Source organism: Argopecten irradians, unplaced genomic scaffold (genome assembly GCF_041381155.1).
Source record: "Argopecten irradians isolate NY unplaced genomic scaffold, Ai_NY scaffold_0132, whole genome shotgun sequence".
NCBI lineage: Eukaryota > Metazoa > Mollusca > Bivalvia > Pectinida > Pectinidae > Argopecten > Argopecten irradians.
In genome coordinates this window covers 1-72,089 of record NW_027187599.1, presented here as the reverse complement: position 1 = coordinate 72,089, position 72,089 = coordinate 1, and the positions used below count along the sequence as shown (strand labels likewise).

Here is a 72,089-nt window from a genome sequence, read left to right as displayed (position 1 = left end):
GCCTAGAGACCTAATATTAAGCATGAAGCATGCTGACATAAATGCCTACCAAGTTTGTTAATGTGATTGACCTTGACCTATATCAAAGGGCACTCGGGCTAACAATCCTAAAATCTTCAAATGACTTATTGTAAAGTTCTGAAAGGCCTAAGACCTGGTATTGGACTTTTGGTACGTTGAAACTAAGCGCTACCAAGTGTTTTATAAATGACCTTGAACGAAGTAGCTTTTAGGTGAAAAGCCCGTCAAATTGTCCCGGTGACAATTTCTAGTTCTTATTATTATTATTATTCTTCTTCCTGTTTTTGTGAACGCTCTATCGGTCAAACGGTAAGACATAGGATAAAAATGATTTCAGTATGTTTAAACCAAACATCTGAAGGTGATCCATGAACAAAATTAAGTAGGTCAAAAATTCCAAAATGGCCGCCATGACGTAAAACCTAAAAACACAAAAACTGCTATAACTCAAAAAATATGAAAGCTATTGCAAATCTGAAGGTATTTTATTGTAGGGAATGAACATATCTAACTTTTACCCATGACATGTTTCCACAAAATATGTCTCGTTAAAAAGCTCGCTAGAGGTCAAAGTTTACAAAAAAGTGACTATTTTTAGAATTTTTTTATTATTCAATTTTTTCCAAACTTTTTACATTACATCGATGCAGTATCTCATTCTGAAGGCATTTGATGTCTTCAAATTAAAAAATTGGTCCACTAATAAATTTTTTTATGACGTAATTAATATTTAACTAAGATTTTTTTTTCAAATTTCGACAATTATATTTTAAACATCTCCTCTGATTCCACCAGTGCGATCAAGCCCAAACTCACAACAAGATCTTCCACTTATCACTGTGACCAATTCTTGTTAATATGGTGTTGATTCAAATTCAAATATGGCCGCAATGACGTCACTTCCGGTTTAACCTAGACAGCCATAACTCGTTAACCACTGAGCCAATTCCTTTCATTTTTTTTATATGTGATGTAGAATAGCATACTGAGAAACTTTGTAATTGTACATTTTTCTCTAAAATGTCAACTTCCGGTTGTTTATTGACTCATAGTGCAAAATCGCCGTTTTCGGTGAAAATCACGAAAAAATCTTCTTGTCAAGTTCTACATAGTATAGAGGCTTCATGTTTTGCATGAAGTAAGCTTAGGTAGTTGACTATCGGGTTTGAAAAAATAAACGAGCTTGACCTTCATCCAAGGTCACAGAGTGCGTGTGATTGTAGAGTTATGAAAATAATCCTGTGAAAATTCAGCTCATTGAGACAGCCGTAGCTCGTTAACCACAAAGCCAATTACTTTCATTTTTGGATATGTTATGTAGAATCAAAAATGAAACAATTCATTTTGTCACAACTTTTCTGTAAAACGTCAACTTCCGGTTGGAAATAAGGGACAAAGTTCAAAAATGCAATTTTTTGACAAAATCATTAAAAAATCTTCTTCTCAATTTCTAGAAGGCCTAGAGACCTAATATTAAGCATGAAGCATGCTGACATAAATGCCTACCAAGTTTGTTAATGTGATTGACCTTGACCTATATCAAAGGGCACTCGGGCTAACAATCCTAAAATCTTCAAATGACTTATTGTAAAGTTCTGAAAGGCCTAAGACCTGGTATTGGACTTTTGGTACGTTGAAACTAAGCGCTACCAAGTGTTTTATAAATGACCTTGAACGAAGTAGCTTTTAGGTGAAAAGCCCGTCAAATTGTCCCGGTGACAATTTCTAGTTAGGGCTTTTCACTTTTTGGTGAAAAAGACATATTGTTTTCGTTAAGTTTCTTATTCTTCTTATTATTAAGTTTATTCTTATTATTCTTCTTCCTGTTTTTGTGAACGCTCTCTCGGTTCAAACGGTAACAACAGGATTAAAAATGATTTCAGTATGTTTTAACCAAACATCTGAAGGTGTTCCATGAACAAAATTAAGTAGGTCAAAAAATTCCAAAATGGCCGCCATGACGTAAAACCTGAAAAACCAGAAAAACTGCTATAACTAACTCAAAAAGTATGAAAGCTATTTGCATATCTGAAGGTATTTTATTGTAGGGAATGAACATATCTAACTTTTACCCATGACATGTTTCCACAAAATATGTCTTGTTAAAAAAGCTCGCTAGAGGTCAAAGTTTACAAAAAAGTGACTATTTTTAGATTTTTTTATTATTCAATTTTTTCCAAATTTTTTCCATTGCATCGATGCAGTTATCGTCATTCTAAAGGCTTTGATGTCTTCAAATTAAAATTAGTCCACTAAAATAATTTTTTATGACGTAATTAATATTTAAACTAAGATTTTTTTTCAAATTTCGACAATTATATTTTAAACATCTCCTCTGATTCCACCAGTGCGATTCAAGCCCAAACGCACTACAAATCTTCCACTTGTACACCGTGACTAATTCTTGTTAATATGGTGTTGATTCAAATTCAAATATGGCCGCAATGACGTCACTTCCGGTTTAACCTAGACAGCCATAACTCGTTAACCACTAAGCCAATTCCTTTCATGTTTTTGTATGTTATGTAGAATAGCATACTGAGAAACTTTGTAATTGTACATTTTTGTCTCTAAAATGTCAACTTCCGGTTGATCATTGACTCATAATGGAAAATTCGCCATTTTTTCGGTGGTGAACTCGCGAAAAAAATCTTCTTGTCAAGTTCTACATAGTATAGAGGCTTCATGTTTTGCATGAAGTAAGCTTAGGTAGTTGACTATCGGGTTTGAAAAAATAAACGAGCTTGACCTTCATCCAAAGGTCACAAAGTGCGTGTGATTGTAGAGGTTATGAAAATAAATCCTGTGAAAATTCAGCTCATTGAGACAGCCGTAGCTCGTTAACCACAAAGCCAATTACTTTCATTTTTGGATATGTTATGTAGAATCAAAAAATGAAACAATTCATTTTGTTACAACTTTTCTGTAAAACATCAACTTCCGGTAGGAAATAAGGGACAAAGTTCAAAAATGCAATTTTTCGATCAAAATCATTAAAAAATCTTCTTCTCAATTTCTAGAAGGCCTAGAGACCTAATATTAAGCATGAAGCATGCTGACATAAATGCCTACCAAGTTTGTTAATGTGATTGACCTTGACCTATATCAAAGCGCACTCGGGCTAACAATCCTAACATCTTCAAATGAAATTATTGTAGAGTTCTGAAAGCACTAAGACCTGGTATTGGACTTTTGGTATGTTGAAACTTATAAGCACTGCCAAGTGTTTTAATGAATGACCTTGAACGGAAGTAGCTTTAAGGTGAAAAGCCCGTCAAATTGTCCCGGTGACAATTTCTAGTTCTTATTATTATTCTTCTTCCTGTTTTGGTGAACGCTTTATCGGTCAAACGGTAAGACATAGGATAAAAATGATTACAGTATGTTTAAATCCAAACATTTAAAGGTGATTCCATGAACACAAAAGTGAAGTAGGTCAAAAATCCAAAATGGCCGCCATGACGTAAAAACCTAAAAAACACAAACTCTGCTATAATTCGAAAAGTATGAAAGCTATTTCAAATCCGAAGATATTTTATTGTAGTTAGAATGAAAATATCTAACTTTTACCCATGACATTTTTCGGACAAAATATGTCTCTTTAAAAAGCTCACTATTAGGTCAAAGTTTACAAAAAAGTAACTATTTTCAGAATTTTTTTTTTTATTATTCATTTTTTTCCAAAATTTTTGCATTAAATCGATGCAGTATGCATTTTGAAGGAGTTTGATGTCTTCAAACTTAAAATTGGTCCATTAATTAATTTTTTATGACGTAATTAATATTTAACTAAGATTTTTTTTGCAATATTTCGACAATTATATTTTAAACATCTCCTCTGATTCCACCAGTCCGATCAAGCCCAAACTCACACAAGATCTTCCACTTATTACCGTGACTAATTCTTGTTAATATGGTGTTGATTCAAATTCAAATATGGCCGCAATGACGTCACTTCCGGTTTAACCTAGACAGCCATTACTCGTTACCACTGAGCCAATTTCTTTCATTTTTTTTGATATGTTATGTAGAATATCATACTGGAGAAACTTTGTAATTGTGCAATTTTTCTTTAAAATGTCATGTCAACTTCCGGTTGATCATTGACTCATAGTGCAAAATCGCCGTTTTAGGTGAAAAATCACGAAAAAAATCTTCTTCTCAAGATCTACATAGTATAGAGGCTTCATGTTTTGCATGAAGTAAGCTTAGGTAGTTGACTATCGGGTTTGAAAAAATAAACGAGCTTGACCTTCATCCAAGGTCACAGAGTGCGTGTGATTGTAGAGTTATGAAAATAATCCTGTGAAAATTCAGCTCATTGAGACAGCCGTAGCTCGTTAACCACACAGCCAATTACTTTCATTTTTGGATATGTTATGTAGAATCAAAAATGAAACCATTGATTTTAGTTCCAACTTTTCTGTAAAATGTCAACTTCCGGTTGGAAATAAGGGACAAAGTTCAAAAATGCAATTTTTCGACAAAATCATTAAAAAAATCTTCTTCTCAATTTCTAGAAGGCCTAGAGACCTAATATTAAGCATGAAGCATGCTGACATAAATGCCTACCAAGTTTGTTAATGTGATTGACCTTGACCTATATCAAAGGGCACTCGGGCTAACAATCCTAAAATCTTCAAATGACTTATTGTAAAGTTCTGAAAGGCCTAACGACCTGGTATTAGACTTTTGGTACGTTGAAACTTATATAAGCACTACCAAGTGTGTTATTAGATGAATGACCTTGAACGGAGTAGCTTTTAGGTGAAAAGAACCAGTCAATATTGTCCCGGGTGACAATTTCTAGTTTTTAGGGCTTTTCACCTTTTGGTGAAAACACCTATTGTTTTCGTTAAGTTTCTTATTGTATTCTTATTATTATTATTATTAGGGACTTTTTCCACTTTTGGTTTGAAAAGACCTATTGTTTTCGTTAAAGTTTCTTATTCTTATTCTTATTAGGGCTTTTCACTTTTTGGTTGAAAAGACCTATTGTTTTCGTTAAGTTTCATTATTAGGGCTTTTAACTTTTTGGGTGAAAAGGACCTATTGTTTTCGTTAAGTTTTCCATTATTCTTATTATTATTCTTTATTATTATTTTCTTCTTCATGTTTTTGTGAACGCTCTATCGTTCAAAACGGTAAGACATAGGATAAAAACGATTTCAGTATGTTAAAACCATTTATCTGAAGGTGATCCATGAACAAATGAAGTAGGTTCAAATATTCAAAATGGACCGCCATGACTTTTAAAACCTAAAAACACTAAAACTGCTTTAACTCAAAAAGTATGAAGGCTATTTCAAATTCTGAAGATATTTTATTGTTAAAAATGAACATATCTAATTTTTTTACTCATGACATGTTTCACAAAATATGTCTCGTCTAAAAAGTCGCTTGAGGTCAATAGTTTACAAAAAAGTGACTATTTTTAGATTTTTTTATTATTCAAATTTTCTCCATTTTTTTTGCATTAAAAACGATGCAGAAATATCATTCTGAAGGTTTTGATGTCTTCAAATATATATCAAAAAATTGGTCCACTAAATAAATTTTTTATGACGTATTTAATATTTAACTAAAGAATTTTTGCAAATTTCGACAATTATATTTTAAACATCTCCTCTTGATTTCACCAGTCCGATTAAGCCCAAACTCCACACATGATCTTCACTTATCACCGTGACCAATGCTTGTTAATAGGGTGTTGATTTGAATTCAAATATGGCCGCAATGAGCGTCCACTTCCGGTTTAACCTAGACAGACATAACTCGTTAACCCACTGAGCCAATTCCTTTTATTTTTTTATATATGTCATGTAGAAGTAGAATATGGAGAAACTTTGTAATTGAACATTTTTCTCTAAATGTCAAATTCCGGTCTTGATTCATTGACTTATAATGCAAAAAATCACCGAATTTCGGTGAACTATCATCGAAAAAAATTTACTTACTGTCAAGTTCTACATGGTATAGGTGGCTTGATATTGAGCTTTGAAGTATGCCTGTAGGAAGTTGACTATCAGGTTTTGAAAAAAATCAAACGAGCTTCGACATTCATCCCACGTCACAGAGTGCTTGTGGATTGTAGAAGCTATGGAAATAGGTCCAGTGGAAAATACAGCTCAATTTAGTCAACCGTTAGTTCGCTTCACTAATGAGCCAATTTACTATTCATTTTTGGATATGTTATGTAGCAATAAGCATACTGAGAACTCTTAGTTTTGTATCATGTTTCTGTTTACACAGTCAAGTTCCGGTTGGAAACTAAGGTACTAAGTTTCACAAAATGCATTTTCGACAAAAATCATTAAAAAATCTTCTCGATGCAGAATCTCATTCTGAAGGTTTTGATGTCTTCAAATTAAAATTGGATCCACTAATAATTTTTTTATGACGTATTTAATATTTAACTAAGAATTTTGCAAATTTCGACAATTATATTTTAAACATCTCCTCTTGATTTCACCAGTCGATTAAGCCCAAACTCACACATGATCTTCCAATTATCACCGTGACGCCAATGCTTGTTAATAGGGTGTTGATTTTGAATTCAATATGGCCGCAATGACGTCACTTACGGTTTAACCTAGACAGACATTAACTCGTTAACCACTGAGCCAATTCCTTTTTTTTTTTTATATGTCATGTAGAATAGAATACTGAGGAAATGGAAACTTTGTAAATTGAACATTTTTCTCTAAAATGTCAACTTCCGGTTGATTCATTGACTTATAATGCAAATTCACCGATTTCGGTGAAAATCTCGAAAACAACTTCTTGTCAAGTTCTACATCGGTATAGAGGCTTGATATGAGCATGAATATGCTTAGCGAAGTTGACTATAAAGTTTGAAAAAATAATCGACCTTGACCTTCATCCCAGGTCCCAGAGGTGCTTGTGATTGTAGAGCAATATGAAAATGATCCTAGTGAAAATACAGCTCATTTAGACAGCCGTGTAGCTCGTTTAAAACCACAGAGCCAATTTCTTTCAATTTTTGGATATGTTATGTAGAATAAAAAATGAACAAGTAGTTTGTAATCATTTTTCTGTTACAAACGTCAAGTTCCGGTTTTTCGGAAATAAGGAACAAAGTTCAAAAATGCAATTTTTCGACAAAATCATTAAAAAAATCTTCTCAATTTCTAGAAGGCCTAGAGACCACTTAATATTAAAGCATGAAGTCATGCTGACATAAATGCCTACCCAAGTTTGTTAATGTGATTGACCTTGACCTATATCAAAGCGCACTCGGGCTACCAATCCTAAAATCTTCAAATGACTATTGTAAATTCTGATAGGCCTAGACCTGGTATTGAAACTAAGCTGGCTACCAAGTGTGTGATGAGATGACCTTGAACGGAGTAGCTTTTAGTTGAATAGCCGTCAAATTGTCCCGGTGACAATTTCTAGTTCTTATTATTATTCCTTATTTATTATTCTTCTTCCTGGTTTTTGTGAACGCTCTATCGTTCAAACGGTAAGAACATAGGATAAAATACGATTTCAGTTATGTTAAAAAAACCATTTTATCTGAAGGTGATCCATGAACCAAAATTTAGTAGTCAAATATTTCAAATAATTGGCCGCCATGACGTAAAACTAAATACACTAAAACTGCTCTAACTCAAAAAAAGTATGAAGGCTATTTCAAAATCTGGAGATATTTTATTGTTAAGAATGAACATATCTAATTTTTACTCATGACATGTTTCCACAAAATATGTCCTCGTTAAAAAGCTCGCTTGAGGTCAAACGTTGTACAAAAAAGTGACTATCTTTTGATTTTTTTTATTATTCAAATTTTTCCATTTTTTTGCATTAAATCGATGCAAGTATCTCATTTCTGAAGGTTTTGATGTCTTCAAATTAAATATTGGTCCACTAAATTATTTTTTATGGACGTAATTTAATATTTAAAACTAAGAATTTCTTTTGCAAATTTTCGACAATTATATTTTAACACAATCTCCTAGGATTTCACCAGTCCGATTAAGGCCTAAAACTCTACACATGATCTTCCACTTATCACACGTGACCAATGCTTTTAATAGGGTGTTGATTTGAATTCAAATACGGCCGCAATGACGTCACTTCCGGTTTTAACCTAGACACGATCATAACTCGTTAACCACTGAGACCAATTCCTTTTTTTTTTTTTATTATGTCATGTAGAATAGAATTACTGAGAAAACTTGTAATTGAACATTTTTCTCTAAAATGTCAACTTCCGGTTGATCATGACTTATAATTAGCTAATATTCACCGAATTTCGGTGGAAAAAATCACGAAACTATCTTCTTGTCAAGTTCTACATGGTATAGAGGCTTGATATTGAGCATGAAGTGATGTTAGGGGAAGTTGACAATTCAAGTTTGAAAAAATAAACGACTTGACCTTCATCCAGGTCCCAGAGTGCTTGTGATTGTAGAGCTATGAAAATGATCCAAGTGGAAAATTCAGCTCATTTAGACAGCCGTTTGCCTCTCGTTAACCACAGAACGCCAGTTTACTTTCATTTTTGGATATTGTTATGTAGAATCTCAAAATATGTAGCATGAAACACGATGACTCGCATTTTCGAGACTCTACTGGAGTAAGTTAATATCATTTTTTCTTCTCATTTTTTTTTTAAATTACGTCAAGTTTCCGGTTGAGAAATTTGAAGGACGCATAAAGTTCAAAATATTCAAAATTGTTCGAAAATATATTCGTTTTTGACAAAATCATTTGAATACTAAAATTCTTTTGCACATTTCGAACAATTATATTTTAGGAACCATCTACATATTGTTCCACAGTATGATGTAAGCAGAAACCCCACAAGTTCTAAATGATGACCTACCAAAGTTTGTTTAATTTGTGTTGAACCAAATTGAACGATATGCGCAGATAAAGGGACATCGTGGTTTACCTATGACAGCCATCCTCAAAGTCTTCAAATAACTTACTTGTTTTAAGTGTTCTGAAAAAAGCCTAAGAAACTGGTATTGGATACACCGCCTTTTGAGTACACGGTGAAACTGAAGCGCTACCAAGTGTTTTATAATAGATGACCTTCCTTGAAACCGAAGTTAGCGTTTAGTGGAAAAAAGCCGCCATCCGCCCCAACAGCCCCCCCATGTTCCCGGTGCCGTCAAAATGTCCCCGTGGGGGGCCCCGTTCTTCTCAATTTCTAGGGATTCTATTATTCTTCTTCATGTTTTGAGTGAAACGTTTCTCTATCGGTTTCTCAAACTGGTAAGACATAGGATATTAAATTGATTTCTGTATGTTTGAAACCAGAAACATCTGAAGGTGATCCATATGAAAATCAGAAATTAAGTAGGTCAAAAGAAATTCCATAAATGTGCCGACATGACGCTTAATACTTTATTTAGAAAACACCAAATAATAATCCTACACATCTATACTCAAAAATATGGAAAGCTCTTTTCACATTGAAGGTATGTTATGTGTACGAGATGTCAGAAAACATATCTTCTACTTTTACCAATGTCATGTTTCACACAAGAATATGTTATCGTTTTAATAAAGTTCGCTAGAGGTCGTAGTATACAAAATATGTGACTATTTTTTAGAATTTTTTTTATATTATTATTTTTTTCTCAAAAATTTTTGTCAATTATACTATCGATGCAGGCTGTTCATTTTGAAGGTTTGGATGTCTTCAAAATTTCAAATTGGTCCACTAAGGTCGGTATATTTTTTCTATGACGTAATTGATATATTTAACTAAGATGTTTTTTGCAAAATTTCGACAATTATATTTTAAAACATATCTCCTCTGGATTCCAGCCAGTTTGATCAAGCCCAAACTCACACAAGATCTTCCACTGATCTTACCGTGGACTAATTGCTTGTTAATATGGTGTTGATTCAAATTCAAATATGGCCGCAATGACGTCACTTCCGGTTTAACCTAGACAGACCATAACTCGTTAACCACTGAGCCAATTCCTCTTTCAGTTTTTTTATATGTTGTGTAGAATAGTGCATACTGAGAAAACGACTTTGGGTTAATTGTTCTTTATCATTTTTTCTCTAAAATGTCAACTTCCGGTTGTTTATTGACTCATAGTGCAAAAAATCGCACCGCCTTTTCGGTGAAAAATCACGAAATAAACATCTTCTTCTCAAGTTCTACATAGTATAGAGGCTTCATGTTTTGCATGAAGTAAGCTTAGGTAGTTGACTATCCGGGTTTGAAAATGAATAAACGAGCTTGACCTTCATCCAAGGTCACAGAGGTGCGTGTGATTGTAGAGTTATGAAAATGATACTGTGAAAACGTTGTGTTTATTAAATACGACAGCACATTTACTTTCTTATTCGGATCATTGGAGACTACTTTCATTTGACCGTAGCTTCGTTAACTCACAAAATCGCCAAATCACGAAAAAAATCTTCGTTCATCTTTCATTTTTGGATATGTTATGGTAGAATCAAAAATGACAACAATTAATTTTGCCGTAGCTGCGTTAACCACAATTTTTCTGTTTTTTAAAAAGCGTGAAACCAACTTCCTTGTTGGAAATAAGGGACAAAGTTCAAAAATGCAATTTTTTGACAAAATCATTAATAAAAATCTTCTCCTCAATTTCTAGAAGGCCTAGAGAGATCTAATTATTAAGCATGAAGCATGCTGACATAAATGTCTACCAAGTTTGTTTCATGTGATTGACCTTGACCTATATCAAAGGGCACTCGGGACTATCACAATCCTAAATAATCTTCAAATGACTTATTGTAAAGTTCTGAAAAGCTTATAGACCTGGTAAGATGGACTTTTGGTACGTTGAAAATAAGCGCTACCAAGTGTGTTATGAAATGACTTGAACGAAGTAGATTTTAGGTGTGAAAAGCCCAGGATTTCTCTAGGTTCTTAGTATATTATTATTGTCCCTATTTGTGACAATTTCTTCTTAATTCTTATTTATTTATTCTTTATTATTAGTATTTTCTTCCTGTTTTTGTGAACGCTCTATCGTGGTTCAAACGGTAAGACATAGGGATAAAAACGATTTCAGTATGTTTAAAACAAAACATCTGAAGGTGATCCATGAACAAAATTAAGTAGGGTCAAAAAATCCAAAAATGGCCGCCATGACGTAAAACCTTAAAAAACACAAAAATATGCTATAATCAAAGAAAGTATGAAAGCTATTTCAAATCTGAAGATATTTTATTGTAGGGAATGAACATATCTAAACTTTTTACCTCATGACATGTTTTCCACAAAATATGTCTCGTTAAAAAGCTCGCTATTAGGTCAAAGTTTACCAGAAAAAAGTGACTATTTTTTTAGAATTTTTTTATATTATTCAATTTTTTTCCGCAATTTTTTTCCATTAACATCGATGCAGTATCTCATTCTGAAGGTTTTGTATGTCTTCAAATTAAAAAAATTGGTCCACTAAATAATTTTTTATGAGACGTATTTTAATATTTTAACTAAGACATTTTTGACAAATTTCGACAATTATATTTTTTAAAACATCTCACTCTGATTCACCAACAGTCCGATTAAGCCCAAAATCACACAAGATCTTCCACTTATCACCGTGACAATTCTTGTTAATATGGTGTTTGATTCAAATTCAAATAATGCGGCGCAAATGACGTCACTTCCGGTTTAACCTAGACATCCATAACTCGTTAACCACTGAGCCAATTCCTTTCATTTTTTGTATGCACCCCGGTATGTTATGTAGAATAGTGGCATACTGAGAAAAAAACTTTGTAATTGTACATTTTTTCTCTAAAATGTCAACTTCCGGTTGATCATTGACTCATAATGCAAATTCCCCATTTTCGGTGAAAATCACCGGAAAACAAATCTTCTTGTCAAGTTCTACATGCGTATAGAGGGCTTGATATTGAGCATGAAGTAAGCTTAGGTAGTTGACTATCATGTTTGAAAAAATAAACTGTCCTTGTACATTCATCCCAGGTGGTCACAGAGTGCTTGTGGATTGTAGAGAGCTGATATGAAAAATGATCCAGTGAAAATAAGCTCATTGAGACAGCCGTCGTAGCTCGTTAACCACAGTAGCCAATTTCTTTCATTTTTGGATATGTTATGTAGAATCAAAAAATGAAACAATTAGTTTTGATTTACCATTTTTCTGTTTTAAACGTCAACTTTCGGTTGGAAATAAGGGACAAAGTTCAAAAATGCAAATTTTTCGACCAAAATCATTAATATAAAATCTTCTCCTCAATTTCTAGAAGGCCTAGAGGACCTAATATTAAGCATGGAGCATGCTGACATTAATATGGCCTACCAAAGTTTTGTTAATGTGATTGACCTTGACCCTATTTTAAAGGGCACTCGGGTCTAACAATCCTAAAATATTCGCAAATGACTTATTGTAAAGTTCTGAAAGGCCTAAGACCTAGTATTGGAATTTTGGTTACGTTGAAACTAAGCGCTATCAAGTTTTTTAGTAATTATGAATGGACCTTTAAACGAAGTAGCTTTTAGGTGAAGCCCGTCAAATTGCCCGTCAAATTGTAGTTGGGGGCTTGGTTCACTTTTTTGGTGAAAAGACCTTATTGTTTTCGTAAGTTTCTTTATTCTTATTATTATTCTTCTTCCCTGTTTTTGTGTGAACGCTCTATCGGTCAAACGGTTAAGACATAGGAATTAAAATGCATTTCAGTATGTTTAACCAAAGCATCTGAAGGTGATCCATGAACAAAATTAAGTAGGGTCAAAAAAATCCAAAATGGCCGCCATGACGTAAAACCTTAAAAAACACAAAAATTGCTATAACTCAAAAAAAGTATGAAAGCATTATTTCAAAATACTGAAGGTATTTTATTGTAGGGAAATAATGAACATTATCTAACTTTTACCCATGACATGTTTTCCACAAAAGTATGTCTCGTTAAAAAGCTCGCTCTATGAGGTCAAAGATTTACAAAAAAGTGACTATTTTTAGACATGTTTTTATTATTTTTCCGTTTTCTCCAAAACTTTTTTTCCATACATCGACTAGCCGGATGTTTCCAATTCTAAAGGTTTGGATGTCTTCAAATTCAAATTGGTCCACTAATTAATTTTTTATTGACGTCAATCAATTTAACTAAGGATTTTTTTGCAAATTTCGACAATACTCTTTAAACATTCTCTGATTCCACCAAGACAATTCAAGCCCCAAATCCAACAGATCTGTCAAACTGATTAACGTGGCTAATTCGTGTTAATATGGTGTTGATTCAATTCACATATGGCCGCAATGACGGTCCACTTCCGGTTTTTTAACCTAGACAGCCATAACTCGTTAACCACTGAGCCAATTTCTTTCCAGTTTATCTTTGTTGTTGTAGAATAGCATACTGAGAAAACATTGTAAATGTCCATTTTTCTCTAAAATGTCAATTTCCGGTTGTTTATTGACTATAGTGGCAAAATCGCTCGTTTTCGATGAAAAATCACGAAAAAATCTTCTTTCTCAAGTTCTACATAGTGTATAGAGGCTTCATGAGTTGCATGAAGTAAGCTTAGGTTAGTTTGACTATCGGGTTTGAAAAAAATAAACGAGCTTGACCATCATTCAAGGTCACAGAGTGCGTGTGATTGTAGAGTTATGAAAATAAATCCTGTGAAAATTCAGCTCCTTGAGACAGCCGTAGCTCGTTAACCACAAAGCCAATTACTTTTCATTTTTTTGAATATGTAATGTAGAATCGAAAATGAAACTCTTCTATTTTGTCACAACTTGTTTCTGTAAAACGACAACTTCCGGTTGGAAATAAGGGACAAAGTTCAAAAATGCAATTTTTTGACAAAATCATTGTAAAAATCTTCTCCTCAAGTTTATCATAGAAGGCCTAGAGACCTAAATATTTTTGCATGAAGTAAGCTTAGGTAATATCGGTTTGAAAAAATAAACGAGCTTTGACCTTCATCCAAGTGATCACAGAGTTGCGTATATCATTGTAAGTTATGGAAATAATCCTGTGAAAATTCAAATGACTCATTGAGACAGCCGTAGCTGTTAAACAAAGCCTGATTATTTCATTTTTGGATATGTTTTATGAAATCGAAAATGCTGTAAACAATTCATTTTATGATGAACTTTTCGAGTAAAACGGTGAAAACTTCCGGTTGTGAATTGATAAGGTTAAATTTTCAAAATTCAATTTTTGTAGTTCCGACAAAATCATTAAAAAATCTTCTTCTTCAAGATCTAATTTTAGAAGGTCTATAGACAGAAAAATATTTAAAAAATTTAGCAAATTTGGAGCATGTAACTGTACAACATAATAGCCTTAAAACTCCAACATTTAGATTTACCAAGTTTGTTAGCTTTTATGATTGATCTTGAATGAATATCAAAGGGCAACCTTAGATCGGGCTAACAATCCTAATTTGAAATCTTCAAATGACTATTTTCGTAAAGTTCTGGCAAAAATTCAATTTTCATTTTATTAGAAATTTTTTGGTACTTTGAAATAGACGCTACAAGTTTTATTAATGAATGGATTAAATGAATAAAATCACGATGAGTATTCTCATTTTAAATTCATAGAATACTGCCCGTACAAATATTTGATAAACATTTATCCCGGTGAAATTTAGCTATTATTTGAATTTGTAAATGCCATGTATCAATTCGAAGATTTACAGACCTTATGTCATATGAAAATGTCCATTCTATAGGTTACTAACGTTAAATGTAATCTTTCGTAAGATTTAGAATTACCATTATTCATTTAATTATATGTTCGAAAACTATGGACTATGAAAATCTCAAATAATTTTGGAAAATACTTCTTGGACACTTGTTAAATTTGTCTTTTAAATTTCAAAACCAAAATCCTTTGAAATTTAATTAGTATCTTAACCTTTGCATTTCAATAAACTTAATTCATCAAAAAACTGTATTAAAATCTGACATTTGATAACTAAAACAACATGTACATTAGCTTAGGAGATTTATTGTAGATACATGAACATATCATGCTTATGACTTGTCAATTTACACAATGTTTCGTACAAAAATGAATAGTCATCCGACAATAAATGATTCATGTAAGAAACATCAATGCAAGATGGTCAATAATCATCAAATAAGTCAATATTTCAGGATTTTTTCTACGAGATGGCTAGAGAAAGCATGTTTTATGTTAATTTTTGTTTCTCAAAAAGTTTTGATTAAATTACATAATCGATTCATTAAAATGATAAATGAATGGTTTGGTCTTCAAAAATGAATCAAAATAAAATTTGTGTTAATTAAAGTAATTTTGACGTAATTTTATAAGATAAAATAAAATTTGTTTGTTTCGATTATTATCATTTTAAAAACAAATCAAATGAGCTCTGATTCACCATCTGTTCAAATGCAATTACAAGACAATGACATTGGATTAAAGTAATTTTTGGACTTAATTATTGACAGAAAGCCAGAACCGCTGGAAAATAATAATGGTGTATGATCTATCTATTTCAAATTTCATGTTAATTTATGGCTTCAATGACAATTTGCCGGTTAACATTTAGGACATCCTCTTCAACTGATGTTAAACCACTAAGTAAGTGGAGATTTTCTGCAAATTTTTGTTAAACACATATATTTGCATGTAAAAATACAACAGTGAGTAACTTTTTCAGAAAATCGAAGAAATTTAAAGAGACTATCTTAATGTAATTTTTAATCATGTAATATACATTTACGCATAGTCACATTTCGATTTTTTTTCTAAATAATGTGATAACTTTGTTTAATGATATTCCTTTTGTTGTAATGTTGATTATATCTATACATGTATATTTTATTATTACTTTTCAGACAAACAAACAAGTCACAAACACACCAGCAACACATAAACACAACAGCCAAAATCATTAAACAGAAAACAATAACACAACCAACACAACAACATCCCAACCCAACATTTTTTAAAAAAAATAACCATTTCCGCACAAGAAGACCCAACTACAAGCAACACCAAACACTAGCATCATTGGTCTTCACACAGGAACATCTATACCCATTGTTGTCCTGTGGTGATATTGAGGCAAATCCTGGCCACAATCTATAAGGTAAGTAAATCAAGCAATGCATACATTCTTTTACACAATTAGTTTGAATTGTCGTAGTTTTTCATCATTTGTTTCAGATATAATTTCTTGTATTATTTTTTAAAGTAACAAACTTATATTAGGATATTTATGTTGTCTACTATTGATGTACTGAACTGTATTTTACGGCTTGCAACAAAATGCATTTTGTAATAATTTTTGTTTATCTATGTTTGGATGCTATAGATGTAATAATGTTTTGCATCGTTTTGTCAGTGTGTGAACATGAAACATGTGGAGGTAATGAGCAGACGTTTCCATCAATACAAGACCTTGCCAGACACATATCTGGTACCCCATGTGTTTGACCATCATATGTGGATGGGGAGATTGTGTCTGGGGAGCTCCTGACATTATTGCTAGAGATATGGAATCTCATATTCTGTCGACACATATACAAGGTAATAACACCATTCTGTTTTTATACATTTCTAGTAGTTTGTTTTGAAATAAGTGTTGAGGCAAACAATAACATAACATTCAAAATTCATAAAGCTTTATTTTGGATTCTTTTAAAGAAAATTCTTTACTTTGTTTTTGATAAATTGGTATTTTAATTACAGACTACTATTTTTCGAATCACTCGATTCCTGGTGTGAGGCATTGCCTTCCGGTTATCTTGATGAGCATTCCACAGATCTACGGCTTTGCCCGCCTGCCTTGGTTAGTATAATGCTATCTATATTTGTTACTTGAAATATAAAATCATTGAATGTATTAAATTGTTATTGATAAGCTTTGGTTGCATTGCCCTGATTTTTAAACATTTATAATATTAAAGCCATTTTATTATTGACATTAACTACATTTTAAGCCACACCATCATCAGATGGTGGGCTATTCAAATCACTTTTTGTCCGTGGTCCGTGGTCCGTCCGTTCCGTCCGTTAACCAATTATTGTTATCGATATTTCTCAGAAAGTTCCGATAAGGGATTTGTCTCAAAATTCATATGAAGGTTCCCCTAGGGCCCTAGTTGTGCATATTGCATTTTGGGACGGATCGGTCAAACAAGATGGCCGCCAGCAGCCATCTTGGATTTTGATAGCTTGAGTTTGTTATCGCTATTTCTCAGAAAGTACAGAAGGGACCTGTGTCAAATTTCATATGTAGGTTCCCCCTAGGAACCTGGTTGTGCATATTGCATTTTGGGACCGATCAGTCAACAAGATGGCCGCCAGGCAGCCATTTTGGAATTTGACATTTAAAGTTTGTTATCGCTATTTCTCAGAAAGTACTGAAGGGATCTGTCTCAAATTTCACATGTAGGTTCCCCTAGGGACCTAGTTGTGCATATTGCGTTTTGGGACCGACCGGTCAACAAGATGGCCGTCAGGCAGCCATCTTGGATTTTGATATTTAAAGTTTGTTATCGCTATTTCTCAGAAAGTATTGAATGGATCATTCTCAAATTTCACATGTAGGTTCCCCTAGGGCTCTAGATGTGCATATTGCGATTTGGGACGGCATTCATCAACAAGATGATCGCCAAGGAACCATCTTGGATTTTGATAGTTGAAGTTTGTTACTGCTATTTCTCTGAAAGAACTGAAGCGATCTGTCTCAAATTTTATGTGTAGTATATGTTTGAAAAGGTTTAAAAAGTAGAGAAAAGATCCATCTTTCCATTGTCAGACATAGATCATTCTTTTGGTGGGCGCCAAGATCCCTCTGGGATCTCTTGTTATAAAACTCACAAGGTTTGAAGACATAGACTTTGAGCAGAAGTTCCCTTTATATTATATTTGACAACTTATATTACTCTTAAATGAGTTTCCCTCCATATTAGATTTATAATGCAAGTTTATAATTTTTCATGGCCTTTTAAGAGCAAAAAATGAAAAATTTGAAAAAGAATATCATCAATCTAATATGAAGGGAAACGAATGATAGATTCTATTTATCATATGGCTAATATATGCCTATGTTTCTTCCCTGTTTGGAGTTTTCTGCTAGATGATCAATCAATCGATCAGTTGAAATACGTACCATTCATCAGAATCAACCAATCACCATGCAGATAGGTTATATTACACGTGTAAATAAGATTTATTAAATGGATATATTAAATGGAAAACATGGAAGTCATATGATAAATAGTAATCTTAATATGACCTCATAGCATATGTACTGATAAATAAAATCATTTATTTCTCACGAAAAGCGACTGAAGCATTGAAGGCACTTGGGAAAGCAGATTTTATGTTTAATGAATAATCTTGAAACATGTTATTTGTCAAAGTGATCTACTTTAATTTTAAAATTAATTTCAGATTTACAGTAAGAATCTTGAACTGAAGCAACAACATGTTTTATATTTATCTTATAGACAAAATGGTTTAATTGATATTGATTAGTAATTTTGCCATTTGGGAATTCAGTACCGATTTACCATTTGAGTATAAACATGTGGATCAAGTTTTGTTTGAAAGCACTCTTTGTGGAGAGTGACAACTTGGCAAGTTAAAAACCTCATGTCTCAAACTGAGAATAGAAGACAAATCAAAACTTAAATTCTTCTCCTTATGTAATTTATGTGACAAAAAATTACTTTGGTCAGAATTTGACTTTAATAAGTTTATTTGAGAAATCGGAACCAGTTACTCAGTTCACGACTCATTTGATTTGTGTATTCTTTTTCTTTACAGAGAGGTGACTTGAACCTTTTACTGTTGGATTCTTCATTTACCATCAAGAAGAGGTACACCATATTTGACCACATGATGTACCTTTTCCATTTACAACAGAAGAGTCCAAAAGAATATTACGAAAAGGTGGAGAATTTCATTTCAAGGCAGCCACCAGGAAAATGGGAATTCAAGGGTAATGAATATAGAATCGTTGATGAGCAATATTGTATTAATGACGATACTGATAAACAGGAACTAAATATGCCATTATTTAATGATGTGTATTGTGTGAAAATGCCTGACAACACTGATCACACTAGAATTGTAACTTCTAGACCTGAACTCCAAGGTACAAGTACTACCTTCACTCTACATAATACTAAAAGAGTTAAAAAAATGAAAACTTCTCATTCGCAACCACATCTTTATGACTGTCCATGGAAGACAATTTTAATGAAAAATTTAGAGAGGTGTAACACTGCTATAGTTACAGAGTTGAAAATAGTAGAAAAATTACAAGAAAATAATTTTATTACAAAAAAATCTAAATTTTTACTAGAAGCAGAAGATTGTGCAATAAGGCTTTCTACATCACCGGATACTACTGAAGGTGTATTTGTTTGTAATGTGTTTATGGTAGAGGTTGATGAAAGAAGCATTTTTTATGCAAGATATGTTGAATCAGGTTGCTATACTGGTTTCATGTCTCAATGGCTGAAAAATTACTTACTCGAGGCATTAGACATTTCTTCTGAAGCATTATTTTTGAGTCAAGTTGTTACAAAATCTGACATTAAAACATTAAGTAAAAATCGTGAAAGTGAAAGGACGATCAAAGGCAAAAAAGGAAGAACTGATAAAAATTATAAGTATAATTTGAAAAACTTTAAACAACTTTTGGGAAATAGTTTAAGTCATGCTGAAAATTGTGGTGTGAATTTTGTGCTTAATCTCTCTCATTGTGTCAGAAAGGGATTTCATGCACATATAGAGTCAGAGTCCTCAGATGATTGGTTTTTACATACAAATACTTCTGATTCTGACAGAAAAAAATTTCAAGATCAATTTCTGTCATTTCCTCTCCAAAGACGGACCGAACAAAGCAAGTTGTCTGAGCATTTTGCTGAAGAAAATTTTCCCAATTCTCTACCTCTTTTAAACCAGTCTATTTATCTGAATTATTTATCAAATAGCCATTCACTATTGAAAGAAAAAGTTAGATTTGAGGAAAGACTGCCAACATCTAAGTCAATACCAAAATCTTTCCGTTACCAAATCTCATGGCTGTTTTTGAAAAATGATACTCATAAGTTTTTCAATATTTTTTTGAAAGTTCAATGGGGTTAAGTTTACAAGGAAATGTAACTTCCACACCATTAGTTGCTTGTCCTAATACAGATAATAATGTTGAAGTTGCTCCTGCAACAAAACTTACTAGAAATGGCATAGCAACTAGGGAAATGCTTTCTATTGCCCTTGGAAGCTCACCTGTAGAAAATTTAGCAGAGACATGTACAATTTTCGATAGCTTCAAGCGAGATGTTATACAGTCAGGTACTTTAAGTATCCATTTAAATACTGATGATAAAATAGTCATAGTTTTAAATGATTACAATCCTGAAAATGGAAAATTTTCGAATTTTGATTATGTTCATACCTCTCGGCAAAGAACAGAGGATGGTTTTGTGTATAGGTGTTCGTGTAGAATATACAGAACTCTAATAGAATGCGCCAGAGGAGAAGATGTTTTCCAAAATAGCTTAATTGATGTTTCAACTAGTGTAAAATGCATGCATTGTCGCTTTTTGAAAGAATGTGTTATTCCAAGTATCCTTATTTCTCAGGAAAATAAAACTGCACTTGATCTTAAAGTCTCTGAAGGTTTAGAATTATGTGAGAAACCATATGTTACTTTGATGGGTAGAAATAATACAAGGAAGTTTTCAGTTTCTAATTTACCTGATGGAGAACCTTCATTTGTGCACATTACTTTCAATGCATCTACTGGTAAATATGTCATTTCATGTTTAAATGGATACTGCAAATCCATAAAAGGAGCCAAACGCAATATTGAATTGTTTGATGATTCAAATTCACTGTGTGAACATTTAAAATGCATCCACAAGTCCCAAGAATGTCAGACGTTCAAATTAGAAAGTATTGAGGATTTTGATGAACAACCTTTTGATGATCCTCATGCAGACTTGCCTCAAATTGAGCTTGACATTGGGTCAGATATATTGGAAGACTTTAGCAATAATACTGAATGTTTTGATGTTTCCTCTGGTTTGTGGAAATTCACATGTAAAAGTTCTCATTCGGCCAGGAAGGAATGTTCTGAAGAGTTAGCAGCTGCTGTACAAATACGGGATTTGTTAAATGATAAGAATGAAGATTGTATCCCTCGGGTAGATGGATGCCTTAAAGGTCCTATATTTGTTCAGTCTATACCTTTGACAACATGTCCATGTGGGGCAGGTTGGACAAGTTCTGAATATCCTGATGGTGTTACAATTTTTAAAAGACGCATCCGCCTGTACACTGAGATTGCCCCAGTTTTATGTAATATTCATACACGTACATGTACAGCTTCCTGCTGCCTGTTACCATGGGATGAAGGGGAATCATCATGTATCCATGTGTATAGCTCTGATACAGCTGCAGGTGACGAAATTGGTTGGATGTATGTACATCAAGTTTTGAATTCTAAAACAACATTTTCAGGGTTTTGCAAAAGTATGACATAACTTATATCAGACGTTTTCCAAAATCTCGGAAGTTTTATGGACCCTGGAGTTTTTTTTAAAATGGTGGTTCAGCTGGGCATCAAACATGCATATTGATTTCAGAAAACCATGCGAAGTATGTAAATTTACACCACACAATCCCAATTAGCATGTGATGGAACAAAAATAGGGATTGGCTTTCGAAATGCTGTTTTTGAACCTATTGAAAAACCATCGGAACCTGCAGTTTATCAAACGCTACATCGTAGATTAGATCGTTGTTTCTTAAAAAGTTCAGTTGATATTAGTGCTGAAAATATGAAAGTGTGTAGAGAGCACCTGTTTTTTCTTGCAAACAAAGTTTTCGGGGAAGAAAAGCAAATTGCAGACGTTAATCTTGATGAAGATAATGTTATTGCTAGGACAGATTTTCTTCAGACCGTTTTACCTGAAGATGTTAAGGACTCATTTGAGCGCTTCCTTGTAGGTAATATGCCAGATGTTGAAAAAATTGCCTATGCAAAGTTGTTGATTATGTATCTACTACTGCACCACTGTCTACTATTATTCCAAAGTGCATTGTGTCATCATTAGATGAACTACTTGTTTACATCAGTAGTAATAATCCAGATGAAAATGGGGATAGATATTTCAATGCTGCCATGCAAAACTTACGATTTTACTGTCCAGAGGTCAGAGATCTCATTGCAAATTCTATGTATTGCAATCAGAATGAAAATTTGTTGCCACAAGATATTGTCAAATTCATTAAATATATATTAACTTGTGTAGATTCCTTTGTTTCTTTCCCACCAGAAGAAGCAGTAGAACAGATAGGTACATATAATCCTGCAAAATATGGGCGGGCCTATTACTTCACACCAAGTGGTAATGCTTTGAGAAATATTCGTAAATTTACCATAGATGAGGGAAAGGCAGCAAGGAATACAGAAGCTGATGATCATCCCATGTCTTTTGAAACCTGTCATAAACTTTTTTCGAAAGCCCAAATTTCAGCAAGAGGATCTACATCTTTATTTTTATGGTTTTGTCCGTCACACGGACATTGCTATGGATTCCACATGGCATATGCTGAGGGTAGAAAAGACCCTTATGCATCCCTTTATAGTCACATTGAAGTCCCTCCAAAAGATATTTTCTATGATTTTGGATGTAATTTGCAAGAATATTGTCTCAACAGAGAAAGTGGATTTTTTGAAAAGGTGAGATTTTTTCATGATATATTTCATGGTTTCTCCCATAAATGTTCAAAGGGCTATAGGTCATCAAGGCTTCTTGGTTTAGATACCATAAACTCTGAAATTTGTGAACAATTCAACAGCTTTTTGCAATGCATTAAGCCAGCTGCTCGCCAAATGAATCAAACAAATTTTGTCTTTTACCTACAATTTTTCTTGCATATCTGGAATGAACAAAAACATGAACGATACAGGAAAAGACTTTCTGTTGCTCTTGCTGGCTCCTTCTAATGAAAAGGATAGGTTGTTTCCAACAAGCTTGGTTTGTTACAGTAATATAAGGGTGTGATGAAGAATTTGTAATAGATCAGGTTTGTTATGGTTATTTGAGGGGTTATTATGAGATTTATAGAAGTCATTACACTTTAACATAGAATAGGCAATCAAGAAATGTTTCCACAAGATTTCTGACTTTTTTAACAAGATTTGGTACATAATGGCAATTACATGTGGTACTGGCCTGAAATCATTTCATATTATAACCATACATAAATGATTTAAAGATTGTGGTGCGTGGTCAATAATGGCTGTGACTCCTTTGACATGGCTAGAGTTGATACGACCAACACAGAAGCTGAGTTCGCCATGATTGATCAGGTTACCTGTGACACAGAAGTAACTGTGATATTTTTTCGTCTATCTTTCTTATTTCATCAACCTCCAGTTTTATATTTCTGGTATTATTCTCCCTCATTTTTTAAATTGAACTGTGATTTGTTGTTAATTTGTCCCCTAATGAAAGTCTATTATTATTATCATTAATAATAATACATAGTCGGTAGAGTTACCTCCTGGGCATAGGGTCGAGGAAAGTTTCTAGTGTAGTTTATCTATTTGAACATGCAAATATTCATAAATATAGTGCAAATTACATGTCACTATACATACATATATGCTAGTTTCGTTTTGCGTAGGAATGCAATTAACTTTGTTGGTGCATGTAAATTTTGAATAAAATTTTTACTGCATGAAGAGTTATCTCCTGGGCATAGGGCCGAGGAATACTTCTGGTGCATTTAACTATTTGTATAAGCAAGTATTCATAAACGCACATAGTTTTTGACAAATGTTGGAGTAATGAATATGATTATAAAAAAGTACTTTAGCATTATCATGTGTCCATATTCAAAGTTATGTTCTTGAATATATTTACATGTACAAGGATGCAACAAAGAATACATTTATTTTTTTATATAAAACTGATATTGGTTACTTTTTGTCTATGTTCGTTTGATTATGAAAAACATATCAGTGCTGTCAGGTATTTATTTGAAATAATTGCATGTTTTTTACCTGTTTTCATCATCTTTTGTACATTATACCAGGTATATTTTATGGAAATAAGGAAAGGAAGTTTTTTTTGCTAATTGACATTGGAATATTCAAATAATTTGATTTAAATTATTTGTAAAGGTTGAGTTTTTGATGTTATGTTTTATGTCAGGGTTGTATTTCACTATTTGCCTAACTGATTTAAGTTTTTAACTGGACATTATTGTAGTTTGTAACTTGTGTTGGATTTGAGATCAAGATTATACCCCTGGGCATCAGATGATATTCTAAGCTACCTCATGTCATCCAATCAATACTTTTTGTATGTCACATCCTTTAATATCACATTTTGTCGGACAAATATAACAAGACATAAACTGTTAACATGTTCCACTTTATTCCAAAATTCTATTGTTATATGTTGAAGTTAAAAATGTTGAAAATCCAACTTTTCGTGATATTTATTATTATCTACATAATGTGCTTCAAAGGAAGAGGGAAATAATGGAAAAGTAAAGAGAACAAATAAGTAAAATCTGTTTTTTTCATTGGTTAAAAACATGTTTTAGCTATAAGATATTAACAGCAACATATTAGTAATTCCTTAGGACTTCAATGTCTATAGATAAGCATTGCTTGTCTATGCAATCATATAGGGTTTTACATCAATATTTTGTTGTCATTTTAGTAATTATAGGCTAGTTGATGTACTTTTTAATCAGCTTTGAGTGATATATATGAAAGTTGTAAAAATCAAGTACATTGTTCGAAATAAAGGCAAGAAGCTACAACCTCTTTTTTTTGTATTTTGCTTGTATTACACAAGAACAAATCATCCAGTGACTTGTAAGAAAACATTTTGTTTGTATAAGATATGTTTTTTACATTTGCTTTTCGACTCCCAATACGGTAATCATACTACAAAAAGTATGAGGTATTGGTAAACTTGAGTGTATTATGTGTTACTATTTCTACAGTACTGTGAACTAAACGGTATATGTAATAAAAACAATGACTACTAAACTCTTCTGAATGTTACCGGAAGAAAATGCAACTTTGATGTTGGGTCTAATATTAATTACATATCACATATAACATAATGTCTGCTTTATTTACACTTGTATATATTTGTTTTTTTTTTTGTTTGTTTTTTTTTTTTCATCTTTCATTACACATGCATATTATTATTTACATGTGTAACATCAATACTGTGTCATTAGTTAATGTGTTGTTGGTTATACATATTTATACACTTGTATTCACCAAAAATGTATTTGATGTAAAAGCCATAGGCAATGCACATACTAGCACAGATCTTCTGGAATTTATTGTAAGTTGCTGCAGGCTATACTCGGGTGTGAGACTGTGTATTCAATCTTAAGTGAGTGAAATATTCACAAAATGCTTGGTCATGAAAATGTTATGTAATGTTATACAGATTATACAATTATAAAGTGCTTGGTTTTAATTTGTGTACTACATGTACCGGTAGTTAAATGCATGTTGCAAATATACTAATTTATTTCTGACTATCACATCTCTTTATTTTGAATAAAAATTCAAATTAATATACTTTACTTTTCCAGTGTTTGTTTTTTATACTGCACAATATGTCAGCCTTTATGTCATCTGCAACTCTTTCTCTCTCTACCTTATGGTGGTGATGAGATCTGAGTGGTCTGTTTTTATGTCATCTGATCCCAAAGGGTCAGGATGACCTATAGTCATCATGTTTTTTTCCGTCACCCTGCACCGTGCGTAAACTTTTCATTCAAACAACTTCTTCTCAATAACCGGAAGACCCAGGGTTCTCATTGAAGGGCTACAAAGTTTGTTCAAATGAATTACCTTTTCAAGAACTTCATTAAGGTTGCAGGGGTCAAAAAGGCTAAAATCTTTAAAAGACTTCTTCTCAATAACTGAAAGGTTCGTGGTACTCTTGTTGGGCATGCAGCATGCTGGCATGAAGAACTATAAAATTTGTTCAAATGAATGACCTTGACCTCCATTCAAGGTCACATGGTCAAAAAGGCTAAAATCTTTAAAACAACTTCTTTCCAATTACTAAGAGTCTAAAGACCTAATATTGAGCTTTTAATGTAAATTTATCTCATAACTGGCCCGTCCAGTCATGTCATAAATATCGTAAGACACGTGTAATAACACTTATGACGTCACGTAGTTTTAACGTCATAATCTATATACGACGTTGCATGATTCTTTCAGTAGACGGAAACGTCACAACTAAGCCGGATTTCTACTGTCTTATATAGGGACGAATTTCTATTTCTATTAATAAAAGTTATGTGATAAATAGAATCATTCACTCGTGACTATGTAATGTGCAATTCATCAAACTCGTTAAATAATTCTATACATATCAAATTTTTTAAATCGTTTATAAATTTTATATAGATAGCCACACATGTAAGATCCTCTGAATTGCATTCACTCATCATACACATAATCTTAATTAATGTCTGCAAAATTCAAAAAGGTTTTAAAAATACAAACAACAAATTTGGCACTAAAAGAAATGATATCAATTTTAGAATCGACATCGAATGCCTGTGATCAAATAACATGGTTATATATCGTTATTTTAACTACAAAAACCATATAGTAAGTGTTAACTTTCTCATATTTATACAGATTGTCTGCAAAGCTCTAGCATCTGTATAGACCCATAGATTCCATTTGAACACTTGTGTACTGAAATATTCTTTAGATAGGTGTAGATTTATTATTATTGTTAAATTCATAAAGCCTTAATCAAAATACACATTAATTAACCAGTCGTAATACATTAGATCTAAATGGATGTTGGGATATTCAACAAATATCGATGTAAATGATCATTTATCCGTTGATTGAAATTAATATCATCGATTTCACACGAACCACTCTTCAAACACAATATCAAAACGATAGTTAGAATATCAAACAATAACATTTTGGTTCTGATAGTTTTCGTCAAAACATGTTGAATTCTTAATAAAATCAATGAATTTTAAACCATTAAATATACGCATTATTAACGGAATAGTCGAAGTCGCCATTCGTCAAACAGTCACCATATATATACCTATGAAACGTTATTTTATAATTTACAGAAAGTAAAATGATATTGGATTTTTCTAATTTCTTGAAATAGCATAAAAAACAATATAATTACGTTGGTGTGAGAGTTAAATAGGCGAGTGCTAGAAACGTTATCAAGTATAAGTGATAAGTCATTCATCACAAACACAATGTGAATTTAATGGAATCCTTATCAAACTTTACACCAAGGTTATAGACTTTCATAAATGTCCAAGACACAAGTTTGTTTCTATTTCCTGTTTTGAGTAAATGTTAAAATCATCTTAATAAAGAAAGATTAGACTTAACTTAACACCAAAGTACGTGGATCAAACATTCCAAACATAAGAAACCATATTATTTAATTTGGCATTACCATGAAATTTGCGTACTCTTTGCATAAATTCAATGGAAATATATGATACATGTAGGTAAATGTTGAATTATTCATCAAATATAACAATATGTTGTTGAATGTTGGAATATCCAACAAATATTGATGATATGACCATTCATCACACAAACTATTTTAATGAATGCATGCTAGAATTTTCATCAAAGCCTGTGCAAGATATGAGTAACTAGATGTAATATATATTAATGTTAAGTCGCCGTCATATGCAGCAATTTGTGCACTGAATACTAATTTTATAATATGAAAACTACCATCAAACATCCATGAAATGTGTAAATGAACATTTCATCTGCGAATATAGCCCTAGCGCTAGCGCTATCAGCATGTATAATGTCTAAATTAATTTTAGAACTATCATAAATAGCGACATCGACATTCATCCTGCACAGAATCTAAGAATTTTAGAACTATCATAAATAGCGACATCGTCATTCATCCTGCACAGAATCTAAGAATTTTAGAACTATCATAAATAGCGACATCGTCATTCATCCTGCACAGAATCTAAGAATTTTAGAACTATCATAAATAGCGACATCGTCATTCATCCTGCACAGAATCTAAGAATTTTAGAACTATCATAAATAGCGACATCGCCATTCATCCTGCACAGAATCTAAGAATTTTAAACTATCATAAATAGCGACATCGCCATTCATCCTGCACAGAATCTAAGAATTTTAGAACTATCATAAATAGCGACATCGCCATTCATCCTGCACAGAATCTAAGAATTTTATAACTATCATAAATAGCGACATCGCCATTCATCCTGCACAGAATCTAAGAATTTTAGAACTATCATAAATAGCGACATCGTCATTCATCCTGCACAGAATCTAAGAATTTAAGAACTATCATAAATAGCGACATCGCCATTCATCCTGCACAGAATCTAAGAATTTTAGAACTATCATAAATAGCGACATCGTCATTCATCCTGCACAGAATCTAAGAATTTTAGAACTATCATAAATAGCGACATCGTCATTCATCCTGCACAGAATCTAAGAATTTTAGAACTATCATAAATAGCGACATCGTCATTCATCCTGCACAGAATCTAAGAATTTTAGAACTATCATAAATAGCGACATCGCCATTCATCCTGCACAGAATCTAAGAATTTTAAACTATCATAAATAGCGACATCGTCATTCATCCTGCACAGAATCTAAGAATTTAGAACTATCATAAATAGCGACATCGCATTCACTGCACAGAATCTAAGAATTTTAGAACTATCATAAATAGCGACATCGCATTCATCCTGCACAGAATCTAAGAATTTTAGAACTATCATAAATAGCGACATCGCCATTCATCCTGCACAGAATCTAAGAATTTAGAAACTATCATAAATAGCGACATCGCCATTCATCCTGCACAGAATCTAAGAATTTTAATAGGAACTATCATAAATAGCGACATCGTCATTCATCCTGCACAGAATCTAAGAATTTTAGAACTATCATAAATAGCGACATCGCCATTCATCCTGCACAGAATCTAAGAATTTTAGAACTATCATAAATAGCGACATCGCCATTCATCCTGCACAGAATCTAAGAATTTTAGAACTATCATAAATAGCGACATCGTCATTCATCCTGCACAGAATCTAAGAATTTTATAACTATCATAAATAGCGACATCGTCATTCATCCTGCACAGAATCTAAGAATTTTATAACTATCATAAATAGCGACATCGTCATTCATCCTGCACAGAATCTAAGAATTTTAGAACTATCATAAATAGCGACATCGTCATTCATCCTGCACAGAATCTAAGAATCTTTATAACTATCATATAACTAGCGACATCGTCATTCATCCTGCACAGAATCTAAGAATTTTAGAACTATCATAAATAGCGACATCGTCATTCATCCTGCACAGAATCTAAGAATTTTAACTATCAAAAAATTATCATGAAATATCAATGGATTATGATATGTATTCTTATACATATTAACTTGAAGTTTTAAAAAGAAAGAGACCAAAGATCCACAACAAATATTAGAGATGTCGCAATACGAAAAAGAAATCCTCCAAAGACGGTGTTTCCGATATCAATCACAATCGTAAATTCTTTTCAGAATAGTCTAGATTCAAAAAGGGAACATGTTCATATTAGGGTAAAATGCAATGTATATCATGTACGGGAAATCAACTGATCAATTTGATTTCTACTAAATAGTAACTTGACTGTTAATAATATACTGGGAAACAACCATACATGATCGATGACACAGCCTTTAAGCGATAACTATATGTTCTGATCGATAGCTTCTGGTCGCATGGTTCATGCCCATAATAAGATAACCGTGTATATCATTACGCCATAGGTCTTTGTGATCAATTTCTAAACGGATACGTAATATTTATATACTGATGGTAATATATCTAATCTCAAGGTCAAAATAATATTTTATTTACACAAATTTGGTAGTATTTCACTCAAGCAAGCTTCGGGTAAAATATCAGATCTGTATGTCTCTATCATTGAAGAGTGGTTGAATTAATGTCAAATCTGTTTTTCCAGTATGCCAAAAGGAGATTGTTAAAAATGCTTATTAGGTCATCTGACCAGACGGGTTAGGATAACCTACATGTATAGTCACCGTGCTTCGTCTGTCGTCGTTCGTAAACTTTCCATTCAAACTTCTTCCCAGTAACAGAAAGGCCCAAGGTACTGACACTGGGCATGTAGAGTGGTGAAATGAAGGACTAACAAATTTGTTCAAATTAATGACCTTGACCTTTATTTAAAATCACAGGGTCAAATAGGCTATAATCTTAAAACAACTTTTTGAGAATAACTATGAGGCATATATATACATGTAGACCTGATATTGAGTCTGCAGCAGCTGGGATGAAGGACTATAAAGTTTGTTCAAATGAATTACCTTGACCTTCACTCAAGATCGTAGGTGACAAAAATGCTTATCTTGTTTATACCCAAGAGGCCTAGAGACCTGATATTGGGTCTGTAGCATACTAGGATGAATGGCTAACAAGGTCTTCAAATGCATGACCTTTACCTACTTTTAAGGTCAAAGTAATTGAATATATTAAATATCGGAAACTTACAGCTTTAATGAAAGAGTTCCTTGTATTGCCTTAATTGTTAGCCACTGCTTTATACTGTGACTGTTTAACGTTGTTTTGTGCCAATATTCAAATGACTGTTAAGGCCCATAGGCCTCTTGTCTTTTTGATATGTTATATTAAATGAAGCTAAGATCATTCATTCTTAATTGAACAAATAGGTAGCTATTAAACAAATCAAAAAATTATATGTGCATGTTTGTCATTGGTAAACAAATATTGAGATTTCATCCTATTTGTTAATGTGACCTTGAATGAAAGTATGCTTTTGTACTTGTAAAACTCAATAGGTAGTCGTAAAGGCATCCTATTAACCCAATATTATTAGTGAACTTTGTACCGCTTTGGGATGAATGGTTTCAAGTAAAGAATGATCTCTGACAAGTGAGTTGAAATTTAAAATAATCAGTCGAAATTTGAATGAGTTATTTGGACACCTTTTGGTTCATAATGGAATGTTAGACTCTCTCATTATGTAAATAAAAAGGATAGGGATATAAACAGAATCTGTCACACTCTTTATGGCAAGACAGGAGAAACTCAACCCATGGCCAATGGTTCAAATGTTTGACAACTTAAGAATCTTATCTTGAGGGTGCAGATCACCAGTCTTACCCCATAGAAGGTGTGTTTCTCTTTTTCTTATCCACATGCAATACACTTTGTGCCACCCGAAGCTGTATTACATATGGCTACCAATGCTGAACACCAATATCATTATTTTCTCAGTGAAATTGAGATGTAAGACATTTTAAATGCAAATCTTGTTATCTAACCTCAGTTATAGTAAAATTTTGAAAAATGACATACCGAGAAAACACTAATTTCATGTTGATATTGATGTCACAAAGTAACATTGCATGGGTAGCCATGAAATACAACCTAAGTCAGAACAGTGTAATTTTTTTCCGAGGAGAAATCGGGTATGATGAGACAATTTATTGATATTTGTAGAGAACATTATTACCTGAAGATTACTATCAAAAGACTTTTGACATCTGATCTTGATAATTATGCAGTGATGTGTATTTCTTGAAATTCATATTTTAATAACAGTTATTTATAGGAAACACAATCTATTTTTGGAATGTAATATATAGACAGTGGGACACACGTACAGTACATTAGGACAGATGTATCTAAGATGCAGTTGATGATGGTATCTGAAGCAAGAGATTATAAATAACATTAATTTATTTAAGCAGATTTTTATTAAAGAAATTGACTGTGATTACAGCAATAAAACCCTGCTTACAAATACAATTACAGATTATATAAATATCTTATACACTCAATTTGGACATGATTTTTTTTACTATATATACATATATATTAAACACATTACGAGACAATATAAACACTACATCTATTCCAGATGATATCCGATTTGACTGCAAATCTCTTTACATACAAAGCACAAATAATTATAAAGTTGTGTAGCAAAACATTTTCATTGTATGGAAAATTTGTATCTTTGAAAGTTTCAATGCTGCTTTGAAACCATGACAGTGAAATAATGAAATATATTTAATGCATTATTGTTACCAATAATTGTTACCATGACTAATACAAATGATTTGTTATACGCAAAATAATTTGAAAGCTACAAACCAAGAGGTCCATAGCACATATATCTTATATAATATGACCAAATAGACCCCTTTTTAGCACCATCCATGTGTTCCCCAGGGGTCAACCTACTTGTTCGTACAATGTTGAATTCACATACCATATAAAGATGTTATGCGTACAACACAATATGAATGTTATCCAATACTTAGTTTCAGATAAGAAATCCTTTAATTGGAAAAGCGAAAATATACCCTTTTTGACCACACATTTCAAGCTTCTGGTATGTCAGCCTAACCATCCACCGTACTTGTAACTTTAAAAATCCCCATCCCATATACATATGTAGGTACTGGTGCTACCAGTCAAATTTTGTTAAAATCATCTCATTATATATATAAATAATTAAGGTAAGTGTTGAAAGACAGACAAACACCAGACACTGTATGTACTGTACATGTAGTATCACATAAAATCACCTTGATCCTTTGGACCAGGTGAACTAAAAACTCCCCAAGTAATATTTCATGTTACTTACTAGTTTTGCCAAAGGTTATTCAGCCATTGTATTTTACAGAGTTATTTGCGATCACAAACTGATGATGTAACAATCAAAATGATATTTTCACTTTTAATCCTGCATTCTGATTGGTCAAAAGCGAATAAATATAACAAAATTAATACTTCCATTTGAATGAAGTATATTGCCTTTATGTTCACCGCAAAACCTTATATTTCACTGCAAAAATGTAATAAATACAATTAATTCATCTGAATACAATTCATTGTCTACAGTAAATTACACTGGTATTTTGATCTATACTTTTATCAATATATGTTCAACAACGACATAGTCATTCAGATCCCCCGCCAATGGAGATATCAAAGCTGAAGTAAGTTTGATTGTGGAGACTTATGTGTATGAAAAAAAACAGGAAAAATGAAGTTGAGCTAAAGAAAGATGAAGTATAATTAAAGTAGAGCGGGGCTGCAATTGTTGAATGAGGTATACAGCCTTGACATTTATATTAGACTATATACACAAAGATGGGTGGAGTTTTGCAAAGTAACATTTACCATTTACCATGATATTTTCAGCAATGTTTCCATGGTAACGGAAAAAGTGCAAAAAATGAAAACCTAAAAATAGCAAAAGGCACTACTAGACCATAAAAAGAATGTGTCTATGAAGTTTCGAGGAAATATCTCTGCTGGTTTTAGAGTTATGCTCCGGAAATGAACCTGCTACAAAAATATGATATTTTCAGCAATTTTTCTATGGTTACAGAAAAAAGCACAAAAAGTGAAAACCTTAAAATAGCAAAAGGCACTACTAGACCATAAGACTAATGTGCTTATGGAGTTCGGTGCATATATCTCAACCGGTTTTCCAGTTATGCTGCGGAAACGAACCTGGTACAAAAATATGATATTTTCAGCAATGTTTCCATGGTTACGGAAAAAGTGCAAAAAATGAAAACCTAAAAATAGCAAAAGGCACTACTAGACCATAAAAAGAAAATGTGTCTATGAAGTTTCGTGGAAATATCTCTGCTGGTTTTAGAGTTATGCTCCGGAAATGAACCTGCTACAAAAATATGATATTTTCAGCAATGTTTCTATGGTTACAGAAAAAAGCACAAAAAGTGAAAACCTAAAAATAGCAAAAGGCACTACTAGACCATAAGAACAATGTGTCTATAAAGTTGCATGGAAATATCTCTGCTGGTTTTAGAGTTGTGCTCCGGAAACGATTCTTACACAAAAATCTGCCATTTCCAGCAATGTTTCCATGGTTACAGAAAAAAGTACAAAAAGTGAAAACCTTAAAATAGCAAAAGGCACTACTAGACCATAAGACCAATGTGTCTATGAAGTTTCGTGGAAATATCTCTTCTGGTTTTAGAGTTATGCTCCGGAAACGAACCTGGTACAAAAATATGATATTTTCAGCAATGTTTCCATGGTTACGGAAAAAATGCAAAAAATGAAAACCCAAAAATAGCAAAAGGCACTACTAGACCATAAGACCAATGTGTGTATGAAGTTTCGTGGAAATATCTCTACTGGTTTTAGAGTTATGCTCCGGAAACCATTCGTACGGACGGACAGACGGACGGACGGAACCCATTTGTATATCCCCCGCCAACTTCGTTGGGCGGGGGATAATTACGGACCTTTATTGGGGTCCATATGGCGTTAAATCGCCTGAGTAAAATAAATAATGACCAACGTCATTGGAAACGCAGAGTCAATATGCTATTCATGTACATTGTATATTAAACATCAAATGACCATATTGAAAATATTGGAAAATCAGAGCATATCTAATATATTCAAATCAGACCTATCTTAGTAAAACACAAATTAATAATTTTTACTATTTTCAGTTTTCTGCAAATTTGCACAGATAATGTAAATCCGTAATCGAAGATATGATTTTAATCAGATTGAGATAATATATATTCCAAGCTAAAATGTCTCAAAAATAGTATGAGAACCCCAATAAGAAAATAAGACCTATTAGAAAAAAAATATATGGGTTTTCCCGAAAGCATAGAAGCAATCCTTATAAATGTATCAATCATTATACACAAGAAGTCAAATATTTTTTGCATTATATTTTTGCGCATTTATGTTAAATGCTAAATAAGCCAAAATATCCTAATTTATGGTATATTGATGTGGTACGTTTTCTCTGGCAAAGCAATAATTCTTGTTGATCGGTATATTTCAAATGTTGTTAATATATCAATGTAATGTAGCTATACTATATGTATACATTGAGATAATATGGATATGGTCATATTTTGGCTTTTAGGCCCCATGTACATGCAAACACCTTAAATTAAACAGAAGCCCTTGAATTAAAGAAACAAAAATTTTGATTTTATAATTTCAGTTAGTGGTGTTCCGATTAAGCGAGTTCGTCGAGTAGTGTTGGTTTGAGGTGTTTTATCAATTAATCGAGAAAGAAATCTGTAATGGAGTTTGTCAGAATTTTCCAACACCATGATAAACGAAAGTATAAAGTTAGCTGATCACATGCAAAAATATCTTAGCCAATTTGTTAAAATAATTCCCTTGTGTGTGGTTGTCACTCATATCATTTCAAATTTCAAGCGTCTAGACGAATTGAAGAGTGTATAAGCACTATGTTGTAATGTAAACCTTCAGATGAGCATGATTTGAGTTTTACACAAGGCTTAGTGTCAAATGTTCATATGAAAATAGACGCAATTGGTACGAAATCACCACAATTTCCTGATACCCACATATCCAATAGTGCAATATTGGGGAAACAATCTCTTTTTCTTTTTATAAAATTGATGTCATTCCAGCGTAGTATATTGATGTCACTCCAGCGTTGTGTATTGATGTCACTCCAGCGTTGTATATTGATGTCACTCCAGCGTTGTGTATTGATGTCACTCCAGCGTTGTGTATTGATGTCACTCCAGCGTTGTGTATTGATGTCACTCCAGCGTTGTATATTGATGTCACTCCAGCGTTGTGTATTGATGTCACTCCAGCGTTGTGTATTGATGTCACTCCAGCGTTGTATATTGATGTCACTCCAGCGTTGTATATTGATGTCACTCCAGCGTTGTGTATTGATGTCACTCCAGCGTTGTGTATTGATGTCACTCCAGCGTTGTATATTGATGTCACTCCAGCGTTGTATATTGATGTCACTCCAGCGTTGTATATTGATGTCACTCCAGCGTTGTGTATTGATGTCACTCCAGCGTTGTATATTGATGTCCCTCCAGCGTTGTTATTGATGTCACTCCAGCGTTGTGTATTGATGTCACTCCAGCGTTGTAGATACTCAGCATACTCCAGCGTTGTTATTGATGTCACTCCAGCGTTGTATTGATGTATCACTTGTATGTACTCCCAGCGTTGTTGATTGATGTCACTCCAGCGTTGTATATTGATGTCACTCCAGCGTTGTATATTGATGTCACTCCAGCGTTGTATATTATTGATGTCACTCCAGCGTTGTATATTGATGTCACTCCAGCGTTGTATATATGATGTCACTCCAGCGTTGTATATTGATGTCACTCCAGCATTGTATATATATTGATGTCACTCCAGCGTTGTGTATATATTGATGTCACTCCAGCGTTGTATATTGATGCTACTCAAGTTCTGTATTCTGATGACTATTAAGCACTATCTGCAAATATATAAGTCAAATTTAAAACCAATGAAAAGTAATTTTGGTAGTTGACATTTCAACACATAATCCATATTCCATAAAGGATGTATTCTTCTGAGGTTTCAGTCTCATTGAATTCTCGTTTTGACATAGATCAAAGAAATTATGATATTTTCAATTAAAATCTATCAATATCTGTAACAAATTGCCAGTTGCTAATTTTGTCAAAAAATTACATTTCTATTCTAAGTAGATTTTTTATACAGGGATTTTAAGAAATTGACACATTTGGTGGCCATTTTGAAAATGTTTTTTTCTTTTTTTTTCTTCGCTTTGAGTAGCGCCGAAGTTTTACAATTTTTTTCTGAAATTGTTTTTACTTCAATCATCACTGCGCCAGTATTTTTAGCTGTATCGAGCTAATTTTTGCTGTAATTTTTTACAAGCTTTGTGGTAATTAAAACATTAAAGATGCTCCACCGTTGACAAATAGTATTTTTTCTCAATACAAAACAGGAGCAGACGAAATAGTATTTTTCTTCAGTTACAAAAGTAACTTTCTTTACACCATTACCACCATTGAATAGTTTGAGCTTCTACTTTTTCTTCAATATAGAAATATTTAAAATAATTTATAGCATCCCAAAAAAATTCCGTGGCACTATGTCCTATATGGAATGAAGTACTGATTGTGCATACACCAAAAGCAATATGAATTATTTTATATTATTTTTTGTGTTAATTAGACATGTATATACATGATCAAACACCAATTAAAGTTCAAATGACGAGTAACGTTTTTGCTCTATCGGCGGTGGAGCATCTTTAAGCATTACTGTGTGAAATGATACGTTTTTGTCACTCAATGTTAACATTAAATGGTAATCTTAGCACTTTTATTTTTACTCTAAAATATTGAAAAATAACTGATATTGAAATGGGGCAAAAAAGTAAGCACACACATCCCCACTTTTCTGCCTGATTTAGAAAGAGCAATCTTTTTCCCTATTGATATGCAAAATATTTCCAAAAGTTTAATACTACAACTTTTAAAAAAAAAGTTAAATCTGGCAATAATGGCTGAAAATGGTGCATTTTGTTGCTCAAAATTAAGGGGTAGGGGTAGCATATGTCGTTATTCGGAGAAAAAATATGAGTCTTACTAATCATCACTGCTATTTCTCTAAAGAATACCACTGGAAAATAAATTCTACAAACATCCATACATATCCAACATCTCATTAGGAAATTAAGGCATTAATCTCTGGTGTATATGGTCAAAACGACAAAATTCCCATAAAATCCAATATTTTGTCAATTAGGAATCTTTGAGTGACAATAGCTCAAAAACAAGCACACAGACATCTGTTTTTTTCTTCCATTTTCTTCTAAGTATGAACTCCTATTTCCAAAAATCTGTATGAGAAAAAAAAGTTTAATGCAAGAAAATTTTGACTTCTCAGAGGAGTACATTCTTAATATAAACTCTATGTACAACATTATAACATCTGCTCATTTTTGGTGTCTTTTTTCACTTCAGATCAAAATCAGTCTAATGAAATACATAACAGTACAGATAAGCAAGTCGGTAAAATGGAAAAAAAATCTTAATATGAAACTCTATACATCTACTAGTGATTTGCTTGTCATCCTGCTTTCAAAACGTTGTTTCCTCATTGCTTTATCCTATAAGAACATCAAAAGTATCATGGTTTTAGGTTAGCGTTATGCTCAGATGATCTTTTGAATATTTTATGTGGCATCAACCATCAGAATTTCAAAGGTTTAGGATTTTGTTAGTTTAATGTCCAGGGTCATGTAAGGACGTGCCAGGTTTGTTTGTGGAGGAAAACCGGACTACCCGGAGAAAACCCACTGACCAACAGTCAGTACCTGGCAACTACCCCACATGGATTTGAACTCGCGGCCCAGATGGAGGGGTTGTGGTAATATGTTGAGACATTTGGCCACTTGGCCACCACCGCCCCTCGGAAATTCAAACTACATTCAGTACATTATTGTCAAAGTAAATCTGAGACAAGATATTGATGGTATACAATAAAAAAGTCCCTATATGGAAATGAAAATGAAAAATGTCCTAAATATTTGTATGGGACAAACAAACTCCTCAAACAAAAGTATCCTATCAGTGTATATGTCAATTGACCTAATCAATGGTAAATTCTACTGTATCATTAAAGCAAGTACAATACATGATTTTGTGGCTTCACCTATAAAGTCTTATTCGTAAATACAAAACAGATTCCCATTTCATCACTTTAATATTTGGAGTTGACCCTGTCATATTAATGTAAATATGACTAACCTTCAACCAAAAATAGTAGAAATCTCACTTATCATTATGGGGAAAAGTACAGGCACATGAATAATATGCATGGCTCATGGCTATCTATCATTATTACTTCAAAATTAAGTTATACCTATACTACATTGAGCACAATATTGTACCTTTAAAAGGCAGTCTTTGTGAGTCTTTATCCTGCATCCTTTAATCGAATGTATCACTGTAATGCTTCTATTCGCATGATTGTCTACAATAAAGAGATGAATACATATAAGTACTAAATCATACAACTACTGCAACAATTAAAGTTTTATATTCATAGTAAACAATATTGAAGTTAATTTTTCAAAATGCACACCATCGTGTGAAAATGACTGTTAGGCTAAAAAAAACTTTAATAGTTAAAGGTATATATATGTAAGCACTGTGCAATTAGAATTTCTACAATTAAGGACCATTATTGGCAAACACAGTCATGTGTACCATATAACACTACACACACTCAGATACATAGAGACTTAGTTGGAATTTTGTGTTCTTTGAATCTTGATAAAATCTTTTAAAAATTTTGATCAGCAGGTTTGAAGGAGCCCCACCCTGTTATTAAATTGACTCAGCTAAGCAATATGCACATCAAAGGTCTTTACACAATCACAGACAAAAGCAGTCTGTGACTTTAAACACTAATCTGATGCCCACAACTAGTAATTTTACCTCTGAAGTGTCAAATGTAATGAACTAGTCCGATAGGTCTAGTGGCTCACCATTTCAAAGTGATAAAAATTGGTAAATATACTAAATTTACAAGAGCGGTGGTCAATTGCATTTTTCTATACATTTTGAGTGCATTCTGTATCCAATTAATTCAGCCCAGATGCATCATTTTATACTGGAATTTGAGTCCAAAATCATAAACTAATCATGACTGATGTGCTGAAGCAAAATGGCTGTATATATTTAATTTGGACTGGTGATTAAAAATGCTCCACCGGTCCGCTGACAGAGCATAAACGATACCCATCATTTGAACAATAACTGTTGTATAATCGTGTTTTTACGTGTCTAATTAACACAAAAGTGCATATAAAATAATGTGTTTTGCTTTTGTTAAATGCACAATCAGTACTTAATTCCATATAGGGCATAGTGGCACGGAATTTTTTCTGGATGCAATTAAATTATTTTTAAAATATTTTTAAAATAAGAAGCTCAAACTTTTAAATGGTGGTAATGGTGTAAAGTAAGTAACTTTTGCAACTATAGAAAAATACTATTTCGTCTGCTCCTGTTTTTGATAGAGAAGAAATACCATTCGTCGGCGGTGGAGCATCTTTAAATCGTAGGACTAGTAAAATTTTGGGGTTTACTAGTCCAAATGAATAGCAGTGAAAAAAATTAATGTCACAGACTGCAAAAGGAAATTTGAATAACCAACTATTAACAGATGGTGCACTAAAAAAAAAAATTTAACACAATACTTCTATAGATTATGTTACAATCGGCCAACTGACTTACAATTGAGTATATATCGGTTAAAGATGCTCCAGCCCTGACAAATGGTATATTCCCTTTCAACATAAAAAGAGCAGACAAATAAGTATAATTTTTTTCTTTAGTTACAAAAGTCATGCAATACTTACTTTACACCATTACCACCATTGAAAAGTTTGAGCTTCTTATTTTACTTCAAGATTAAATACTAAATATAATTAATTGCATCCCGGAAAAAGTACATGGCAATATTACCCTATATATGGAATTAAGTACTGATTATAAATCAGTTATTGTTCAAATGATGGGTATCGTTTATGATCTGTTGGCAGTGGAGCATCTTTAATACTTACCTATTCACGTACATGAATTCTTACACCAATCTTGAAATTTCAACATTATCCAAGAAATTTAAGTAGAGTGCACATTTGAGTGATAATATGTGTGTCTTAATAATCCTTTCTCAAAATATACTATGGCTATTTCATATATGCATGAAACATAGTTATATATATATATATATATATATATATATACACATGTATATACATACAGATATCTGAACATGCATGTATAGAAATTCATTGTTATGTAATGCATTTGTGCATCAATTATATTTCTCAGAGAAAATATGGTATGTCACAATCAAAGCCTACCCAAAAGGACAATGAACTCTGTTATATCTGCAAAGACAAACAATTTCATGTTGTGTACATACCAGTGTGATAGTTATCCAGGTGCGAATTCCGAAATGTTGCAAAAATATTCTCCATGGAAGTGTTTATTTTAGGCAAATATCTTCATCCTATGCAAGATTCTTGGTCAGCTAGACTAGCTTATATCTCATGGTCTTGGAAATCTAGAAAGCAATATAAAAAACACCAAAGGTTAAAGAATTCAGACCTTGAAGGAGGTTCTATGTCTTATGATTTACATTAACTTTTTTCAGCGATGTAGCATCTCTAGTATTTTCTTCAGTTACAAAAGTTACTTACCGATAATTTACACCATTACCATTATTGAAAAGTTTGAGCTTCTTTTTTTTTTTTGACTTCAAGATAAAGATATTTACAAGAGATCCCTCTTGACACCCATCAAAGAATGATCTATATCTGACGCTGGAAAGAGGGATCTTTTTTCTGCTTTTTAAATTTCAACTATCAAAATCCAAGATGGCGTCCTGTAGGCCATCCTGTTAACCGACCAGTATCATAATATAATATGTGAAATTTGAGAATGGTCCCTTCAGCACTTTCTAAGAAATAGCAGTAACAAGAATTGTTAATGGACAGACAGATTGACTCTGGACCACAGACGAAAGCCGACTTGAATTAATTGCACCCTGAAAAAAACAAATCCATGTCACTATGACGTATATATATGGAATGATGTACATTTTGTACTGAGTGTGCATGAACCAAAAACAAAATGAATTATTTTATATGTATTTTCGTGTTAGACACACAGACACATATCAACATGATTATGCATCAGTTATTGTTCAAATGATGGGTAACATTTATGCTCTGTCGGCGGTGGAGCATCTTTAATCTTAACAGACATTCTCCAGGCTTTTTCATGAGAAAATTACTCATTTTTCCAAAATGATGATTTTAAGTGATTATGTGTAGCTACTAGCTAGCAGGCCATTTAAATTTTAACAGGGGCATGCAATAAAAAAGGACTTTTAGGTCTAAATAAAGGGAATGTTTTATCTGATATTTAGCAACTGGGTCTGGGGACTTTTTTCGGGCATTACATGTAGCATGAGGATACACTTGTGTCTTAATTGAGGACTTACCGTAACATTTAAAATGGGAAGAGGGATGGTATAGGAACTTATATTTTGGTTGATTAATACAGTCAATACGTTATCTAGTTTCAGCTTCCTAAATTAAATTTGTAGGTTCTTCTTGGTTATTCTACATATTCTTTTTGGAAAAATTCCAAACAGACATTAACAATATTAGATTTGACAATTAAAATGGCTGTTTCTGCTTAGCAACTTACAAGCTTAATCAAATGGGAATTCAGTTTCCATATGTGCATTAAGTACTTGAAAGTGAGAGGGAAAAGAGAAAAGCTTGGAACAAATCCCTCTTTCCATTATCAGAGACAATTTATAACATTCTTTAATGGGCACCAATTCAATATCCCTCTGGGATCTCCTGTTTGAACCTCCTTGTTTACATATTGTTACATGTTTTGAAACACCTCAAGCTTACATGTACAACCATCGCTTTGCTGATATTGATGATCAGAACTGTCAAATACAATGTATTATTCTGAAACAGAGAAACTAAAGATGAGCAAGTATTGAATTGTTTAAGGTAAACATGGCATGATGCGAGAAAAATAATTTTGGAACAAGAGGGAGTTCAAAACCAAATTTAGAGCATAAATGATACCATCATTTGAACAATAACTGATGTTTGATCGTCTATAGATGTGTCTAACTAGCACAGAAATACATATTAAATAATTTCTTCTGCTTTTGGTTCATACGCAATCAGTACTTCATTCCATATATGGCATAGTGCCTACTAGAGTTTTTTTGGGATGAATTAATTATTTCAAATATTTTTATCTGGAAGTAAAATGAGAAGCTCAAACTTTTCCATGATGGTATTGCATGGTGTAGTGTAAGTAGCTTTTGTAACAGACTGAAGAAAACTACTAATTTCTCTGCTCAAGTTATTGATAGAGAAAAAATGCCATTTGTTTGGGTTTTTTTTTAAATGGACCTGGCTTATCTTCTCAATTCAAGCTATAGTAGATTAACACGGAGATGAAAGTAGAAGTCCGAGAATGAAGCAAAAAAACTTGTATTAAAGGATTTGTGCAGCCAAAATTTTTGTTCATAATACATCAGAAAATTGCTTTAAGAGATATATAGAAAAATTCCCACCCAACAAATCGTGAAACGTTTAGCGCGAGCTTGGTCGTAATGTAAGGGTAGTGTCGACTACGGTTCAGATATGATGAGCTAGGCGCCCGGCCATCACGTGGATTTGTGATGTCATACTAGTCCACGGCTTCACAAGGTAGGCCTACCATATATATACAGCTTATACCTATTAAAGGCAAGAAACTTATTTTGAAAACCACTTGCCCGAATTTAAGATTTCAATCTAATTTTACCCAAAACAGGTTAATTAACATTAAAACCGGGCAAGTTCATATAGCCCGGGAGCATATTTTACTGGTCTCGGCCAATCGGACCTGGGATATTTCTTTCCCTGCCTATACTGTACATTAGATCTACAGTTTGCCTGTTCGCTACATGTACACGCTGCAATTTCCTATTTGACTGGAATAAATTTCAAGAATAAACCTTTAGTTGAAGTAATTCTTGGATCCATTTTTGTTGCTGAATGAGTCAATTTATATGTTTCACAAATATGTACAACATAATAAGTGTACATGCATATATAAATTCCTAGGTGTGATCATGGATTTACATTTCATATGGAGGTGTCAATGAAAAACCTAGAACACAGGTGTATGGGCTATCTATAATTCAAACAAGAACTGTCGCCAGAGTGGACAACTTATACCTAACGCTGCAAAAATTTATAACTTCATTTAGTGGACATTGTAGAACCCTATACTAAGTTTACTGAACTCCCCTTTATGTCACGAGTCTGTATGTGTACCAGATTTAAAAAAAAGTCTATGGGGGTATATATAACTGACACCTAAAACGTGACCATTATGATATGTCTCTAATGTTGACATGATTACATCAACTGATCACTGTCAAAATGGCTGTTCCATCTTGTGGATTAAATCGTCATTACCACGGTTTACAAAATGGCGGTTCCATCTTGTGGATTAAATCGTCATTACCACGGTTTACCTTGTCTGGCTTAAACTATGTTAATGCAGAGACCCCCAAAATGAGTTAATAATTTAAATATAGGTATTAGACTATCTTCCTATGGTATCTATTGAAACTATATATACTGGTAAATTTGTGGTCATTACCAAATTTTAAAAATATGAGGTTGATACGTTGTCAACTATTTCACAGTGTAGCGGGATTGGACTGGGTCCATCATCGGCTACTGTGGTCCGTGGTCCTGGGTTTGAATCCCAGTCTGGCCGCTATAGCAGTTGCAGGTGTCCATATGTCTCCATTTTTTACTTGATTTTCACAGAGCACATTTTTATTGTCTGTATAAGAGATATAATATAGAGGTTTCCCAATGCGTGACTGTTCTTTATCATATGTTTATCAAATTTGCGTTACTTAATTTTCAAATTTTGAAAAGACACAAACTTTAGCGAGTCACGCATTGAGGAAATTATTTATCCCATAACTTTAACTCTAGTCTATATTTATACCGTGGTGACCATTTTCTCGTCTTCATTCAGAGAATTTAACTTACCACCATACAATGTGTAGTGATATATCTTTACGCCATAAAATATAGTGCCTAAATAGAGCCAATATTCAGATTCTACTATTTAATACTTTAAATAAGCAACTACCTGTTAAACAGTATTTATTTAAAATGTGAAAGTTGAGAGCCAATCGGAGCTTAAGAGCTGACCAATCGGAGGCTCCATAGGTGTTTACACAATGGAGTGTGTAGAAATATGTGATAACCAATTGCTATGGAATTTATCACATGGGTTTTCCATTGTGAAAGGGGATCAAATTAATAAATAGTCTAAATCTTTTTTGTATGAATGGGGTTCCAATACCTCACAATTCAAGATATCATATTTTGCCATTTTGGTAAATAAAAGACGATTTTAATGTAAACATTAACCTAATATTATTGAAATTTATGTTCTTGCACTATTATCTGATTATTAAAAAAGCTACTCAGGGCTGTTCCAGAAAAACATATATGGTAGGGGGGGAAGGCACTTTGAAATTGGGAGACCCACAGATAGAAGCGATTTTCAATTTTGTTGACCCCTCCACATATCTCTTTTTTTGTGAACGAAACTATGGCATAGAAGCGATTTAATTTTTTGTTTTGTTCCAACATCTATTTTTATTTACATATTTTAATTTCTAGCATCACCGAATAGTCCTTGGACAAAATTGCGCTGTTTATGGTGCAGTGAACTATTGTTTGATGTGCTGCATCTATAACTAAATTTGTACAAAGGTACAATCTTCCTAGAACTAGTGGAAAAATCTGTTAAAGATACCGAAGTGTTGCACAAGGGTAATGCAAGAGTATGCGTAGACATCTGGACATTCACACTTAGCTTGTGAAATGCCACTTTTTCCTCGACTTAATACCAGTGAATCTAAATAAAGATCTATTGATGACAAATGTATTTTACCAAAACTGTTTCTCTGTACCATTGCCAAGTTTGATTGAATATAATATGTTTTAAATAAATAGTTATTTTTGTAGTCAGGATGACTGACAGGAACATTATAAAACACAAATTTTGCATTTTATTTCAAGAGGTTACAAATGCTTCAGATCGACCCACCCACAGAAGTGATTTTATTAAAACGTCACCCTGGCACAGAATTGATTTTGTTTTGAACCCACCATGGCACATACTATTTTTTAAAGTGCCTTCCCTGGGTGCCATATATGTTTTGCTGGAACAGCCCTCATACAACAATATGCGGAATCGGACACAATTAACAACATTTTTTGTCACCTTCCTAAGAAACGTCCTGGAATAAAGGTCTGACTGCCGATGCAGAATAAATTTTATTGTTTGAATATCGCTATAAAGATTATCTTTATTTCTTAATGATACGTGCTGATCACGTAAGGTCATAGTTACCCAAATATCAGTAGTTATAATAAAATGGTGAAATTTGGACCACGGCGAAATATGGACACCCGCTACTTGGAACCCAACCAGTAGTCGTGACTGAACAATAGTTTGTGTGCATATCCTACTCTGCATCCAGATTTCTGAATGTCTGGAGCTGCTGACAAATATTTCATGATGTCAGATGTTGTTTAGTTTATGTAGAAACAGTGTATTTCATGATATGCAAACGATTCTTTTTTTTCCAGATCAAGACTAACTGCTCCTTCACGACTACTGGTAGGGTCCCACTAGTATACATTTTCTCCTCTCCTGCTACTATATTTATTGCAGCAAGTACCAAACGTATGTACATTGACAAAACTTCATAATTTGTGGTTATTTTTTGTTAATAGAGGAAAGTTTGGCTGTGCACGGGTTAATTTGTATTCATAAATGTGTAGTAAGATTGGACTAAGTCGTTCATTGGTGACCAGGTACATAATGTAGCTCAGTCAGTTGAGCACTCGGCTAGTATTTTGGGGGACCCGGGTTCGAATCCCGGTCTGACCGCTACATTTTCTCCTCTCCTGTTACAGAATTGGCACCCAACTATTTTAAATAACCCACAGTGGTGGTGGTTTTAAGGTCTCGTATGTCTTCGAGGAAAAAGACTTCGAGAAAGGAGGAGGAGTATAGTGGGATTGGACTTAGTCGATCATCGGTGATCAGGTAGAGCACTCGGCTAGTGTTCTGAGGGTCCCGGGTTCAAAACTGATCTGGCTGCTACATTTTCTCCTCTCCTGTAACAAATGTAAACCCATGGCTAAATGGAAATGTACTTCAGTATCCATCCATGTTAACAAACTAACATAATTAAAGCTACATGTATAATAAGAGCGCATCTTGACATGCAGGGGTGTAAAAATGTATTTCAAAGCACTAGCCCAGGGCTAGTAGACACCAAAATCTCACTAGCCCGGCCTAAATATCTACTAGCCCAGCCAAACAAAATGAAAAATTTATAATACCAGTATTTTTATACTGTATAAATTCAAATATTTTTAATTGAGTGAGTATTTTTTATTATTTGCATCTACTTTTTTTTTTATTTAAATTAAAATAAACATTAAGAAAACTTTAATCTGTGATATTTCTAGAACACAATTTTTAGATTTTTTTTAATCCTGAAACCGGATTCTGGATTTCCGATCTTTGACCCGGATATTAGAATAACCATAACAAATATGGCTGCCTGCTGCAGGCATGGCTTTGCTGCCGACTTTTTGAGGAATAGATTCCAGTTCTTTAACATCGTTTTTGTAACTATTAAAATTTACTGATCTGATAGCTGAGATGACTTATTTGATGGTTTGTATATTGTTTTTCTAGAACTTGTGTTGCAAATTACGTAACTTTCACATGAAATGCTATGCATCACTATTCACTGTGGTGATCGGGAGGTCTACTGGTTGGCGACATATTATCGTGAAGAACATATTATCGTGATTTTGATTGGCGGGTTACACTGAATGCGATTTTTAAACGGTTTTGTGTTTAGAAAGATGACACCTACCAAAATTACCAACAATATTTTCAAATTTAGAAGAAAATTTAATTTTTAACATAAAAATACCAAATTTCAGTAAATCTTACCTCACATGTACAACATAAGCCCAGGGGAATGCATGATATCGGCTTTATTCTAAGATAATAGTCCCGATTTATATATCGTCTGCTTCCTCTGATGACAGACAACTGCGTTCAAAAAACGAATGTTATAAGGGAGGTAATTCAATCTTAGAAAAGAACGCTTATCTGGGTCACTCAAGCGCTTTTGACCAGACGACAAAATACAAGGTAGTAAACAATGCCGATTTGATTTGCTATTTTATTGTTTAAAGAATTAATCACCACCAGAAATCATACAAATATCTTTTATATTTATATAGAATGCTAATAATTTATACAGACATGTGAGAAATATTTGTCATTTTGCCAGAAATAGATTGGTAAATGGCGACCTCTTCATTTCCCCTGTCAGCGTAATCTAACGATTTGAAATGTTATAAACAATACACGTTTTCTCTTGTTTGAAACGCAGTTTTTACATCAATTATTTTTTCAAGAATAGTTCAAATGTTTATCTTTATGTTGATACCAAATTTAATTTATTCCATCACACATAACTATTTTTAATATTTTTTTGAAAAAAATCACGATAATATGTTCAGTAAAATGACACGAAAACCTATTTGACCGACTTTTTTCAAAGGGCTGTATTTATTGTAAAATATCATATTAATTCACTTAAAGCTTATTTATTTAAAGTGTTGTGGACTAAAGCTTATTTACAACTCTAAAAATCTAAATTTAAATACAACGTTTAGAAAAAAATCGAGAAAAATCGCTATTTTTTCACGATAATATGTCGCCAGCCAGTACTGTACCTGTCTACAGTCGTAAATAAATTAGACAACATGACTCCAGATTAATATTTAAAGTTAGATACAAATATTACATAGAATTGCAATGTTTTAAAGTGTTATTATGACTAAATATTGATGTTTTTCGTTTTGAGATATCTTTGAAAAAAAGTCACTAGCCCCGGGCTAGTATGGCTAAAATTTCCACTAGCCCAAGCTGAAAATTTGGTAGCCCCGGGCGTCGGGCTAGTGGATTTTTACACCCCTGACATGCCTCCGTTCACAGGAGTTTGACGTAGTATATAGGGGTATTTTTTAATATATGTATTCTATATATTATTGACAGAACGTCAAACTCCTGTGCTCTGTTCTTAACTTACCACATCGTCGATTAGGCTTAACGTTAGGCCTACTTATTTGTGTCAACAACGTATCTGCAAATATCTGCAAATTATTTGCATAATTTTACAGGTCTGCAGAAACTTCCTTTGAAAATTCTAACTTCTTCTCCTTTGAAAATTCTAACTTCAAAGTCACACAGTGTACAGTTATTCCGTTCTTTTGATGTAAATCAAAGGACCAAACTAATCGTTCAATTTTTTAGTTTAAACTTCAATCGAAGAGGAAAACCAAACTAATTAATGATTATGGTTTGAGTTCAAAAGAATTTAACTAAAGTTAAAATATTACAGCTGAAGATAGATAACATAAAAAGCATAAGTAGCTGGTTCAATTTACATGATAACATTATTTATCAGTTTCTACCATCTAGTTATATGCATGCATTACATGTGAAATGTATACGACCTTATAATACTTCTTATCGTTCGATCTATTCATACATGTTTGTGTGGTTGTGGAATGTTGTGGAATACCTGATCAATCTGAAGCAAATAGAGAGAAGCGGAGACGCGTGTTGAGATTTACAAGTAGATATTACGTATGTATGAAATAATTGAAATTAGTTTTTGGATTTCGATGAACGCCATGATTACGCCAAATATCATTCAAGGACATACTAAAATAAATTGTATAGGAGGAAAGCCGGGTTATCATGAGAAAAACAACGCATACAGCGTGGTGGTAAAAGAAGTCACACATCTTTTTAAGCACAATATTTTACATTTTATTTCTGTCACATAAAATTTAGCAACACAACCGCAGCTATGGACATTGTAATGAAATAATTTTTATCTTGAACAGTAAAGATAGTGTACAAAATATTTTCAAAAGAAAATATCTGGACTAGGTAATCAGATCGAGTACAGATTTGAAAAAAAGTCATTAATATTTCTAACTTAAGGAGAGACGTTATAATATTCTATGTCTATTGGACAGAAATACATTTTGCTTTCATGACTACATGGTTATATCTTTGGATCTATTCTGGTGCCGATTTCTAGAAACGCACTTAGTCGAATGCGAACTTAAGTGGTTTTACTTTATTATAACATACGGAATGACTTAGTCGACACATTTTTTTTCATGAAATCGGGGCCAGTAATAATGTGAAAATATCCATTTTTGTTTTTGAAAATGCTTTCTTTCAAAATTCGTGTTTTGAAATTTTGATTTTAATAATACTGGTTCAGATGAAAACATTATATATCATTGTTTTGAATGTTAGTTTCATTAGATTCTCAGCGGTAAGACTATCTAATCTATGGATGAAATTGAAATGACCAACCTGCCTAATCCTACAGGCGGAAAAGACGAATCGTATGGAATTGATGAGTATTTTTTACCGGAAAAGACAGAGAAGTTGAAGGTTGACATTGAAGAGAAAGCCAACCATCTGCTATATAACGTGTCGGACCGAACACCGGTGCACATCGCAATCTTCTGCGCCTTTCAGGTATGACGTATACCAATGTGTTATCATTTGGGGAATTTGGAATGTTATAACTAAAAAGATATTAGATGAAAACTCACGCAAGCGATTTAATATGTAATGTATACTCTGCTGGTAAAACATAAACATTCGATTTTGTATATAATGTATACTCTGATCAAGCTTGAGTAGCATTTTCTTATCCCTTATAAACACATACTTTGTCGATTTCTCTTCACTTTTATGCATTATTGGTTATGGTTACAAAAGCTAGATAACATCGTAACATAAGTGTTTATGGATGTAAGTGAGGACTACTGATACCCATGAGGATAGCCAAAATCAGCCACAATAGAAACCAGCCCATCATGTTATGTATCACAAACACAAATACGTATAATATCCATCCAATAGTATTTGATGCTATATATTACTGGTACTATATTTTATGCATTGGTTTGAGTGTTAACCTCTTAGAGTCGTTTTTCTTCGATTTATAATTACTTTTCTTCTTTTATTCATTTTTTCGCTTTTTGGGAGTGGTGCTTGATTCCTGATATTATTATTAGGGATTTCCATTAAGGATGGAAATCCCTATTGTTATTGTTCTGTTTTTTCTTATTATTATTATTAGGGATTTCCATTCAGGATGGAAATCCCTATTGTTATTGTTCTGTTTTTTCTTATTAGGGATTTCCATTAAGGATGGAAATCCCTATTGTTATTGTTCTGTTTTTTCTTATTATTATTAGGGATTTCCATTAAGGATGGAAATCCCTATTGTTATTGTTCTGTTTTTTCTTATTATTAGGGATTTCCATTCAGGATGGAAATCCCTATTGTTATTGTTCTGTTTTTTCTTATTAGGGATTTCCATTAAGGATGGAAATCCCTATTGTTATTGTTCTGTTTTTTCTTCTTATTATTATTATTATTATTATTAGGGATTTCCATTAAGGATGGAAATCCCTATTGTTATTGTTCTGTTTTTTTTTTCTTATTAGGGATTTCCATTGAGGATGGAAATCCCTATTGTTATTGTTCTGTTTTTAGGGATTTCCATTGAGGATGGAAATCCCTATTGTTATTGTTCTGTTTTTTCTTCTTATTATTATTATTCTTTATTTTTCTTTTTTATTCTTATTTCCACAAATCTTGTTCGCAGGATATCTCAGGAACGAAATAAGGTACGACGCTCAACTTTGGACACGTTATGAATGTACATAAGATCTTGAAATGTACGTTCGATTTTTTACAAAAATGTTCAAGGTCAAGGTCATAGACGTAAAAAACAATTTTTTTGGAACGAAGTTTAAGCGCTCATAACTTCATTACCGCACGGTGTACATCGTTCACGTTTTGTTATTCAGATAGATCTTGACATTGCGCGTGCTTTTCCCATGCCATGTTATCAGAGATTATGTCAAGGTCAAGAGTTCGCTACGGGGTCAAACAAAGGTCAAAAACGAAATTCAACACAGAAAAGTTTTGAAAGTTGGATATGAAAGGGCATGCCCTCAGAAATATATAATGACAAGTTTTAAGGTCATGAGATCCAAAATGGCGGAGATATAGGCCTTTGAAAAAATGCTATTTTGGAGTTTTCCCGCCAAAATTTTTTAAGGTTTCAGCGCCTTTAATACTTAACACACATGCTTGATTTTTTGTATAGACATAGCATGGACGAATGTCTACAGAACTTATGCTGTTTTATTGACCTTGACATTCATTCAAGGTCACAGGGTTCAAAAAGCTTTAAATATTTTAAACGACTTCTTCGTAATAAATAAGAGGTGTAGAGCGCTGAAATTTGGAGACGTTATGTACGTACATGAGTTCTTAAAATGCACTCTCGATTTTGGAGGATAACGTTCAAGGTCAAGGTCACAGACGTAAAAAACTGCTTTTTTCGAACGAACTTTAAACGCTCATAATTTCATAACCGTACGCTACACAACATGTGCGTTTCATTCTCCATGTAGATCACGATAATTCACGTTTTTTTTTCTCATTACTTGTTATCAGAAATTATGTCAAGGTCACGAGTTCACTAGGGGGTCAAATGAGGTCAAACAAAGGTCAAAAATGAACTTTACCATAGAAATGTTTCGAAGGGCGCATATGAAAGAGCATGTTCTCAGGCACATAAAATGACCAAATTCAAGGTCATATGATCCAAAATGGCGGAGATATAGGACATCAAAAATCGAAATTTTAGTTTATATTTGCCCCTGCCCGAGCCGTTTCAGCGCCTTAATACCTGTATGTACGGTGTTGATTTTTCATACCGCTGTTGTATGAACTTTTGTCTTCAAAAGTTATGGGTTTTAAAGGGATTATATAGAAAAATGGCGGAAATATAGCTCTCCAAATATGGCAATTTGTTTCATTTTCTTATTTTTGTCCGTTATTTGTGAGCTCGTAGGGCCTTTATCATCTCATGTAGAGTGTTGAATTTTTGTAAATGTAAGCTTTAGCCTATTGTCTGTACAGGTTTTTAATTTCAAAGACATGATTATGAAAATGGCGAATATATAGCCCTCCGAATATGGCATTTCGTTCATTTTTTAACATAAATTTTAGCGTCATTCATGAAAATTCAAAGAGAAACGTTTTGAATTGGATGTGAAAGAGCGTGCTTTCAGACACATAGAATGATCAAGTTCAAGGTCATAAGATTCAAAATGGCGGAGATATAGGACATCGAAAATCGAAATTTTAGTTTATATTTGTCCCTGCCCGAGACGTTTCAGCGCCTTTAAACCTGTATGTACAGTGTTGATTTTTCATACCTGTGTTGTATGAACTTTTAAGGGGTTATATAGAAAAATGGCGGAAATATACCTCTCCAAATATGGCAATTTGTTTCATTTTCTTATTTTTTTCCGTTATTTGTGAGCTCGTAGGGACTTTATCATCTCATGTAGAGTGTTGAATTTTTGTAAATGTAAGCTTTAGCCTATTGTCTGTACAGGTTTTTAATTTCAAAGACATGAATTTGAAAATGGCGGAAATATAGACCTCCGAATATGGCGCTTCGTTCATTTTTTAACGTAAATTTTAGCGTAATTCATGAAAATTCAAAGGTGAAATGTTTTGAATTGGATGTGAAAGATCATGCTTTCAGACACATAAAATGACCAAGTTCAAGGTCATAAGATTCAAAATGGCGGAGATATAGGACATCAAAAATCGAAATTTTAGTTTATATTTGTCCTTGCGGCACGCGTTTCAGCGCCTTTAAACCTGTATGTGGGACTTTAGCAAGTACCATTGAAACTGTTAGCTTTGATTGTTATGTGTGGTCAGAAATCGTGATCGAACGTATTTTTATATATCTTTTAAAATTTTCGGAATCCCGTTTTCCAATTTACGTCCTGTGCTCAAAATGGACGTTTCGTTTTCCCGGTCGAGAAATTCATTAATTTTGGTAAGTCTTGACAACTGTTCTAGTATTTTTCTTTATCTAGGTTAATACAGGTACAAATATTTATTTTCCCAGTATTTTGAAAATGACAAGTGATTATTATTACATTTCAAGATTTATGCCCGTTAAGACAGATAAAATATGAGATAATACGGATGTAACAAATTTGTTACAATGATCCAAGATTTTGTAATTTAAAGTGTTTTCGTAAAATGTCTAATTTACCATTTTTCTGAAATGAAGTAAGAATTGTGTGTTCTTTTAATATTGTAGTTCAATCTGTTGTGATTGCATGGTGTACTCATGACGTACGGAGCTAGTATACTACAAATTGTTGTGGAATTACATTCAATTTCTTTGATATAACACCAATTACTGTTGTAAATTAGTTGAAGATTACATCCGATTTCATCTCAACAGGGATATAATCCTTATCTAATAACTAAAACCTCGTACTCGCACGTTTATTCCGCATTGGTCCAATGATCATTCATATCGAAATGGAGAATTTCTTTGCACTTTTAACAAACCTGAAATTCAAGATTTGCGTGCACCTATTCAATATCAAAAATTAGATGATTTTGAATACCTAAAATATCTCAATCTGAATTTTCGCATTAATGTATATCAGTGGTTATTTCTAGGATTAATTTCCTGTCCGAATTCACTTTTAAGTATTGAGAATTAATACATAATTAATACAGACCAATCAGCGGTGGCCGGGGTTAAAATTCCTGTCCTTGGGGCTCAAATCTTTCATTCACACAACTGGCGGCCGCTTTCGGAGGTCCTTTTTTTTTCATTTGGCTGGTTAATTACCTATACCCAACTTGAAAGACTTCTAATTTCGAGATGTTTTTAAGTTCTGCAAATGAAACAATGTACACAATCGCCATGTTTGCGTTTAATAACACGTACCATGTACATGTGTAGCTACACCGCGTTGATATGGGAGACCGTCCTTACGTGAACCCTACTACTTATTAATAGGATCGTACATTTAATCAAAGAAAGATAATGCACAAACCCTATAACTGACGAGTTTCAAAACCTTTTATGTGTGTGGCAGAGCTGTCACAATGGTGAGCACGGCTGTTTAAGCAAAACCGGGTGCTATGTTGGGGAAAAAACACGCCAGTTTTTGCAACCACAGAACCAAACAAATTCTCCATTGTTATTGTTCTGTTTTTTCTTCTTTTAGGGATTTCCATTGAGGATGGAAATCCCTATTGTTATTGTTCTGTTTTTTCTTCTTATTATTATTATTCTTTATTTTTCTTTTTTTTTCTTATTTCCACAAATCTTGTTCGCAGGATATCTCAGGAACGAAATAAGGTACGACGCTCAACTTTGGACACGTTATGAATGTACATAAGATCTTGAAATGTACGTTCGATTTTTTACAAAAATGTTCAAGGTCAAGGTCACAGACGTAAAAAACAATTTTTTGGAACGAAGTTTAAACGCTCATAACTTCATTACCGTACGGTGTACATCGTTCACGTTTTGTTATTCAGATAGATCTTGACATTGCGCGTGCTTTTCCCATGCCATGTTATCAGAGATTATGTCAAGGTCAAGAGTTCGCTACGGGGTCAAACAAAGGTCAAAAACGAAATTCACCACAGAAAAGTTTTGAAAGTTGAATATGAAAGGGCATGCCCTCAGAAATATATAATGACAAGTTTTAAGGTCATGAATCCAAAATGGCGGAGATATAGGCCTTTGAAAAAAGGCTATTTTGGCGTTTTCCCGCCAAAAATTTTAAAGGTTTCAGCGCCTTTAATACTTAACACACATGCTTGATTTTTTGTATAGACATAGCATGGACGAATGTCTACAGAACTTATGCTGTTTTATTGACCTTGACATTCATTCAAGGTCACAGGGTTCAAAAAGCTTTAAATCTTTAAACGACATCTTCGTAATAAATAAGAGGTGTAGAGCGCTGAAATTTGGAGACGTTATGTACGTACATGAGTTCTTAAAATGTACTCTCGATTTTGGAGGATAACGTTCAAGGTCAAGGTCACAGACGTAAAAACACTGCTTTTTTCGAACGAACTTTAAACGCTCATAATTTCATAACCGTACGCTACACAACATGTACGTTTCATTCTCCATGTAGATCACGATAATTCACGTTTTTTTTCTCATTACATGTTATCAGAAATTATGTCAAGGTCACGAGTTCACTAGGGGGTCAAATGAGGTCAAACAAAGGTCAAAAATGAACTTTACCATAGAAATGTTTCGAAGGGCGCATATGAAAGAGCATGTTCTCTCAGGCACATAAAATGACCAAATTCAAGGTCATATGATCCAAAATGGCGGAGATATAGGACATCAAAAATCGAAATTTTAGTTTATATTTGCCCCTGCCCGAGACGTTTCAGCGCCTTAATACCTGTATGTACGGTGTTGATTTTTCATACGGCTGTTGTATGAACTTTTGTCTTCAAAAGTTATGGGTTTTTAAGGGATTATATAGAAAAATGGCGGAAATATAGCTCTCCAAATATGGCAATTTGTTTCTATTTTCTTATTTTTTTCCGTTATTTTGTGGAGCTCGTAGGGCCTTTATCATCTCATGTAGAGTGTTGATTTTTTGTAAATGTAAGCTTTAGCCTATTGTCTGTACAGGTTTTTAATTTCAAAGACATGAATTTGAAAATGGCGGAAATATAGACCTCCGAATATGGCGTTTCGTTCATTTTTTAACGTAAATTTTAGCGTAATTTATGAAAATTTCAAAGGTGAAATGTTTTGAATTGGATGTGAAAGATCATGCTTTCAGACACATAAAATGACCAAGTTCAAGGTCATAAGATTCAAAATGGCGGAGATATAGGACATCGAAAATCGAAATTTTAGTTTATATTTGTCCTTGCCCGAGACGTTTCAGCGCCTTTAAACCTGTATGTACAGTGTTGATTTTTCATACCTATGTTGTATGAACTTTTGTCTTCAAAAGTTATTTATTTTTTAAGGGGTTATATAGAAAAATGGCGGAAATATAGCTCTCCAAATATGGCAATTTGTTTCTTTTCTTATTTTTTCCGTTATTTGTGAGCTCGTAGGGCCTTTATCATCTCATGTAGAGTGTTGAATTTTTGTAAATGTAAGCTTTAGCCTATTGTCTGTACAGGTTTTTAATTTCAAAGACATGAATTTGAAAATGGCGGAAATATAGACCTCCGAATATGGCGTTTCGTTCATTTTTTAACGTAAATTTTAGCGTAATTCATGAAAATTCAAAGGTGAAATGTTTTGAATTGGATGTGAAAGATCATCTTTCAGACACATAAAATGACCAAGTTCAAGGTCATAAGATTCAAAATGGCGGAGATATAGGACATCGAAAATCGAAATTTTAGTTTATATTTGTCCTTGCCCGAGACGTTTCAGCGCCTTTAAACCTGTATGTACAGTGTTGATTTTTCATACCTATGTTGTATGAACTTTTGTCTTCAAAAGTTATTTATTTTTAAGGGGTTATATAGAAAAATGGCGGAAATATAGCTCTCCAAATATGGCAATTTGTTTCATTTTCTTATTTTTTTCCGTTATTTGTGAGCTCGTAGGGCCTTTATCATCTCATGTAGAGTGTTGATTTTTTTGTAAATGTAAGCTTTAGCCTATTGTCTGTACAGGTTTTTAATTTCAAAGACATGAATTTGAAAATGGCGGAAATATAGACCTCCGAATATGGCGTTTCGTTCATTTTTTAACGTAAATTTTAGCGTAATTCATGAAAATTCAAAGGTGAAATGTTTTGAATTGGATGTGAAAGATCATGCTTTCAGACACATAAAATGACCAAGTTCAAGGTCATAAGATTCAAAATGGCGGAGATATAGGACATCGAAAATCGAAATTTTAGTTTTATTTGTCCTTGCCCGAGACGTTTCAGCGCCTTTAAACCTGTATGTACATGTTGATTTTTCATACCTGTGTTGTATGAACTTTTGTCTTCAAAAGTTATTTATTATTAAGGGGTTATATAGAAAAATGGCGGAAATATAGCTCTCCAAATATGGCAATTTGTTTCATTTTCTTATTTTTTTTCCGTTATTTGTGAGCTCGTAGGGCCTTTATCATCTCATGTAGAGTGTTGAATTTTTGTAAATGTAAGCTTTAGCCTATTGTCTGTACAGGTTTTTAATTTCAAAGACATGAATTTGAAAATGGCGGAAATATAGACCTCCGAATATGGCGTTTCGTTCATTTTTTAACGTAAATTTTAGCGTAATTCATGAAAATTCAAAGGTGAAATGTTTTGAATTGGATGTGAAAGATCATGCTTTCAGACACATAAAATGACCAATTTCAATGTCATATGATTCAAAATGGCGGAGGTATAGAACTTTCAGCGATTTTGAGTTGTGATTACATGATGTGGCATGTGGCCAAAGGGAGATAATCGGTATCTAATACTAAAACTCTAATCGTACGTGTTATTCCGCATTGGTCCAAGATCTTCATAAGATAAGGAGAATTTTTGCACTTTTAAAAAACCTGAAATTCTAATGTGTTTTACCTATTCATTATCAAAATTGATATTTTGAACCTAAATCTCAATCTGAATTTCCAAATTCATATCACGGTTATCAAGGAATAATTACCTGTCAGAAAACATTTTTAATTTTGAAATTCATAATAAGCCAGCCAATCAGCGGCTGGGTTAAAATTCTGTCCTGGGCTCAATCTTCGTTACACAAGGGCCGTTTCGAAGGTATTTTTACATTTAGTTTTCAATACTTTTCGGGATGTTTTAAGTGCTACTGTAATAGGGAGGGTTTTCCACAAGAGACCCGGAGGGGCGATCCGACTGTAGCTCCCGTTATATGTATAAGTCCCAAATCGTGATCGTATAGTATTTTTAGTATACAACAGAGTCCACAGTCGTCACAAATCCTCTCCGGATCCCGTTTCCTCCACAGGTTACAGGCCTGTATCTCAACAGGTTCGATCTCTAGGATGTAGCGGAAGCACTGACACTAATCCAATAACTCAACTAGGTAAATACAGGTACAAATAACTATTTATTATATAAAAGACAAGTAGATTAATTATTACATAGAAGATTCACAATAGTGCCCGTTAAGACAGATAACAATAAGAGATATATAAGTGCCGAAGCAGTTACAATGTATCCAAGATTAACTATAGCCAAACTTTAGGCCTAATTAGCTAAGTCCTGTGTGATTACCACGTTCCCTAAACAAAGCCTAACACCCTACGGAGCCAACTAACCACCTACAAGTGTTCTTAACTCTAGAGGTATATAAAACCAACGGTGTAAACTAGGATACCTTAGGATGCCTAAGCCCTAAGCCCCTGACAACCCCTAATTATACACAAACCCTACGTTAGCTATAGATACACTCTAAGTAAAGACCACGTTGCAGTCTAGCTCAGAAACCCCGCAAGTGTTGCACTGTTGACAGTGCACGACGTGGCTCTGCTCCCTACCTATTCCCTAAGTCAAGACCAAAGCTTCCTTAGAAGCAGCCCCTTTTATAACAACTCATCAACCCAGTCCCCCAAAGTGACCACTGATTGGTCAATGTCCGGATGTCCGGACAGAGCACCATATTTAGGTGAAACCGCTTCTACAACAACCCACCTACACACTAAATATAACTTCCGCTTAAAACAGACAAGGCTCAACTGACTGATAAAAACCTCCCACGTGTACCACACGTGTACTCCGGCCAGCGGTCATCATCGGGGTGATCATGAGGACAACTAGGTTGATGAATGTGACTGCTAAACAGCAAACACACCCTAGATAAGACCTGTTCTCACGGTGTTCCCCTGAATTTGGGTCCAAATACATAAACAGATCACTGAAGTGAAGACTTAGAAGAGTGCAATAACAAATATACATACTGTAGAAATAAATGCAACAATGATAGAAACCCGTTCTATCACACTACATATACACGTATATATGAACAATGTACACGTGTTTGCGTAAATACACGTACATGTGTAACTACACCGCATACATGGGAGGCCGTCCTTACGTGACCCTAGCTGTTAATAGGACGTACATTTGAACAAACAAAAGATAAAAGTAATGCACAAACCCAATAACTGACAGGTTTAAAAACCTTTTATGTGTGTGGCAGAGCCGTCACCTGTGACACCGGATGTTCAAACACAACCGGTGCTATTTTGAGAAACTATCCGGCCGTTTTGAGATCACAGAACCAAATAAATTCCCATAGAGGACCGTGTTAACGTTTGCTACTATTCAGGTTAATTGAAGTTATCAAAATTCTTTACAAAATTTACATCTACATGTATTGTTCCGACCCACACATATATCCAATCAGCAGGCTCCTATATATTCACCTCTCTATGAAATCTTGTGCCCAAAGGGGGATTCCCCCTAAATCTGTTTTTCGGTTGAACCAGACTGTTTTTCGTAAGAAACGCTTTCTGATTAATATTGAGTGAGATCGTCCGTTCGTTCAAGCAATCGTCTGTTCGCTAACATTACTTATATCATTACATAGGTGGAAATCCCGTGTTTTGATCGCGATCAAATCTAGTTATTATTATTATGTATTAGGATTTCCATTGAGGATGGAAATCCCTATTGTTATTCTTTATTTTTCTTTTTTTTTCTTATTTCCACAAATCTTGTTAGCAGGATATCTCAGGAACGGAATAAGGTACGACGCTCAACTTTGGACACGTTATGAATGTACATAAGATCTTGAAATGTACGTTCGATTTTTTACAAAAATGTTCAAGGTCAAGGTCATAGACGTAAAAAACAATTTTTTTGGAACAAAGTTTAAACGCTCATAACTTCAATACCGTACGCTGTACATCGTTCACGTTTTGTTATTCAGGCAGATCGTGACATTGTGCGTGCTTTTCCCATGCCATGTTATCAGAGATTATGTCAAGGTCAAGAGTTCGCTACGGGGTCAAACAAAGGTCAAAAACGAAATTTACCACAGAAAAATTTTGAAAGTTGAATATGAAAGGTCATGCCCTCAGAAATATATAATGACAAGTTTTAAGGTCATGAGATCCAAAATGGCGGAGATATAGGCCTTTGAAAAAAGGCTATTTTGGCGTTTTCCCGCCAAAAATATTAAAGGTTTCAGCGCCTTTAATACTTAACATACATGCTTGATTTTTTGTATAGACATAGCATGGAAGAATGTCTACAGAACTTATGCCTTTTTATTGACCTTGACATTCATTCAAGGTCACAGGGTTCAAAAAGCTTTAAATCTTTAAACGACTTCTTCTTTATAAATAAGAGGCGTAGAGACCTGATATTGGGTCTGTGGCATGCTGGGATGATGTTATTATAGGTTTATTCAAATGAACGACCTTGATCTACATTCAAGGTCACAGGGGTCAAATAGGGTGAAATATATTTAAACGACTTCTTCTTAATAACCAAGAGGCCTAGAGACCATATATTAGGGCTGTTGCATGCTGGTATGAAGGGCTAATACGTTTGTTCAAATGAATGGCCTTGGTCTTCATTCAAGGTCACAGGGGTCAAAATAACTAGATTATATTCAAACGACTTCTTCTTTATATCTAAGAGGCCTAGAGACCATGTATTAGGGCAGTGGCATGCTGGGATGAAGGGCTACCAAGTTGGTTGAAAGGAATGACCTTGACCTTCATATAAGGTCACAGGGGTCAAATAGGTTGAAACATATTTAAACGACTTCTTAATAACCAAGAGTTCTGGAGACCTGATATTCGGTCTGTTGCATGCTGGGGTAAAGGGCAACTTAGTTTGTTTAAACGAATGACCTTGACCTTCATTCAAGTTAACAGGGGCCAAATAGGTTTTTTTAATGCCCTTGTGTTTATCTGTCTGACCTAATGAAAGCATAGCTGAAAGTATGTTTGTTTCATACGCAGTGCTGTCCTGTCTGTCCGTAAGGATATGTGCATAGACAGATGATACAAATGGGCAGCGGATATATATATATATATATATATAACGTCAGTTATAGTAACACCTGCAGTATCGAGGATGCGTGCGTACATAAAGGTCGTTCACCATCGTACACGTAGCTAAAAAGCATTCGAATATAATACAAGCTACATATTGTGTGAAATATTAGAAGACTAAATATTGGACAATTTATTAGACTCTATATTTGCGAAAGCATATGGTGATTTTATTACGATAAGACACGATTTCGTAATATTTAACGCAAAGTTCCAAAATGCGCTGTGTGCGATAAACTGTATCGCAGATCGCACAGTTGGGCGCACGCTGTTTTAAGTAGGTAATGCGATCATAATATCACCGTAATCAACGTTATTTATCAAAAATTACAGTTTTTGTCACTCCCATTTCACACATCTGCGTGACACACCGGGTTCGGATACTGCACCATGTATTGTGGGGAGGCAGCAACATCTTAAAGTTCCATTTAAAACAAAATACTTTTCATTAGCTGTTTCCTTTTTTGTCTATTCTGCATCGAAGCTCTTTCTAATCTTAAACATGCATAGTTAAAATTGTGTAAACCAAATTTTATTTGTTGTGTATGTATTACTGTGATAAGATTACATGTGGTCAGAGGGAGATAATCAAGTAATCTTAACTCTAATTGTGCGAGTTATGCATCTTTGTCTAAGATTTGTCATAATTATTCGAAAAGGAGAATTAACGTGGACTTGTAACCAGATGTGTTTTTGTGTTTCTCAATCCAACTTCACTTACAAATGTATATGACACAACTGTAACCTACTATACATTTCGGGCGGGTACGAAATAGTCCCTTTGTGTCCAAGTGGAGCACTCATTCATAACTTCATAACCGTATGCTGTACGTTGTCCCCGTTTAGTCATTAAGATAAATCGTGACATAGCGCGTGTTTTGTTCATTACATGTTATCAGAGATTATGTCAAGGTCAAGAGTTCGCTACGGGGTCAAACAAAGGTCAAAAACGAAAATTGTCACAGAAAAGTTTTGAATGTTGGATATGAAAGGGCATGCTCTCAGAAATATATAATGACAAGTGTCAAGGTCAAGGTCATGTGATCCGAAATGGCGGAGATATAGCCATTTGAAAAATGTCGATTTTGGCATTTTCCCGCCAAAAATGTACAAGGTTTCAGCGCGTTTAATACTTAACATAAGTGCCTGATGTTTTTGCATAGGCATAGAATGAACAAATGTCTACAGAATGATGCTTTTCATTGACCTTGACCTTCATTCAAGGTCACAGGGGTAGTAGAAAAGCTTAAAATCTTTAAACGACCTCTTATTAATAACCATAAGGCCTAGAGACCTGATATTGGGCCTGTGGTTTGTTGGGATGCAGGTCAATCAAGTTTATTCAAATGAATGACCTTGACTTCCATTCCTGTGAGCTGTAACTGTATCCTGTAAATGCTATTGTTGCTGAATACACATGGAACTTTATTACGGCGTTGAATTGTGATTTACTCGACGACCCACTCTACTTTATCAAAACTCAGGTATTGTGGCGGGTGCCTGACGCTACCCTAGAAGGCATCTCTATATATAGCTTCCGAGGGCTGCGGGCTGGGAAAACGTAATTATATAACTCCCGCAGAGTTTCGCTACACTTCTTTAACAATACAGGTTCAACAATGAATGTAATTTTATAATCGGATTCTCCACATATTGCATCAAATAATAGAAAAACTAAGGCAGTTCAGGAGAAAAAAATAACCATTGCAAAGAATTCCTTTAAGATTACAGACAAGACAGAGTCTTTGGTAATAATCTATTTGTATGTATGTCAAAGAATAAAACTATTTTCATATCTGTGGTCGCACATAGAGCCTTCAGTTTTGCTATGAAATGTTCGAAGGGTGGATATAACAACAGTGTTAGTAACCCCTGGAATATCGAACATTCACTTTAGTAATACTTTTATTCATGTTCATTTAACACCAAAACAAGAAAATTACATTATATATGTTTTATTACATATTCATGCCAAACTTAATAATATCCAAATACATCTTCAGCCATGCTTACAATAAATAGTTTATATTTTTACAATGACAAAAAAAAATCATCTCAGAAATGAAAATTGGAACAGAGACTGTTTAAGACTGTCAAAGACAATCAAACTCTCCCCTTGTCAAAGATATTATCAAAGTGCACATACATAGCAGCAGAAACAGAAAAAATTAGAATGAAATCGAATGAATTTCCAAAATCAAATATATAAACCATTATAAAATTATTATATTTAATCATCATTTTTTCATGTGTTGTGGCCGACTTGATATCAACTATTTCAAGAATATTCAACTGATCACAGAAAATACATACCGGTACATATTTTGTTTGACATTATTCTTAATTAAATTTCTACAAATTCAGATAAAGGATTTCAAAATAATGAAAACAAACTTCTTATATTCATTAAAATGAGTCTTTTCCTACACTATTGACTCTTGTGTTGCACACTTGTGTAGGTCATAAAGCCATGCACACATGAGGGCAGCCTTACATTGCTTTTACCTCATATCTGTTTTCAACAATCATTTAAAACATTATTTTAATGGACACAGAAAGAAACTCTGATTAGTTTACTTTATAAATCTCAGGTCTATAAGCCATAGATAGTAAGTCCAATTTCTATCATCATTAACAGAAATTATGAAAGTTATAGACAGAAGTGTGTATACACAGAGAGTCAAAAAGTAGACCTAGATGGAACTGTGTTTTCTATACACAGTCTGTATTCTACACACAGGTTGCTTCCCATGACTGCCTTAAAGTAATGCAGTAATGGAAAGGCCACTTTCAGATTGGTCCAAAAGACTATTACTCAATGAATAGGGAATTTATGAATGGAAGTTTATATCTGTTTTACATATTGCCAATCCAAGAAAAGTAGTGTATTGTTAATTAAGTGAATGGTCTATCGAGCACGGATTCGTATTACAATCAGTAACATGCCTGAGCTGGCAAACATTGTTTTATAAAAAAAAAATAAAAACTTACAGTTTCTCAATATCTATCACACAATAACAAGCAAATATATATCAATTAACATACCTCAATAACATTTAATACATACTATGAATAATTTACCTGTAAATAAAACAGAAATAACCTTCAAAAGTTAAATGAAGATTGAATAGTGTATCTGCTTTTCTCTTTTCCTTTTTTCATTGAAACATTTACAATAACAATAGGAAACTACACATGACTATTAACTAGTGTTGGACCGATTCTCCATTTTAATCAATGATCGATCGAATATAATTTTCGTAAGGACCATCAATAATGAAAGGTAATAACGATTAATAAAATGGGAGATAACTTGTGCTTATTTGATACTGTTCTTAACTTTTATGATGTGTTATCTATATGCAAAACCACATTTCAGAATGCCAAAGACATGTTAGATAGACAATAATTCAAATTTGAATCAAAGAAAAAAAAATTGCTTCAATTTATACTGTTTGTTCATCTTTCTTTTTTTTTAGAGAAATTAAAAGGTTAATATATACATGTAGATATAGGAGTTTTCTGCAAATGGTATCCAATTATAAAATAGATAATTAGTAGGTTGTTCAAAACCAATTATTGATTATGAACAGATTCCCAACACTACTGTCAACGAACTTCGTCTAAATTCCAAACTGCTCTTTATTTCCAATTTTGCCTTTCCATCGGTCTCGAAATGAAATCAAACGGTAAGAAAGAATCTTACATAATTTAAGAAAAATGCCTCAGCTCATGTTCAAAACTATGCCAAAAGATAACTTAAATTTAAAATTCCCAATAGTACTTCCCAAGATAACTAATTTGTCAACAAATAAATAGCCGCCTATTGGCCATGTTGTATGCAGATCATCCAATAATGCTTAAGTGAAAGAGAAATTGTGATAACTTAATTTTAAAATGGCCGACTGTCGGTCATGTTTTCCCCGAATCATTCCCAAAATGCAGCCAGTCTAACCAAGGTCAAGGTAAACCCAACAAGTATAACTTCTCATCAGTTTGGAGTCCTGAAAGGCCGCCATCACAAGTGGTGATATAACATCTATTGTTTACTGATGTAAAGACAATGGCCCACAGGCTATAGGCAATTGGAATACTCCATTTTCTATTTGCACTTAACAAAATTAACATATTGCATTCTGGGTTGTTTTTAAAGCTGCATCAAGATAACCAGTCCAAGTTTAAAAATGAACAAAACTTACCATCGAAAAAAGTATGGTAAGGAAAAATAATATGTGAAACAAGAAATCAAGATATACACTATGCACTGAAGGTTGACAAGTAAAAATGAAATTTTTAAATGAAACCAAAAGAAATTCTTTGCAAACCAAATTTATCACCTGACATCGTTTTGATATAAAACTAGATAAGTCATGAATTCTTCATTTAAAAATTAACAAGAGGCCCAAGGGCCTTAACAGTCATCTGACAACCTTGGCAACAGTCATATAAGAAATCAATTAGATACATGTATGGTGTTATAGTGGCCTTCTTAACAAGACTTTGTCAAGTCCATATCAGGATAATTTCAGACAAGTTTCAGCCAAATTGCACTGGCAGAACTTGAGAAGTTCAAAATGTGTTTTCAAGATGGCGACTGTAGTGGCCATCTTGGATTTCTGATCAACCTGTTAAAAAAACAACACTTGGTCGAGAGGAAGTTTAAAATGTGTTTTCAAGTGTAGTCCTACGAAGCAAAAACCAAAAGGTAACAAAGGGTTACAATTCCAGTAATTATAGTTGAATATAACTTTTTTCCAGATCATCTCCAGAAGAAAGAAAAAGTTTACAAACAGACATAAGAATATCATGTCTTTAAAAATTAACTTTGACAGCATATAAAAACTTGAAATGACTTTGTTCCTACCATTTAAATCAAATGGTGCATACAAGTTTACATCACTTCATAATTTACATTTATTTTCTATTAAATTGCATCAATATTGTTCTTGATGTATGGATGCACCAGTCTTCATTGAAAGTAGCTGTATACAGTCTTCAGTGTCTTTGTCATTTCATCTGTCACTACCATCTCTTTACATGTATAAATAAAGTGTTGGACAACCTGTGAAAAAAACAACAACATATTTACCTTTACATGAAACCGTTTCAAAGGTTATACACTTTAAAGTGAAAGTCTTGTAATAAGACTACATTTTAATGACATTATTTCTTCTTAACTAACATGAATGGATACAGGATTACATTATATATAATTCCATGACTGATGTACACGTTTTATTTTATGGTTTTGATGGCAAATCTTATTGCAGACTTACTGTTACAATATTATCAAGGCCACACCAACAACAAAGGTTTCTTTCCAAAGACAACCCAACAGTGAACTTAAAAAGAAAGTGACAATAAGAACAAATACTTAATTTTGTTTCCTTTTTGAGCCTTAAATCTCTCTGATATGTCAAATTTTGTGTAAAAGTCATAGCAACTGAAGTCTTTAAAACAAGCTTACGTACATTATACTTCATCCATCATGTCTTTTGAGTCAGAAACCTTAGGCTTAACCTTGATTAAGCTGTGGTTAGTCAAGGTCATTCATTTGAAAAAAACCTAACTACTTACCCCAACTATGCTCATGACTCCAAATTAACTCCAACTCCATTATTTTGTGCTTAGTTGTTTTTCTGATTATCACTGAACTGGAACTAAATCTCTTTAAACAACCTAATACATTATGGTTTGAAGCGTTTTTGAAAATTGTATCACACAATTTACATTATGGTTTTAAGTGGTTTTTGTTTAATTGTATCATACAATTTACTTATCAATGCTATATTTGGCATAATTATACTTAACATTCCAATAAAGTAATTTAGAATTACAAACCAGTGAGTGGGTGGTATTGCCAATCATCATGCAGGTGCTGATCTGTTTGCACTTTTTCACCATCTCCTTCACAAGTTACTACTCATAATTTCTTTCCTGAAATTAAGCAAAAGTCATAGAATGAAAAAAGAACTTATCTACAAATAAAAAAAACACTTCACTAAAATGAAGAATTAACTTCAAACAGATTTTGCTAAGATTATCAAACTGACAATAGCTGCATGGTTTTCCATTGCCTAGCAGAATACAAGAGGCCCAGAGGGCTTGTATCACTCAACTGGATTTTATTTTACTAATCATCACAAAAACTCTTACAATCAGAAATAGCTAAGTTGACCAGACCATTAGTTTAATTTTGAAACCCAACCATATAATGGTACTATTAATATTAAATGACTATAAGTGTTAGTCAATCCTAAGTTTCAGAGAAAGAAGTCGTTTATATGAAAATTGCCAAATTGACCCTTTAGCTCTGCCCCTCAGGCCCCCGGGGGTCAGCTGGACATTTCACAATTTTGAATTCCCACCCTATAAGGATGCTACCGTTGCATTATGAGTGCTTTTCCATGTTTACTTTCATAGAAGTAGCCGTTTATATGAAAATAGTCTATTTGACCCCTTTTGGCCATGCCCCTCAAGCCCCCCGGGAGTCAGCCCCATCATATGTACAATTTCGAATCCCTACCCTATAAGAATGATACCATTGTATTATGAGTGCTTTCCTATGTTTACTTTCAGAGAAGTTGTTAATATGAAAATAGCCAATTTGACCCCTTTTGGCCCCACTCCTCAGGCCCTCGGGAAGTCAGCCCAACCCTTTGTACAATTTTGAACCCCCAACCTAATTGGATGCCAACATTGCATTATGAGTGCTATCCCATGCTTAGTTTCAGAAAAAAAGTCGTTTATATGAAAATAGCCAATTTGACATGGATCATTTTGACCCCACCCCTCACGCCCCCAGGGGTCAGCCTCATCATTTGTACAATTTGAATACCCACCCTATAATCATGCTACCATTACATTATGAGTGCTATCATATGCTTAGTCTCAGAGAAGAAGTTGTTTACATGAAAATAACCAGTTTGACCCCTTTTGGCCCCGCCTCTCAAGCGGTTGTGAAGAAGAAGTATATTGTTGACAGATGGACGGACAGGGGCCGGACACGGACGCCATGGTATAGCATAAGCTAACCTTGGTCCTTCAGACGAGGTGAGCTAATAATGACAGCTCTGCAACATTTTTTAATAGTAATTTTATTGCATGATGTCGTGAGTTACAGCTACAAAATATTTCTACAACAACTACTTAGTTGACCTACCTATAATTAGAACCTCTGTTTTGTACAAGTTGAGACAGCAGACGGGTCTACAATACTTTGTTGTTACTACAAGATAAGTTTCAATGGATGTCTCAATCATTTCTACTAATGCTTATCAACAATATTAACCTTTCAAAAACAATACATCAAAATTTAAAATGAAAGCAATACCTGGTATTATCATTCTCTAGTGTTACGTTCCAGAACAGTCTGTCACTTGTTTGTAAAAATATATCAATGCTGAAATAACATGTTCACACATTTTATATGTATGTAATGAGCAGTGTAACTACCATTACAGAATGTAAGTACTTGACATATTCATCTACATCTTAACCATAGACATAATACCGTCTTTTAGAGAGCATAACTTTGAATACCTTTTTTCACAACCACGATGATGATAAAGTCACAGATCATCACATTCAGGTCAGCACCACAAACACCGTTTTTTAAGAATGATAACACCATGCACCAAAACAGGACCATCAGCACATAATGAACACAGGTGTAAGTCAAGCAGATCTGACTGTGGCTGGTCTGGAAAGATAGAGTGTTACCATTAATATGATTCTTTATTATAATAGTATTACATACTGAAGTAGATGTAAACCCTCAATTTTAAAGACTAGTGACTAGAATACCTATCACTTTTGTATGCTGCAAAATAAAGCTACCTTTACATTCTTTAATTTATCTGTGACAATGAAACTTGAAAGTGAAGAAACTAAATTCACTTACCTATTATGGTCATGTCATACAGGTGACATGATCTCTACAGAATAATTGCCCTAATAATATAGGGCTAACTCGGATAATTAGTCTGATAAAATATCTTTGTTTATCAATATATATAACTAATAATCTGTTCACATCCAATTGTAATCAACAGTTCTAATTATAAGAAAGTGCTACTGTCTTAATAAACAAGCTTATAATGGAATTCATAGACAGTTCCCACGTAATACAGTCAGCAAATCTTGACTTGCCTACCAAAAGATTTTAACAGATTTTGTATCTCTTTTTCTCCATATCTCTCATAAAAATGCAAGAATGAAAAATATAAGCTTTTTAGACAAAGACGTCAGTAAAAACTTACTTTTACCATTTCATGAAAACTATAGTAACATGGTATCACCTCAACATTTCCAATATCAACACCCTTTACATAAACATGGTCAATAAGAGTTCCACGTTCAGTTGTTGCTTTCTGTAACATATTGCCTGTAACCTTTTTCTTCCATTGCATTCTTCAATGAAGATGTATTAAGTAAAATGTTCTGGTTAAAATCACCCAATACGATAGACCCCTTACTATGTTGATTTTACTTTTTGTAACAAGTGAAGAAGTGTTTTCCTAAATTCTGTGACACAGTATGACTGAGGACGATATATAGTAACTACAGTTACTCCTTTCACATCAAATGCTACTTATTCCCAGGTTTTCTATTTCAAAATCTATGTGTTGAATCTTGTCATTATGCCTGGTAAATACTGCTACTCCGCCATGTTAGTTGACAGTGGAGATCATGCGTCACATTGTAAGGATTCTTGTCTGGATTGACTATGTACTAGTGAGAAATTCTTCACATTGATATCACCTCCAGTGAAATCTGGGTAACCATGTTTCTGTGAAACATAAATAATCTCTGCAGTTTGTATCTGCCTGTTGACATTTATATCTCTGATATGTGATAAAAATCCCTCAGTATTGTGATAAATAATGGTAGTTAGATCTGGGTTTCCTCCAGCAGAGTCACATAGAAACAAAGGCATGTTTTCCATCGCCTCTTTTAATTTTGGGGTTACAGAAAATTGCTTTCTCGTTAAAACCAACACTATCAGTCAGTCATTCAATGATGTGTAACACGACTTTAATGCCACGTATGCTTGTCCTGGGTGCCAACACTTTTTCCAGTGAAACTAACCGCTTTTCATCTGTTGTAAACCCTTGTACTTTGTGAACAGCTACATGCCCATGCAAGTTTAATTGGAAAATGTCCTTCTGATTGTATTCGTTTATTTCGCCCATTATATTCTTCTTCATAACGGTCTAACATAACTTTTACTTCATTTCCAAATTTTCATAATACCCCTGTTTAATCCAATTCTTTTAATTGTCAAAACATACTTCTATGTGGTTATTTTTGAAATTGTAATCTAAAATTATCAGTCACGAGATTTGTAACTATACCAAATGCCCCATTTACTAATCCATCTGTTACATATATACTCTACATTTTTTAGGTAAGCATGACACGTGCTCCTATTGCAAGCCATATTGAAATATAGATTGCTGAAGAGAATATGAATCTTTTATTTCCAGAAACTGCGACTTTCTTTATTCATTTACCCACTTCGCATCATCTTTTGACACTCAGTTCTCTGCTTCAATACATACAGGGTTTTCACACTTAGAATGTAAGATAGCCACCAAGTTGTGCTCATATGCAACTTGATTATTGCAAGGGAAACTATATTTAAAGCATCACTCAGCTCACCAGTTTTCTCTACCCAGACAGCAAACCATTGTCTTGTGGAGTTAACTTTTCCTTCTTAAGTTTTTTAATCTGCATCGGATAAGTGTATCTCAAACTGCTTGTCTTCCTTTCTGGCGCATTATTTCATCTACTGTACTATAGAAAAATTTATCATTCCATTAAATCATAACAGATTTCTTTAGTAAACAAGAGCCTTTCCATTTAACAGGAGGGAAATAAGTTGGTAAAAGTCTCCACAGCAAGTATACTAACGTTACCAAATGGAGAGTGTCACCTGTCTGTTTAATTTGTCTCAGTCCTTCCATGTATATAGGACAATAATTTCTTGTCATCATGTGATATTTCGTCAATAATAAGTAGCTACTGTAACTGACCAAGTTTGTGCGCAAAGAATTGATCTTCTCAGCACCTAGAGGTGGGTATGTCAGGTGGTCGCATCTACAGGTATTTGATAATCGCATTTATGAATAGTAGAGCCACCTATATATTGAAAGCTGCGACCACCAGTTGCAGCAACAAGTAGTATACTGAAGTATCCTCAGGATTAGACAATGTTGGCTGCAAAAAGTCTTGTCAATTCAAAAAACACTGTTTTTATCAATGTGAGACTTGCCTGTGACCAGCACCAACCCAGTTACAAAAAGTTTGGTAATGCAATCTGGATTTGTGACCATGGATTTTGTCTAAAGAACCATTTCCTTATCTTTGTAAACATACCTCACTTTGTTTCTCATTCATCGATCGTAATAATGCTAGGCCTTCCTGTTTTGATACATCACTGTTGGGACTAAATTTCTATATTGCTGTGTTTTTCATTTGTTAATAAATCAGGAATTCCACCAAGATC

At 33.5% G+C, this 72,089-nt stretch overlaps 1 protein-coding gene and 2 long non-coding RNA genes across 8 annotated transcripts; 1 reads left to right on the top strand and 2 right to left on the bottom strand.

Annotated features, from left to right (window-relative positions):
* Positions 1-16,355: 16,355 nt before the first annotated feature.
* LOC138311834 (uncharacterized) lies at positions 16,356-25,587 on the top strand. Its single transcript, XM_069253009.1, has 3 exons — positions 16,356-16,363; positions 16,687-16,786; positions 18,772-25,587. Exons 1-3 carry the CDS (start codon positions 16,356-16,358, stop codon positions 20,098-20,100), a joined length of 1,437 nt encoding a protein of 478 aa, XP_069109110.1. The 3' UTR covers positions 20,101-25,587.
* A 10,670-nt stretch (positions 25,588-36,257) lies between these two features.
* On the bottom strand, positions 36,258-48,755 carry LOC138311836 (uncharacterized). Of its 6 annotated transcripts, none has more exons than XR_011206761.1 (5): positions 48,698-48,712; positions 42,378-42,437; positions 40,871-41,011; positions 38,826-38,908; positions 36,258-36,374 (listed from the first exon to the last, which is right to left on the bottom strand). It is a non-coding gene; the product is annotated as an uncharacterized lncRNA (long non-coding RNA). The 6 variants fall into 6 exon arrangements; XR_011206759.1 differs by lacking the exons at positions 42,378-42,437; positions 48,698-48,712 and adding exons at positions 43,061-43,226; positions 44,140-44,422; XR_011206756.1 differs by lacking the exon at positions 42,378-42,437 and having other exon boundaries at positions 48,698-48,755.
* Positions 48,756-64,550: 15,795 nt separating this feature from the next.
* Positions 64,551-69,113, bottom strand: LOC138311835 (uncharacterized). The gene is made up of 3 exons (XR_011206755.1): positions 68,742-69,113; positions 67,421-67,516; positions 64,551-66,641 (listed from the first exon to the last, which is right to left on the bottom strand). It is a non-coding gene; the product is annotated as an uncharacterized lncRNA (long non-coding RNA).
* Positions 69,114-72,089: the final 2,976 nt, after the last annotated feature.

What these genes read in the sequence shown, in the direction of transcription:
- LOC138311834 (XM_069253009.1), top strand. An exon ending in GGCTTTGCCCGCCTGCCTTG is followed by an intron (nt 16,787 to 18,771) that starts GTTAGTATAATG and finishes TTTTCTTTACAG; the next exon opens with AGAGGTGACTTGAACCTTTT.